Source organism: Trachemys scripta, chromosome 2, assembly GCF_013100865.1.
Source record: "Trachemys scripta elegans isolate TJP31775 chromosome 2, CAS_Tse_1.0, whole genome shotgun sequence".
NCBI classification, from domain to species: domain Eukaryota; kingdom Metazoa; phylum Chordata; order Testudines; family Emydidae; genus Trachemys; species Trachemys scripta.
The window spans coordinates 243108437-243180525 of NC_048299.1; positions in this window are offsets into that span (position 1 = coordinate 243108437).

Consider the following 72089-nt stretch of genomic DNA (forward strand, 5'->3'; position numbering starts at 1 on the left):
AAGTGAGTCTGGAAAGGGTTTATTATTATTTATTTATTTATAGGGAGACCACCAAAAAGCTAGGCACTATACAAACATGTTGGAAAGCATGATCCATGCCTTAAGTACTTCACAGTCTAAAAGCACAAACAGAAAAAAGGTGAGGGAAAGGTGTACATCACACAAGAGGAAGGGTCACAGTGATGTGTGCCCATGTCTTGATAACAGAATTTTGTGTTAGTTTCTGTACTTTAAAAATATATAAAATAATCTCCAGCTAGGCAGCTATTTTTCTGTAAGAATGTCACAGGCTGGCTGGCCCTGTAAGGAGATGATCCCCCTGTGAGAGATCAGCTACTACCCCAGCTGATCTTGATGGGCTAGGGATCAGATGGTCCTGTTCAATTACTAGATGCAGAAGGAGTCATGGGATGCCTACAAAGGGCTGTGTCAGCTCTGGGCGGGAGGGGAGCTACAGAAGGGTGGTTGGCTCTTCTGGTAGGCCCTAGAAAAGGGTTACTCTCAGGCAGATGGCTTGGAGTACGACTAGGGAGGCTGGCTCTGATAGATGGGAGACTCCCAGATGGGAAAACTCTGAGAGGCAGCCAGCGGTGGCTCTAGCTTTTTGCTGCCCCAAGCACGGCAGGCAGGCTGCCTTTGGTGGCGTGCCTGCGGGAGGTCCCCAGTCCTGAGGCTTCGGCGTATCTGCCGCCGAATTGCTGCCGAATCCGCAGGACCGGCAGACCTCCCGCAGGCACACCGCCGAAGGCTGTCTGACTGCCACCCTCGCGGGGACCGGCAGGGCACCTCCCGCGGCTTGCCACCCCAGGCATGTGCTTGGAGTGGGATACCCTTTTATTTAAGTTCCATTTTGGACTGTTGTCTAAGGCCCAGATCTACAAAGGGACTTAGGTACCTAAATCCCAGATTTAGTTGCGACTGCAGTCCACAAAACCAGGCTCAGCTTTTGCCTACCCCTGTAGGCACCTAAGTACACGTGGCACCTACATTTTCACTGTAGTCATTCCCTGGCATTTAAGTTTCTGTCTCTGGGCACGCACACTGCTGTCTCAGCCAGTTGCCCAGACTGGAAGACAAGTGTTATTAATAATAGTAGGGCCCAGATTTTCCTGGGTGTGATAGCTAACAGATTTCTTCACCAAATAGTCACTGAACCAACAAGAGGTGATGCCATTTTAGATTTGGTATTGGTGAACTTGGTGGAATGATGATAATCAATGGGACATGGTAATACCAGGGTACAACATATATAGGAATGACAGACTAGGTTGTGCCGGTGGGGGAATACATTATATGTGAAAGAAAGCATAGAGTCAAATGTAAAAATCTTAAATGAACCAAACTACCATAGAATCTCTATGGATAGAAATTCCATGCTTGAATAATAAGAGTATAGCAGTAGGAATATACTACTGACCACCTGACCAGGATGGTGATGTGACTGTTAAATGCTCAGGGAGATTAGAGAAGCTATAAAAACCTCAATAATAATGGGGGATTTCAACTACCCCCATATTGACTGGGTACATGTTGCTTCAGGACGGGATGCAGAGATAAAGTTTTCTGATCACCATAAATGACTTATTTGGAGCAGCTAGTCCTGGAACCCACAAGAGGAGAGGCAATTTTTTATTTAGTCCTATGTGCAGCACAGGATCTGGTCCAAAAGATGAATATAGCTGAACCACTTGGTAATAGTGACCATAATACAATTAAATTTAACATCCCTGTGGGGGCGAGGGAAACACCAAAGAAGCCCACCACAGTAGCATTTAATTTTAGAAAGGGGGACTACACAAAAATGAGGAAGCTAGTTAAATAGAAATTAAAAACGTACAGAGCCAAAAGTGAAATACCTGCAAGCTGCATGGAAACTTTTTAAAAACACCATAATAGAGTTAAATTAAATGTATACCCCAAATTTTAAAAAGTGCCACCATGGCTAAACAACAAAGTAAAAGAAGCAGTTAGAGGCAAAAAGGCATCCTTTAACATTTGGAAGTAAAATCCTATTGAGGAAAATAGAAAGGAGCATAAACTCTGGCAAGTCAAGTGTAAAAGTATAATTAGGCAGGCCCAAAAAGAATTTGAACAGCAATCAGCCAAACACTCAAAAAGTAACAGCAATTTTTTTTTTTTTTTTTTTTAAGTACACCAGAAGCAGGAAGCCTGCTAAACAATCAGTGTGGCCACTGGACAATCAAGATGCTAAAGGAGCACTCAAGGCCGATAAGGCCATTGCTGAGAAACTAAATAAATTCTTTGCATCAGTCGTTACTGCAGAGAATGTGAGGGAGATTCCCACATCTGACCCATTCTTTTTAGGTAACAAATCTGAGCAACTGACCCAGATTGAGGTGTCAGTGGAGGAGTTTTTGAAGCAAATTGATAAATTAAACAGTAATAAGTCACCAGGACCAGATTGTATTCACCCTAGAGTTCTGAAGGAACTCAAATGTGAAATTGCAGAACTACTAACTGTGGTTTGTAACCTATCATTTAAATCAGCTTCTGTATAAAATGACTGGAGAATAGCTAATGTGACACCAATTTTTTAAAAAGCCTCCAGAGGCGAGCCAAGTCAGGCCGATAAGTCTAACTTCAGTACCAGGCAAATTGGTTGAAACTATAGTAAAGAACAGAACACATAGATTAACATAATTTGTTGGGGAAAGAGTCAACATGGCTTTTTTAAAGGGAAATCATGCCTCACCAATGTATTAGACTTCTTTGAGAGAGTCAACAAGCAAGTGGACAAGGGTGAGCCAGTAGATATAGTATACTTGGATTTTCAGAAAGCCTTTGACAAGGTCACACACCATAGGCTCTTAAGCAAAGTAAACAGTCATGGGATAAGAGGAAAGGTCCTCTCATGGACCAGTAGCTGGTTAAAAGATAGGAAACAAAGGTTAGGAATAAATGGTCAGTTTTCAGAAAGGAGAAAGGTAAAAGTGGGTCCCCCAAGGAGCTGTACTGGGACCTGTCTTGTTCAACATATTCATAAATGATATGGAAAAGGGGATGAATAGTGAGGTGGCAAAATTTGCAGATGATACAAAATTATTCAAGATAGTTAAATCCAAAGCTGTTTGCGAAGCGTTACAAAGGGATCTCACTAAATTAAGTGACCGTGCAACAAAAATGGCAGATGAAATTCAGTTTTGATACTTGCAAAGAAACGCATATTGGAAAAAATAATCTCAACTACCCATACAAAATGATGAGATCTAAATTAACTGTTACCATTCAAGAAAGAGATCTTAGAATCATTATGGATAGTTCTCTCAAAAAATAATCCATTCAGTGTGCAGCGGCAGTCAAAAAAGCTAACAAGTTAGGAATCATTATGAAAGGGATAGATAAGAAGACAGAAAATAGCATAATGCTGCTATATCCATGACACGTCTACAGTTCTGGTCACCTCATCTCAAACAAGATATGTTAGAATTGGAAAAGCTACAGAGAAGGGCAATGAAAATGATTAGGGAAATGGAACAGCTTCCACATAAGGAGAGATTTAAAAGACTTGGACTGTTAATCTTGGAAAAGGGGAGATATGAAAGGGGTCTATAAAATCATATATGGTGTGGAGAAAATGAATAGGACATTGCTATTTACCCTGTCACACAACACAGGAACCAGGGGTCAGCCAATGAAATTAATAGGCAGAAAGTTTAAAACAAATATAAGGAAGAACTTCTTCACACAATGCACAGTCAATCTGTGGAACTCATTGCTAGGAGATGTTGTGAAGGCCAAAAGAATAACTGGGGTCAAAAACAAATTAGATAAGTTCATGGAGGATAGGTCCATCAGTGACTATTAGCCAAGATGGTCAGGGATGCAATACCATGCTCTAGGTGTCCCTAAGATTGGCCACAGTCAGAGTCAGGATACAGGGCTAGAAGGACCATTGGTCTGACCCAGTATGGCTATTTGTGATGGGGTATTCACCCCACACTATCCAGGAAAGGGCTACTGAGGCACAGAAGGGGTCAGTTAACCTGAGGGAGGATTAGTCTTGATAAGCAATTCTTTATTGAGGATAGAACCCAGCTGATTCAGAGCAGGTGGGGCTAGTATAAAGCCAAACAGTGAGGGCACAAGGTGGCTGTAGTCACTCTCTGGGCACAAAAAGGTGAGTAGAAATAAATGCAGTAAAATCCAAGTAAAAGCCCTGGGATCCTGATGGAAAGGGCCAACCCCAGAGGAGTTGTGGGGAGAGAGAACCTGAAAAGACAGGGTAGGAAGAAGCCCAGGGAAACAGCAGCAAGGAAGGGAACTGTGTAGACCTTGGCTGCTTGTTATAGGGTCCCAGGGATGGAACCCAGTGTAGAGGGTGGGTTTGAGGTCCTCTACCAGCCATGGGGCAGTGGCACAGGATTGTTGGAGATGCCAACCAGACAGCTGGTACAGAGGAATATGGCTACCCTGAAGGGAAAACTATAGTGACTTGGCTGGAAGGCCAAACCACAAACTGGGAGCACCCGACTCACACAGAGGAAGCACTATAGCTCCTGGAGCATGGCAGGACCTGTAGCATGAACGAGAGTCAGAAGGGGGTGTCTGACCAGGCAGAGCTATTACCCAGCCACAGCCACAGAAGTGAGTGAGTGGAAGAAAACCAGTCCTCACTCTGAATGTGTGTGCAACATGTCAGAGACAGTTTATTCTCAAGCAATTGCAAGGGGGAGAGTGCACATGGACAGGGATCCTCCCTTCCTAGGCAGGTCTCCGCTTTACAAGCAATATAAAGCAAGTATTTATACCTTCCCGTTACTGTCATTACATGTGTCAACAGCTAGCGGTTTATCCTTTGTTTATACAAACTTCCTTCAGACACTACCTTATCTCAAGGTTTCTGCTTAAATCAGCATTCCATCCTTATCAGCTAAAGCGAAGCAAGAAAGCTAAAGCGGAGGCGAAAACAGCATCTCGTACAACTCTCATGTTGTTAGAGTTAGAGGCCTCTCTTAATTCTGCTTCCACATTCCCCCCTTTTGTGCTTATAGCACAACTAATATTGTTAAATCTCTATTTTCATTAGACATTATATTTCTGTTTCCAGATTAGTGAGATCAACCTTACAAGTTTTGGTTGGTGGCAACGGTAATACATAATTATTATGAACATGAAAGCTATTTCCATTATTACACCTCTTACAACAACAATAAAATTATCAACATTCCCAATATAATTCTATGATGGGGTTATTCCAGAGCCTTAATTACATAACATGATATATCATAACTGGTACACAAGAGAAATGTTCTGTGCTTTTCAATTTGATATATATTTTGGAGCACAAGCATTTGACCTTGTAATTGAGAGATTTTCTGTATTTCTGGTAAGAAGGAAAGCAGATTTAGGAATCGATTAGGTACTAAAATAGTCCAATTAAAGAGTATTTGGAACCTAAGACTCAGTCTGCAGGACAATAGATAATGTAGCTGCCTGCAGCAGTAGTAAGATTAAAATGTATCTCTTGCAAAAGGGAGTTCTTAACATATATGTAACTATCATTAGCCTGGAAAATCGGGTGCCCTGCTAGGGTTGTTCCTAGTCCCATGCCTTCCCAACAAATGTTGTCATGAACCGTGACAACCTCTCCTTGTTTCAACTTATGTTCACACTGAAGCTGCGGGGGCTCTAACGGCCAGAGTGTCCATTGACTTCCTATCCCTACCCAGATATCGGGTGTTATTCCAGGAGCACCGACTATCAATCGACTAGGCTCACCAGGTGGTTTAATTTCCCAAATATCATGGTGAATTACCCAATCCCACATGCATCCTTCATTACACCATTCTGATAAAGAATGCCTCATCCCCTGGCTGTTCTGTGTGGAATTAAGTGCGTGTCCCTGGTATTCTGGTAAGAAATGGTGTAGATTTCTGTCCCTAGGAGAGGGTTCTGGCTGTGGATCATGAATGGAGGTAGGTATTTAAGTCCCAGAAGGGTGGGGCTTAGGACAGACACCTGCTATTGGCTGGTCCTTGCCTAGCATGATGGCTTTTATGAATCTCATTCTAAGGAGCCTTTCTCTCTCCTTTGATTGTATGGGGAGCCTAGGCACCTAACCCAGGGCTTGTGGATTCTAGTGATTTTCAAGGTGCTTAAAATTAGGCACTGCAATGCTGAGTGTTGCAATGCCTAAGTCCCTTTGTGGATCTGGGCCTAAATCTGTTACCAGTACCTTAATGGGTGGTGCTGAGAGAGTTTCCCTGGGATGGGGAAAGGGAACTGAGGCAGGGTGAATAGTGCCATGGTAGGCCACAGGGGGGCATAGCAGAGGCCAACTGTGACCCTGAGTCCTAGTAGACTTGACTCTTCAGGAAAGACTTGAGGGTAGTGGCCCGTACACCATCTCTCAGAAAGAGCATTCCTAGAGGATTGCGAGGGAAGGCATCATAAAACAAGGCACATAGATGGTTGTGGGACAATACGATATATACTAATCTAAGATTGACATTAGTATATAAATAACTTAATATAATTTCCTAATTTATTTTACTTTACAACTAGATGGCATGTGAAAAATGATCATAGCTACTGTGAAATCTGCAAAGCACCTGAATCTAGCTCTGATTAATCTTATTTCACATGCACTTGAAATAAGAGCTTGTGATCAAGAGTTAACCATCTTCAGAAGTTAACTGCTTCATTTTTCTAGTAGGGATTAAAAAGGCCACATTTTCATGCTCCTGAGGTTCCCACCTACTTTCTTTTTAATGATACCTTGAAATAGTCTCCTTCTTCTAATGGAAAAATGAGTTATGCTGCCAATTCAAAGAACTAAGACTTCAGCGTTCCAAATTAAAGGAAACTTTGTGTATATGTTTATTCCAGTTACTTGCATTACTTTTGTAAACTGAAGAAAGGGTAAAAGAGGGTGGGAGGCATGGCTGATTTTTGCTGGAGTCCCCCCATGAACTTCGTGGCTGGGTTAATAAAAGGTCTCAATGGGAATTCCTTCCACAGTCTGTTCGTGTTCCCATTTTAGGGCTACTATGCAGGACATTCTCAATGTTTTTCATCTCCACTGAAAGACTGTTCCTATGTACAGTAATACAACAGTTTCTGGCTGTAAGACATTTCCTGATTTGCAAACAATATTCTAACTGAGGTAGCATGCAATGAATTCTAATACGTTTACACTAAACTTTCAGGCCATTGTCTTCTACTACAGTATTTGGTTTTGTCTTTTTCTTCTTTGTTCTTATTCCCCCATTCCCTTTTCTGGATTCTGTATTTCTTTCTTCCTATCTGTTCCACTGTTCTTCCTTCTCAGCTTCTCTTCGTCTCTCTGTGGACCCCTCCTCTCTTCATCTCTACCCCAGGGTTTTCTTCTGTCCCTACCTCCTTGAACTCCATTCTTCTTTATTTACTTTTTCATCTCTTCAATATCTCACTATTCTCCTTCTTTTCCATATCCTTCTCTTTTTCTCTCTTCCTTCTTTTCTCTTTTCCCTATTTTTTTCTCCCTCCTTTGCCTTGATGGGGTTCTTTCATTCCCCATCTTCATCCCTCTGGTTTTTACTCTCATTCTCCCAGTTGGTCTCTTCCAATAACAAAATAACTTCATCTCAAAGTTTTGGCCTTCCACAGCACAGGCACAGAGTATTGCACTGTTAATACAACATAAACAGCCACAGGCAGGAGAACCCAATCCTGCATTAATAGGAGTGCTGTTCTGCAGTAGTAAGCCAAAAAGGACAGCATAAAAATCAATGGAGTTACTCCAGTGTACCAGTGGAGTGACATAATAGTGAAGTGCTGAATTTGGCCCTATAACTTGACAACTTATTTCTGATTTACTCCAAACATCCCAGAAAATTCCTACTCTAGGATGAGTTGTGAAATTTCAAGTGGACTAGTCTCCTTTCGGGGGAGAGTAACACATGGCTAACTGGCTTCATAATGGAAAGCTAGCTTCAGGATCACAATTGCTAAAATTATAAGGGAGGAAGAGTTGTCTAATGACTACAGCAGCAGTAGGTTAGAGTCAGGACTTTAGATTGTAGTCCTGGCTATATTACTGATTTGATGTCTGACCTTGGGCAAGTCACCTACAGTCCTTCTGTATCAATGAACCTCTGAGTAAAAATGAGTATAATAATATTTCCCTCTTAGGAATGCTGTGATGTTTAAGGTTAGTAAAACTAATAATTCTTGAATTATTAACCCACCATGTAATTTCTAAGACAAAGATCTAAGGTATTCCTGCACTGAACTAAACCTAATAGTATCCTTCAGCTGCACTTAGCCAAATAATCAAGTTGTCTTGGGAAATATAACACTGGGAATTGCTAAAAGAGCTCTGTGAATATTGAAGAGATCTGAGCAAATAGGTGTTGTACTCCTTCTATCCCTTTAAATAATATGAGCCAAACCATGCTCGGAGTTAAGTTTGTAAGAATCTGCCTCTGCCCAGTGCTTCTTCCTTATTGTACAAAGTGAGTGAGTCAAGTTGAGTCAAGAGGATCCAGTGTCTTTTGGTATATTGCTGCTCAGATGCACCTAGTTAACAAATACAGTGAAACCTGTGCAAAAGTCTGTTCTTACAAAACATCCCCACATGTGATAAGCACAGTTCTGCACCTTTCATTAAGCAACCATTTTTTTGTGGTGGGAGGAGGTGGTCCTTTGGTAGTCATTTAAGACAAGGTTCATTGTAGAATCAAGGATGTAAGCAAAATTCTGGTTCTTTAGCTACTGCTTGCAGTACAAAGGGGCCTGGGTGTGGTCATGGCTCCTCCCTCATTTTCTTTCCTCCCTTTGGATAGTTCTGCTGTAGGCATTCGCCTCAGGGACTCCTTCCTCTCAGGATAGTCATTGATCCTTAGTCCCCCTCTCCCTTTTGCACAAGGCTAGTCCCAACTACCCTCTCTAAAATAAATAATAGTTAAAATTCAGCATTGAATCTTAGCCGCCAAAAATGATGAACGGCAACTGGCTATGACCAGTGCACAGTTATTGCTAACCTCACCTGCTGTTCTCTAAATGGTTCTTGGCTCGCAATGGAAAAATGGGGCTGACTTCTGGATAAACGATGTCACATGGCAGCACTTGGCTTACCAGCAAGAATTCACATACTTAGCAAGAATTTAAGTCTAAGATGGATTTTCTATTCAAAGAGCAGCATTGACTGCATAGTTTAGGTACCAAAATAGGCTATTTAATAAACAAAAGGCCAAGTTCTGCTCTGTTGCACTCGTGTAAAACTGGAGTAACTCCACTGAAATCATTGGACTTATTCTGGTTTGACATAAGTGTAAATGAAGCCCTGGCCTAAGACATTTATTTGGTTGTTTTATCTATCTCCCTCTGATCAAAACACACCCTGGAACTTTTAGTTTAGAAGGATCCATATGGCCATTTAGTGCATGGCAGGCTAGAGTACTGCAGGTTTACACCCTAGCTTGCCATGCATTAAATTGCACTATATAGAAGCCCTTACTCTTTAAAGCAAATAAATCACACTATTGGAAGTAAATTTCATGCAATGTCTTATTTTAATATTCATTTTTCTGGCTGCCTGGAAAGGCTATAGAGCCACATTCAACTCTCAAGTTATACCAATGCAATCGTACTGCGATGGGATATAGAAACCCCCACCAGCATGAAAGAGTTAAGGAACTGCTTTGGTCTCAAGTGCCCCCGCCCCACTCCTCCACACCACACTTGCAAATCATGCCAGAACTAGAGGAGAAGTTACAAGAAGTTCAGAAGGGGACAACCCTAGGAAGGGAACAGGGTGCTGAGCTCCCCAGCAGGGCGCTGGAGGTCTGACAGCTAACTGTGTCTCAGCCTTTGCAGAAGGAGGGCATGGGTGAGTGAGTTAAGAAGGGGAAAGAGACAGACTTGTACTGGGAACCCAGTGAACTCTGAGGTGGATGAGGATGCTTTCAAGGCCCTCTGAAGTAACAGAAGCCGATATCCTGATAAAAGCTACCTACAGGTTTTCTTTTCCTTTGTGTTTATTTTAACCTCATTTGCTGACTATTTGTTTGGTTTTTTGCTTTTGTGATGGTGGAGTTTGTTTGTTTGTTTGTTGTAGCTGTTTAGAGACTAAAACCTCCTTTGACTTCCCAGGAGAGTTTGAGATTTGGAGAGGCTGCAGAATCAGGCCCAATATCAGTAATGTACACATAACACACACATACACACTGTAATTCACTTATACAAATTAGAGAGAGAACTGACTTAAATGCAGCTTTCCATACAGATATAGCACACACGTCTCTGTCTAATACATTTTGACAAAAGAGAGTAAGCTTCTTTTGACTTATTCTTGCTGAAAATGCAAGCTGACAGTTTATTCATGATCTTAAACCACTCCCTTAGACTTTTCTAAGACACATCCTTCCACAAAGATTCATACTAGCTTTCTCTGAGACTTTCAGCTGGTATGGCTTATATATGGATTTTTTTCTCTGACAAGGGAAGCTAAAACCTACTTCTCCAATGTATCGAAAGGTGAAATTCAGTACCTTTTTTTGTCAGACTGTTTATCATTTTTGCAAATACTCAAATCCATTTCCTTTGGAAAAGGTTTGTCTTTGTATGACAGGCATATAAATAGGTTTCATTATAGTACTCTATTCACTGATGCAGCTTAGCCTGGAGATAAAAAGGAATTCATTTTCTAGATTTTTCCCTGAATGTGAGCTCTACATTATCAGAGTTCTCAACATAAAAAGAATAGAAATAATTCAAACGGATATACTCTATCAGACTTCATGTTAGTGATGGAGGGCCCAATTCTGCTCCCAATTAATTCAATCAGAGCAGGATCAGGCCCCAAAACATTAGATGGAAAAACTGAGTTAACATTAGAATTTAAATAAAGTTAACTTATAGTAAGGCAGCTAAATCTTCATAAATATTAATAGTGAACTCTACTGATTCAGTTACTTACTATTATCCATGTTAAAATGTTCAGAAAAATTTATCAATAAACTATTTTCTTGAATAAAATGATTTTTTTTCCAGTCTTGGAAACATATCTAAGCTACTTTTAAAAATAAATTCTAAGAAGCCTCGGTAGCTGTAAAACAAAAGAGCTTCTTAAAGAGACTTTAAAAATATAAAGTATTTCTATTCTCTTCTTAATTGCATAAGAAAAATAGGCAAAATAATAGAAGTGACACAAGTCAGCTCAAGTTCTTCTTCACACAGCGCATAGTTAACTTGTGGAACTCCTTACCTGAGGAGGTAGTGAAGGCTAGGACTATAACAGAGTTTAAAAGAGAACTGGATAAATTCATGGTGGTTAAGTCCATTAATGGCTATTAGCCAGGACGGGTAAGGAATGGTGTCCTTAGCCTCTGTCTGTCAGAGGGTGGAGATGGATGGCAGGAGAGAATTTGGGGGAATTAGGACCAATCACTCCAATAAACCTATTCCAAAGCTCACTGAAGTCAATGGAAACCCATCACTGATTTACAGTAGAGTAAGGGCAAGACTCAGGTTGGTGACCCATGCTTTGGGAACAAGCCCTTTCCGTTGGCTATGGCACCAGAGGGACTTGTTCTTCTAAAATTAGACAAAGAACTCCGTAAAATGCACACTGAAAATATTTTTTTCACTGATTATCTGTTTTTGAGTTAGTCATACCTGTGATGTATAGTTTTATTAAAAATTAAAGGTTTTCCAACAAAATGTCGTGAAACAGCTTTCCTGCCTCTCCCACCCCCCAAAAAAGTGTCAAATTTTCAGTTGAGCGGGCTGGGTCTGATTAATCAAAATCATATGGACTTGGTGCTGGTTCTCTGATTGGCTGAATCTTATCATGTGGTCAGGAGGATTAGCAGAAACCCTAACCCTAGTAGAACTTAATTGTGCTCCCACTGAAATCCCGGGAGGCTTTGTTACTGACTTCAAATTGTACAATCTCCAGCCAAAAGAGCTATGGTGTGGACCTGGACTCAGGAGAGCAGGGTTCTAGCCATGCTTCTGCCAGTGACCTACTGCAGTGACTTTGCAGGTCATTTTGCCTCGGCTCCCCTCCAACCCTTTGTCAATTTAGATAGTCTCTGTCTCAAAGAGCATACAGTCTCTTAATATGCATTAAGAACATAAGAACAGCCATACTGGGTCAGACCAAAGGTCCATCTAGCCCAGTATCCTGTCTTCCGACAGTGGCCAATACCAGGTGCTTCTGAGGGAATGAACAGAACTGGTAATCATCAAGTGATCCATCCCATTGCCCATTCCCAGCTTCTGGCAAACAGAGGCTAGAGACACCATTCCTGCCCATTCTGGTTAATAGCCATTGATGGACCTATCCTCCATGAATTTATCTAGTTCTTTTTTTGAACCTTGTTATAGTCTTGGCCTTCACAACACCCTCTGTCAAATAGTTCCACAGGTTGACTGGGATTTATACACTGCCTATTCCAGTGGGCACCCCCATCTCATTTGAAGCTGTTAGACACAGAGTCAATTGACTACAGATTCCACTTCTACTCTAGAGTTCTTTTCATTTTGTGGAAACGTATCCATTTAAAAGTATTAGCAACAGCAGCAAGTTTTCCCAGACAACTGCCCTTGTCCAAACACTAGGGGCTCCACTCTGGTTAATAAAAACTATTTTGTAGACCCTTCTGTTCTCTCTTCCATAACCCACATAATAAAGAGAGTGTTTTCCCTGTAGCTTTAAAGAAACCTCTTGAAAGTGAAATAAAATATCAGTGCCAACCTCAAGAGATGAATATTTCAGGCCAGATGTCTGGTCTGTTTTAATGTAGCTGAACTGTCTCCTCTACAGAAATCTTATGTTTATGAAGCTTCAAATCAAAAGTGGACACAGAATGAGATGTTGTCTCAGATCTCTGATAACTAGGGCTAGTACAGATGGTCTTAGACTAAAGTTGAGACATGAAGGACATGAATTCTTTGTGGTGCTCTTATGCTCTTTAGAAAAAATGGCATGACTCACGACACAATGACTCATTGGCATGCTCTCCTTTCAGAATTTTGTTGACAACAACGTAGTTGCTATTGAAAGGTTGGGGGGGAAATAGTTCTTCTTTGAGCTTTCAATCTGTGACTTAAATGAATTGCCATAGTGACTGTGCAGGGGAGGGGGTGAAGAAGGGGAAGCAATGTTTTAAATAAGATTCTAGGTCCTCTTATGAGCCCACTTTGGAGCCTACCATGTATTGTCTTGGACATGTGAACAATTCCTATGCATCTTTTGAGTTACCAAAGAAGAAACCTTTGACAGGAACTAACAACTTGATAGACAGTGAAGGCTTGTTTACGTGGTGGTTAGTCTGCAACAGAGGAATGAAATTTTAGTCCACATTAGAGTGTTGTGCACTAACTGGCTCATGTGGACCCTGTTGGTAGGCACTAAAAGTTCCACAGTGTGCATTAACGTAGTCCCATTTCAAACAGTACTATATTAATAAGCACTAAGACAGTGAGCAGGTTTCAGGGGGTCCACCAAGCATGGCTGTCAGACTCGCTAGGACCCAGGGCAGAAAGCCGAAGTTCTGCCACATGGGACTGCAGCCTGGGGCCTGAGTCCCACCACCTGTGGCTGAAGCTGAAGCCTGAGCAACTTAGCTTTATGATGACCAGCAGGCTGTGTGGCCCTGAGAAATTGCCTTCCTTGCTATTCCCTAACACTGGCCCTGGCTTTTATACACAGAAAAACAGTTGTTGTGGCACAGCTGGACTGTGGAGTTTTTATAGCATGTTGGAGGGGCCTCATAAAGAAAAAGGTTGAGAACCCCTGCACTAAGGAACTTTTAAGTGCATGTCAGCAGGGTCCACAAGGACCAGCTAGTGCTCACCATGCTAGTGCAGGCGAATATTTATACCCCTCTGGTGCAAGTTAAAGCACTGGGCAAACATGTCCTGAGTATTTTCCAGTTGACTACAATGGAAGTAGGAGCAGACCCACTCTGTCTGAGGTCATGGGGTTTTTTTGTTTTTTTTCTTTAAGTAATCTCACAGAATCACAGGACTGGAAGGGACCTCGAGGGGTCATCTTCACTTATGGCAGGACTAAGTATTATCTAGACCATCCCTGACAGGCGTTTATCTAACCTGCTCTTAAAAATCTCCAGTGATGGAGATTCCACAACCTCCGTAGGCAATTTATTCCCGTGCTTAACCACCCTGATAATTAGGAAGTTTTTCCTAATGTCCAACCTAAACCTCCCTTGCTGCAATTTAAGTCCATTGCTTCTTGTCCTATCCTCAAAGGTTAAGAAGAACAATTTTTCTCCCTCCTCCTTGTAACTATCTTTTATGTACTTGAAAACTGGTATGTCCCATCTCAGTCTTCTCTTTTCCAGACTAAACAAACCCAATTTTTTCTATCTTCCCTCATAGGTCATGTTTTCTAGACCTTTAATCATTTTTGTTGCTCTTCTCTGGACTCTCTCCAATTTGTCCACATCCTTCCTGAAATATGGCACCCAGAACTGGACACAATGCTCCAGTTGAGGCTTAATCAGCGCAGAGTTCGTGTGTCTTGCTTACAACACTCCTCCTAATACATCCCAGGATGATGATCACTTTTTAATTTTTTTATTTTTGCAAGTGTTATACTGTTGACTCATGTTTAGCTTGTGGTCCACTATGACCACCAGATCCTTTTCTGCAGTACTCCTTTGTAGGCAGTCATTTCCCATTTTGTATGTGTGCAACTGATTGTTCCTTCCTAAATGGAGTACTTTGCATTTGTTCTTATTGAATTTTATCCTATTTACTTCAGACCATTTCTCCAATTTGTCCAGATCATTTTGAATGTTAATCCTATCCTCCAAAGCACTTGCAACCCCTCCCAGCTTGGTATGGTCCGCAAACTTTATAAGTGTAGTCTCTATGCCGTTATCTAAATCATTGATGAAGATATTGAACTGAACTGGACCCAGGACCAATCCCTGCAGGATCCCACTGGATATGCCCTTCCACTGATAACTACTCTCTGGGAATGGTTTTCCAACCAGTTTTGCACCCCCCTTATAGTAGCTCCATCTAGGTTGCATTTCCCTAGTTTGTTTATGAGAAGGTCATGTGAGACGGTATCAAAAGTAGGTCTGTCAAGCGATTAACAAAATTAATCACAATGAATTGCATGATTAATTGCATTGTTAAACAATAATGGAATACCATTTATTTAAATATTTTTGGATGTTTTCTACATTTTGAAATATATTGATTTCAGTTACAACACAGAATACAAAGTGTATAGTGCTCACTTTATTTTTGATTACAAATATTTGCACTGTAAAAAACAAAATAGTTATTTCCTAATTCACCTCGTACAAGTACTGTAGTGCAATCTCTATCATGAAAGTGCAACTTACAAATGTAGATTTTTTTCTTACATAACTGCTCTCAAAAACAAAACAATGTAAAACTTTAGAGCCTACAAGTTCACTCAATCCTACTTCTTGTTCAGCTAATCGCTAAGACAAACAAATTTGTTTACATTTACAGGAGATGCTGCTGCCTGCTTATTTACAGTGTCATCTGAAAGTGAGAACAGGCATTCGCATAGCACTTTTGTAGCCGGCCTTGCAAGGTATTTACGTACCAGATATGCTAAATGTTCGTATGCCCCTTCATGCTTTGGCCACCATTCCAGAGGATGCCTTAATTAAATTTGATTGAACTCCTTGGGGGAGAACTGTATGTCTTTGGCTCTGTTTTACCCGCATTCTGCCATATATTGCATTTTATAGCAGTCTCAGAGGATGACCCAGCACACGTTTATTTTAAGAACACTTTCACAGCAGATTTGACAAAATGCAAAGAAGATACCAATTTGATATTTTTAAAAATTTCTACAGCACTCAACCCAAGATTTAAGAATCAGAAGTGCCTTCCAAAATCTGAGAGGGATGAGGTGTGGAGCATGCTCTCAGAAGTCTTAAAAGAGCAACACTCTGATGTGGAAACTACAGAACCTGAACCACCAAAAATGAAAATACCTGCTGCTGGTGGCATCTGACTCAGATGATGAAATTGAACATGCATCAGTCCGCTCTGCTTTGGATCATTATTGAGCAGAACCATCATCAGCATGGACTCATGTCCTATGGAATGGTGGTTGAAGATGAAGGGACCTATGAATCTTTAGCGCATCTGGCACAAATATTTTGGACACCGGCTACAACAGTGCCAGGCAAATGCCAGTTCTCACTTTAAGGTGACATTGTAAACAAGGAGTGGGCAGCATTATCTCCTGCAAATTGTAGCCAAGTTTGTTTGGAGTGAGTGATTGGCTGACCAAGAAGTAGGACTGAGTGGACTTTTAGGCCCTAAAGTTTTACATTGAAAGATAAAACAATGCAGTTATTTTTTGTACATAATTCTACATTTGTATGTTCAACTTTCATGATAAAGAGATTGCACTACAGTACTTGTATGAGGTGAATTGAAAAATCTCTTGTTTATAATTTTACAGGGCAATTATTTGTAATAAACATAATAATATAAAGAGAGCACTTTACACTTTGTACTCTGTGTTATAATAGAAATCAATATATTTGAAAATGTAGAAAAAAATCTGAAAATATTTAATAAATTTCAATTGGTATTCTATTGTTTAACAATGCGATTAATCATGATTAATTTTTTGAGTTAATCACGTGAGTTAACTGTGATTAGTTGACAACTCTAATCAAAAGCTTTACTAAAGTCAAGATATACCATGTCTATCGCTTTCCCCCTATCTACAAGGCTTGTTACCCTGTCAAAGAAAGCTATCAGGCTGGTTTGACACCATTTGTTCTTGACAAATCCATGCTGACTGTTACTTATCACCTTATTATCTTCTAGATGTTTGCAAATTGATTGCTTAATTATTTGCTCCATTATCTTTCCAGGGACAGAAGTTAAGCTGACTGGTCTGTAAATCCCCAGGTTGTCCTTATTTCCCTTTTTATAGATTGGAACTGTATTTGCTCTTTTCCAGTCTTCTGGAACCTCTCCCGTTTTCTATGACTTTTCAAAGATAATCGCTAATGGCTCAGATATCTCCTCAGTCAGCTCCTTGAGTATTACAGGATGCATTTCATCACGCCCTGGTGACTTGAAGACATCTAATTTGTCTAAGTAATTTTTAACTTGTTCTTTCCCTGTTTTAGATTCTGATCCTACATCATTTTCACTGGCATTCATTATGTTGGATGTTAAGTCACCACCAACCTTCTTGGTGAAAACTGAAACAAAGAAGTCATTAAGCACCTCTGCCATTTCCACATTTTCTGTTATTGTTCCCCCCTCGCCCCTCCCCCCACATTGAGTAACAGGCCTACCTTTAGACTTGCTTCCCATGGGATCTTAGCTACCAACTCCCTGAATTTGCTGAAGTCTGCCTTCTTGAAATCCATTGTCTTTATTTTGCTGTTCACTCCTACCATTCCTTAGACTCATGAAGGCTACCATTTCCTGATCACTTTCACCCAAGCTGCCTTCCACTTTCAAATTCTCAGCCAGTTCCTCCCTATTTGTCAAAATCAAATCTAGAACAGCCTCTCCCCTAGTACCTTTCTCCACTTTCTGAAATAAAAAAAAAAAATGGTCTCCAATACATTCCAAGAACTTGGATAATCTGTGCCTTGCTTGTTGTTTTCCCAACAGATGTCTGGGTAGTTGAAGTCCCCCATCACCACTAAGTCCTGTGCTTTGAATGATTGTTAGTTTTTTTAAAAAAAAGCCTCATCCACCTCTTCTTCCTGGTTAGGTGATCTGTAGTAGACCCCCTACAAAGATATCACCCTTGTTTTTTACCCCTTTTATCCTTACACAGAGACTTTCAATAAGTCTGTCTCCTATTTCCATCTCAACCTCAGTGTACACATTTTTAATATATAAGGCAACACCTCCTCCCTTTTTTCCCTGTCTGTCTTTCCTGAGCAAGCTGTACCCTTCTATACCAATATTCCAGTAATGTGTATTAGCCCACCAAGTCTCTGTGATGCCAACTATGTCATAGTTGTTTATTTACTAGTATTTAGAGTTCTTCCTGCTTATTCCCCATACTTCTCGCATTAGTATACAGACATCTAAGATACGGATTTAATTCCACCCTCCCCGCCAGTTCTGTCTTGTCTCCCCTTTATTCCTGCTATAACAGCCCATGCTCCCCCCAGGTTCCAACCCTTCTCTCAGGTCTCCATGTTCTTGACTAACCTGTGCGCTTTGGTCACCTGCCCCCTTCGAACCTAGTTTAAAGCCCTCCTCACTAGGTTAGCCAGTCTGTATCCAAATATGCTCTTCCCCTTCCTCAATAGGTGGACCCCATCTCTGCTTAGCAGTCCTTCTTCCTGGAACAGCATCCCATAGTCAAGGAAAATGAAGCACTCCTAGCGACACCATCCTCGCAACCAGGCATTCACCTCCAGGATGCATTTGTCTCTGCCAAGGCCCTTACCCTTGACCAGAAGGATCAAAGAAAACACCACCCATGCTCTCAACTCGCTCATCCTTACTCCCAGAGCCCTGTAGTCACTTCTGATCTGCTGCAGGTCATACTTTGCAGTATCATTAGTGCCCACATGGATAAGTAGCATGGGGTAGTAGTCAGAGGGGCGGATGATGCTCGACAATCCCTCTGTAACGTCTCGGATACAGGCCCCTGGCAGGCAGCATACCTCCCAGGATGCCATGTCAGGGTGACAGATGGGTGCCTCCATTCCCCCTCAGAAGAGAGTCACCAACCACCATTACCCTACGTTTCCTTCTGGGAGTGGTGGCTGAGATCCTCCCAGCCTTGGGGGTACATGGCTTCTCCTCCTCCACCTGTGCAGGTGATTCCTCACTGCTTGTTGCCAGGGCAGCATAATGGTTCTCCATCACCATGGTGAGTGTGTTCGGAGTAGGGGTGGAGCACTGCCTGCTGCCAGAATTAACCAGCAGCCAATGTCCTCCCTGTGCCAGAGCCATATCCTCCTCCCCTGGTGGTGTGACAGCAGCCCTCTGTAGCTGGATAGCTTCCTCAGCCTTGGATGTCTCCATATGAATACTCTTCAGAAATTCCTCATGGGCATGGATGCTCCTCAGCCTAGCCACCTCCTTCTGTAGCTCTCCCACCTGCTTCCTGAGAGAGTCCACCAGCAGGCACCTTTCGCACTGGATGGTCCCCCCAGCCTGGCTTTTTGTGAGTGGGAAATGCAGGCCACAGTCTCTGCAAATCCACACTAGGATCTAGGTAGAGGCATCCAGGGTTAGGTTGTCAGTCTGGATACAGGCACAGATGGAGGAGACACGAGTAGCGTTGGCACTGGCGATGTGGCCCTTCCTAACCATAGCGGCTATATTACAACTCCCTCCCACAAACTTCCTCTCAAACTCCCCAGTTTGTGGTCGCTTAGCCTTTGGTTTTTAAGGCCTTCTCTCCTAGGTCAGCCCTACCTGCTCGTTAATCACATGGGGGGAGGGTGATCACAAGACTGATTGAGGCTGATCAAAGATGATCAAGGATGATCCAGGGAACAAAGGCTCAAACAGTCACCAGACACACAATACCAACTGACCCTGTAATTGAAAACCTGAAAGAGAAGGAAAAACACAAACCATCAAACTCACTCACCCCAAGATTAGTACTCGCACATTGTTTGTTCGGCAGAGGGATCTCCTTCTCCCCCTCTCAAACACCACTGTTTGCGCCCCCTGTTTGCTAGATGTCACATCATTCTAGGTGGAGATGGTAACACTGAATCTAACTACGTTTTCCTGACACTTTCTATTATAAGATCCTGGTGTGTGTATGGTTGCTTATGTTTGCCAAACTTTAACTGTTGAAGCTGACACTTTTCATGCTGGATGTCTGCTTCCAACTTATTTTAGGATTATTTATTTTTTAAGTTTCTGCTAAGCCAGTTCTGCTGTTTCTGAGTCTTGAGGTCAGGGAGAACATTTACAACTATTTTGTTGAGAAACTCTGCATTGGTTGAGGGACTTGAAGTTTGGCAGGAGGAATTATCCCAGTGTCAGGCATGTGTCTTTTGCTGTTCCCATGGAGAAAAAAAATGCCCAAATTGGGCAAATTATAGGCTTCTGAAAAATCTCACATGTTGTCAAGGCTGTATCCCCACTTTGAACTTTAGGGTACAAATGTAGGGGCCTGCATGAAAACTTCTAAGCTTAACTACCAGCTTAGCCCTGGTCCGCTGCCACCATTTCCAATGGATTCCCCCCCTGGGAAGCCTTGAAAAACCTTCACCAATTCCCTGGTGAATACAGATCCAAACCCCTTGGATCTTAAAAACAAGGAAAAATCAATCAGGTTCTTAAAAAGAAGGCTTTTAATTAAAGAAAAAGGTAAAAATTATCTCTGTAAAATCAGTATGGAAATTAACCTTACAGGGTAATCAAACTTAAAGAGCTCAGAGGACTCCCCTCTAGTCTCAGGTTCAAAGTACAGCAAACAAAGATAAACACTCTAGTAAAAGGTACATTTACAAGTTGAGAAAACAAAGGAAAACTAACACGCCTTGCCTGGCTATTTACTTACAAGTTTGAAAGTATCTTGTCCCCTTATTGGTCCTTTAGGTCAGATGCCAGCCAGGTTACCTGAGCTTCTTAACCCTTTACAGGGAAAAGGATTTTGGAGTCTCTGGCCAGGAGGGATTTTATAGTACTGTACACAGGACAGCTGTTACCCTTCCCTTTATAGTTATGACACATGTGCTCAGTAGAGACCTGCTAGAGTTTGGCAGCTAAAGTCTCCAAAGATTCTTTGTCCTGAGCATGCTCCACCCCACACAGCTCCTACATGTAACTGGACGGCTCTTATTCCATCCCAGGCTGCAAGGCCTAAACAGGGCTTTTCTTTCCCTGCTAGAGGCTACTGTGGCACTAGGCACAAGAGCAGAGACTGTTTCTCTGTGCACTCAATGGTCCTACTGCCAGTGCCCAAGGAGCACTGAGAAGGAAAGAGCTGTCTGTTTTGAATTCAGAGAGGTGAGGAATGGATGGATGGGAAACCAGGAAAACACAAGAGGAGAGGGGATTACAGGAGTCAGAAAAGGGAGGGAACAAAGGGGGAGGGGAGCAAGAGCTGAGGCATGGCAAGGGGTGTTAGATAGGAGCAGAGAGAGAGTGGGCAGGAGTGAAGGGGTGGACTGGTGGTAGATAGGAACAGTGGGAGGGTGAGGGAAGTTGAACAGGTGCAGAGGGAGTGGGGAGCAGGAACCAGGAGATTGGGGGGGGGGGGGTTTGGATAGGAGGTTAGTGTGACGGGGACAGCAGCCAGAGGAATGAGGTGGGCAATTGGATGTGAAGAGAGGGGTATGGGCTGAGGTACAAGGGCAGAAGTGTCTATAACACACTCCTTTACAATCTAGAATTGAACTTGAGAGTGCTGAGTGTCTACATTCCTCTTCTGTCAGCAAATACTGTGTCTTATTCCCATCTAGTGGCAGGACTAGAGAAGATAACAGCCTACTCCAGTGGTAGTTATGCAATTTGCTCAAGTGGTGGAGGCCTGGAGAAGATCTAAAGGTCTGAACCCCGCTGGTGAACCAAACTGGAGGTCAATATGGTTCCGTATGATAGAATTTTTGTTGTTTCAGTCTTTTAAAAGTATTGTGAAATTTACATTAAAACAAACTGCATTAATCAAACACTCAGAAGTTAAGTATCAGAGGGGTAGCCGTGTTAGTTACTCAGAAGTTAGAAAATGCCAGAACTAAGGATGTAGATAAGAAGACAGAAAATATCATATTGCCTCCTTATAAATCCATGGTACGCCCACATCTTGAATACTGCATGCAGATATGGTCGCCCCATCTCAAAAAAGATATATTGGAATTGGAAAAGGTTCAGAAAAAGGCAACAGAAATGGTTAGGGGTATGGAACAGCTTCTATCTGAGGAGAGATTAATAAGACTGGGACTTTTCAGCTTGGAGGAGAGATGACTAAGGGGGGATATGATAGAGGTTTATAAAATCATGATTGGTGTGGAGAAAGTAAATAAGGAAGTGTTATTTACTCCTTCTCAAAACACACGAACTAGGGGTCACCAAATGAAATTAATAGGCAGTAGGTTTAAAACAAACATCACACAATGCACAGTCAACCTGTGGAACTCCTTGCCAGAGGATGTTGTGAAGGCCAAGATTATAACAAGGTTCAAAAAAAGAACTAGGTAAATTCATGGAGGATAGATCCATCAATGGCTATTAGCCAGGATGGGCAGGGATGATGTTCCTAGCCTCTGTTTGCCAGAAGCTGGGAATGGGCGACAGGGGATGGATCACTTGATGATTACCTGTCCTGTTCATTCCCTCTGGGGTGCCTGGTACTGGCCACTGTCGGAAGAGAGGATATTAGGCTAGATGGACCTTTGGCCGTTCTTATGTACCTGGTTTGCTTATGAAAATGCCATGTAGCAATGTTTCAAAAGCATTATACTAAAATCAAGATAATTTGTATACAAATTCCCCCTTATTTACTAGGCCAGCATCCCTGTCAAAGAAGTAATTTAGATGGATTTGTCAGAAACAATTTTTAATTCCAAGTGAATGTTAATTATTACTTAACTCTATTATTCATCCAGGTGCTTACAAATTATTTAGTTGGTTCCAGTATCTTTCTGGGTATAGACCAGTCAGCCTTGCTTCAATAATTCCCTGGGTCCTATATTGGGTCCCTAGACACTATGTTTGCCCTTCTCCAGTCCTCTGGGACCTCAACTGCCCTCCATGTGTTCTCAAAGATAATCACTCATGGCTCCAAGATTGCTTTAGCTAGTTCCTTAAGTACCGTATGGTGAATTCCATCAGGCCTTGATGACTTGGATACATCTAACTTTTCTAAATATTCTTTAACCTGCTCTTTTTCTGTTTGGGCTTGTGTTCCTTCTCTTCTTTTTAATGTTAATTGTTTAAGTATCTAATCAAAATTAATCTTTTTAGTGAAGACTGATATAAAATAGGCCTTAAACACCTCAGTCTTCTTGACATCATCTGTTATTAGCTCTTCTTCCCTGCTAAATAGTGGACCTACACTTCCTTCATCTTTCTTTTTTTCCCCTAAGGTATTTCTAGAATCTCTTCTTATTGCCTTTTATGTCCCTGGTTGGGTGTAATTTATTTTGTGCCTGGTTAAGGCCATTGAAAACTGCCCTGGAGAATGGGATTTTTATCACTGCCTCTGCCACAGCATTCCTATGTAAAGTTAGGCAAGTCATTTAAACCAAAGCTTTTACAGGTGGCCACTAATTTAGTGTTTCATCACTTTGCCCAGTGTGAGACTCCCAGGGACAGATTTACAGAAGTGCTCAGCACTCTGAGCTGAATCTGAAGTTGATTGGAGCTGTGCTTTGAACACATAAAGTGCCATAAAATACTAAGGGCTCTGAAAAATCATCCCGTTGATGTGTCAAGCTGGGCATCCAAAATTAGTGCACAACTTTTACAATTCTGACTTTGTGCCTTGGTTCCCCTGCTATAAAAATCGGATCAGTACCACCTAATCTCTCAGGTGTGCTGTGTGGATAAACTCATTAAAGGTTATGAAACACTGTGATAGTATGGTGACAGCACCACAGAAATGCCCATGAGGAAATTAATAATTTTGTATTCAGTGCAGGGGTTGGGTAGTGTGCATTAAATAAGCCTAGGGCCACACCCTGAATAAGGAGAAGAAGAAATATTGAATAACTACCTATTCACTGAATAAAATAGGACTCCTGTGATCATGTAGTAATGGGTTATATCTTAATGCATAATACAAGAGGGCCAAATTAACCTTAGAGACTAACAAATTTATTAGAGCATAAGCTTTCGTGGACTACAGCCCACTTCTTCCGAAGAATAATAATAACAGATGATGTAGTCCACGAAAGCTTATGATCTAATAAATTTGTTAGTCTCTAAGGTGCCACAAGTACTCCTGTTCTTCTTTTTGCAGATATAGACTAACACGGCTGTTACTCTGAAAATTAACCTTGTACGGTCAACTTAAGTTCTGACATTTCCTAACTTTTGAGTGCTTGACTTTGCAACCTTAATGTTCCTTAAACACTTTGTTTTTGGATGTAATATTAAATATATGGTGGACCAGATCCTCAGCTAGTAAATCAGTGTAGCTCCACTGCACTCCCTGCAGTTATGACAATTTGCATCAGCTAAGGATGCAGCCTGTTGTTCCTGTCACTTAAAATGTTAACCTCAGGGATTCTTTAGACTTTTCTGTATATTGAATATCCTATATATCTACTTGGTAGTATTACTGTCTATCTTTATTTTGGCCTTTTTTCTATATAAATTGACACATTCAATAAAAAGATTATGAACACCGAAAACATTCCCGCATTCACAAACAGTTAAAAAACACACACACAAAAACGAGGTCCTGAGCTGCAAATTTCTCCTTATCATTCAAGAATATTAGAACTATTACCAACAGTGATCCACTTGATGATGAAACTCTTGAAACCCCCAGTATTATGAGGTGTAAGGCCATCATGAAACTCCACCCTATACTGCAAATTACTTTATATCTTGCTACATTCCAAACTGCATGCTTCTATTGCTTTGCATGGGAGAGCTACTAATTTTAAAGTGAAGGTACTTACTGCAAAAGTAACCACTGCCAATAAATCATCATGTATTTAAAACACTTAACTTTATCAAAATACATAGCAGATGTGCAATTTAAAAAGAATCATGCTCTGTTCCACTTTTGAACCTGTAGGTAACACTATCAATTAAAAGAAATTAGTATGATTCTTGCTATTCACCTATAGATGTCTTTTATTTTTAATCCCTCCCTCCCCCAGTATTATCCGGTTTCCTTGATTTCCCTAAAGGAACACACAGAATTTACCAGTCTCCTCCCTACAGAAAATTTTACTTCTGACTGGTCTCCCCTGTAAATACCTAAATTTCCTCTCTATTTTTGCCTGCATAAATCTCTACTTGCCATGAGTACAATTCCAGGTCACAGTCAAAATCAACTAGATTAATATTTTTCACTTCTCTTTCCAGCTCAAAAATAGCCATGAAAATGAAGACACATTGCCTGTCAAGTATACTCAGCCTAAGAGTGACCAACTATCAGTTATGCATATACATAAACATTAACATAGGGTTTTGGGGTAAAATTTTGGAGGCATAGCAAAGCATACAATATAATTAGAAAGATGAATGAAACAGCATGGACTGATTCATTGGTAGTATGCGGGGACACAGAGGTTGAGCTCTGTGGCTACAACACTCCTTTTTCAGCTTCAATAACCAGAACAAAATAAAAGGATACCCATTTTTGGTATCTGCTTTCATACAGAGAGAGCTAGTAGGCAATTATACAGGTCCTGTTCTCTCCAAATTTTAGCAGCAGAGCAGGATTTTATTTTTGACTTTGCAGGAAAAATCACCATGGTAACATAATGAACTATGAGAGTGAGCTATCTGACTGATATTATGGTGAAGAAGGATTGACAGGAAAGGCAGAGATAAAATTCATACCATTCCAAAGCTGGGCTTAGTTTACCTAGTAGCTGAGGTCAGCAGGTCTCACTTTCCAGACACTATCATGAGATGTACTTATCCCCAGGAAGAAAGAAACGTGTCTTAAAGGGTAAATTTCCCTCTTGTTTTAGGTGACCAACTAATAAAGAGGTATATTTTGCATGTCAGTGAAATGGAGTAATAAGCAGGAACACTGGAGAACTGTAAATGCACATGACAGCTGAACAAATGCCTGGAACATGACTCTTTCATTCTAGCGAGTGTCACCACCTCCAACACTATACAGCCGTTAGGGTTTCCTGAGCATTTCAGATGCAAACCCCTGTTTTCATGGAGGTATCAGTAACCTTTAAAAAACTTTGTCCCAGATGAAAATGTACATTAAAGTCTCCACCTGGGAATATTTCTTCTTCAGTTTGTCACTTCAAAGGAAGCCATTTCAACGAGTGACTGATTAGGGAATAAAAATATCACCAACCTGGTACCTAAACTGAACTATTGCTACCTATGTTCCTTTTCTTGTTCAAATAGTGCCAGCACTGTAACTGGCTCCTTACATGGCCTTCTAAGCCACTCTTGGCTTCCTCTGAGTTTGCTGGCACATAACAATGAGCTTCCTCAAACATATTAATTTTCTGTTCTGTTACACAAGGTTTCCACTTTTTCTTTATTAACCTTTTCTATCTACGTTCGAATAGGTATGCGGAGTACTTTTCATCTACTGATCTCAAAGCCCTTTACACATGCCAGTTCTAATATTCTCAAAAACCCACTGGGGGCAAAGCTAGGAGTAGAACCCACAAGCCTCAGTCCCTTGCTTTAAACAGCAAACAAAACTTCTGCTGTCAAGTTATCTGAATGAAATTGAAAGAGCAACATAACCACTTTTAAGTAAGTTCAAGTATGACAGCAATACAAATGTTAAAATAACACCTCCCCACAATGATCTTGCATGACCATTTGAGCCTCGCTTCTGTTTTTCATTTTAACACAAAGCAAACACTAAACTCACATTACCTCACTGAAAAGCCCAAAGGGAACCAAGTTTGATGTTGGATCAACTCTGGCCATGTGGTGGTTTATTGCTATGGTACTGAGACCTCAGGGACCATGAACATTCTTCCTGTAACTTCTTCACCTGCCAGCATTCTGAGTTCTACTCCAAAATTATGTGAGGGAAATAATTGACTTGCAGGGGAAAAGAAAAGTCCTGATAGAGTTCTCGCACATGATTCTCAGCAGAGCTAACCCAACACAACCTATGTCCTTTTGCAATGTGGCTTTGCTCCACTGGGAGCAAAGCAGCTTTTCTGATGTACCAGCAGCACAACAAGACTGCACAGGGAGTCACAGCGTAAGTGGCTTTCCCAAAGCCTATGCTCCCTCCTAATGTGTTCTGTGAAAGCACATGGATAAGGAGTGAACTACTTCACAGGAAACACAGAAAGAAAGAGAAAGAAAGAAAAAAAAAAAGAGGTGAGGGACAAAGGAGAAAGAACAATAGAAAAATTGTCTATACAATGAAAAACAGTCCAGCTGAAACATGCTGTGTGCATTTATTTACAAAGATTGTTGGGAAAGACTTTCTGGTCAAAATCTTTGATAGCTTGTCTTCCTTCTGTCTCCATCTTTCTGCTGCAATTGTCGCACTTCAGGTAATATACCTAAAGTGCTTTTGACAGACTTTGCCATACTCTATGGCCTTATCTACACTAGAAAAACTAGTAACAACTACAGCAACTGCTAGCCATAGTGCTTCTGCAGTGGTGGTAGCAATGGAGTAAGTACTTATGTATTCAAGGCTCAAGTGTTTTAACCACTGTGTCACGAAAATCTGCACTGTTCTTAGATACTGCTGTAATATAGGTGGTAGTTTTTCTAGAAAAAGGTGTGCCCTATAGAAAGAAATGTAGCCTTGTGATAAAATCAACACTCTTGAGTTCTAATCCTTGCTCTTCCACAGACTTCCTGCGTGATCTTGGGCAAGTCACTTAAAACCAGACTTCTAAAGTTATATAGGTGCTTAAAGGTAGGTGCCTAGGCATCTACCTCCCATTGAAATGAATGGGAGTTCTTAACTGCAAAATGAGAAAAATAATATAATGAACTAAGCATACAAGAGACCACTGACTTCTCATGTCTAGAATCAGATTCAGTGTGTCAGAGATATTACACTGTTAACAGCTGGAGGAGTTTCTTTAGAGCTCCACTCTGTTTTTGGAGTAGGAGGATCAGTTCTATTTATCCCCTTTGCTTCAGTGCAGTTGAGAGTGGCCAGGGTGCACAGCATAGCAACAACCCTGAACTACTAGGTAGTTATGGATTTGTTAGGGCTTGTCTATATGGCAGAGATAAGCCAAAATGTAATTCTACAGTGCACCAGCTTGTTGTGCATAACTTGCCATGTAGACAAGCTACTGTTTACTTCAGAGGTGCGTTGTGAGGCTAGGGTTCATTAATGATATGGTGCTTTGGGATATGTGCAAAGTATTATAATTATTTTATTCACAGATCCCAATTCCATTAGGCCAGTGTCACTTGCTTGTTCCAAGTGTCCGATTTCACCTGTATTTATGCATATCTGAGAAGAAACCCTACAGACTGATGGTACCAGGAAAAGAACCAATTACAGAGGTCTCATAAAAGGTATTTCCTGTTATGTCCTTGCTGTTGAAGGTATGGGACCTCCCACCAAAACTTTCTAGCAGTCTCAATGCAGATCAGCAGTATAAGATCTTGCAGCAGGTATTTCATTATGGCAATCCCGTGGACCAGTATGTCTCTCAGCCCGCACCGCTTCCAGCAGCTCCCATTGGCCTGGAGCAGCAAACTGCGGCCACTGGGAGCCGCGATCGGCCGAACGGGCGGATGCAGCAGATAAACAAACCAGCCCGGCCCACCAGGGGCTTTCCCTGCACAAGCGGCGGAACAAGTTTGGGAACCACTGCCGTGGACCAATGAGACAGAGAGAAGATCCTGAAGGTTTATGGATGGAGATCTATGAGATATTTCCCAGTGATACTTTAGAGTAGAGTAATGATATAGGGCTTGCAAGAGAAGTTCCCTTTAGATGAAATCAGGCCCGCTGATGGGGAGAGGTGTGGAGCAAAGAGGGCAATTGCCCAGGGCCTGGGGAATTTAGAAGGGGCCAGGGGTCCCCGGCCGCCACCATCACTGGCAGCAGCACAGCAGGGCTAAAGCAGGCTTCCTGCCCGCCCTCACTTGTGCTCCGTGCCACTCCTGGAAGCAGCTGGCACCATCCCTGTGGCCCCTGAGGGGGCGGGGTGGTCTCTGCATGCTGCCCCCACCCCGAGTGCTGATTCCACAGCTCCCATTGGCCGGGAACTGCGACCAATGGGAGCTACGGGGGCGGTGTCTGAGAGCCCCCTGCCTAGGAGCTGCTGCCAAAAGGGATGTGCCGGTTGCTTTTGGGAGCTGCCTGAGTTAAGTGCTGACCCCCTGATCCCCTCCTTCACCCCAACCCACCTGCCCCAGCCTAGAGCCCACACCCTGCACCCAAACTCCCTCTCAGACCTGTCACCCAGCACCCCCCTTCCACACCCAAATTCCCTCCCAGTGCCCAACCCCTCACACCCTCCCAGAGTCCGCACCCCCTTCCGTACCCAGCCCCCTGCCCCAGCCTGGTGAAAGTGAGTGAGGGTGGGGGGAGAGCAAGTGACAGGGTGGGGGGGATGGAGTGAGCAGGGGCAGGGCCTCAGAGAAGGGGTGGGATGGGGCAGGGCAAGGGTCTTCACGATTAGACAATTGGCAATCCTACCAGGTGGGCATGTGAAATCCCTGGCTGGGCTGGAAGTGTGCCCAGTAGTGCAGCCGGCAGCTCGCTGTGCACCAGCCAGCACTAGCACCTTACCACCCAAAGGTCAGGTGGACCGTGTCCATGTGTGCGTGCTCGGGGGCCCATTGACTGTTCTGCCCTGGGGCCCGGAATTGCTGTCCGTAGGCCTGGGTGAAATTGATTAACGTGTAATATGGTCTGATCCCTGGCCATACATACAGATGATTGAGTCCTTAAGCAGCTTGCTTATTATTTTTATTTTAATATGTATTAAAGGCAGAGTACAAACAACATTAATTAATAACCAGAAATCCACAATACAAGTGAATGTCTGTACTCTTAAAACGTGTCTCAGATCCCCTGGGACACAGCTATTGCTGTAAATTCCAGTTCAGAAAGAACTTGCAGCCTGTAAACAGAAAACACATAGTATGTACCCAGCTTTTCTATACTCTGCTGATTCATCAGGTTGAAAGCTGTAGAAATTAAGTTATTGAACTATAGTAATATATGCATTAATTATATATACCAGGATTTCTTTTATGGTTGAGATAGTGTTCTTAGAAGACCCTAACAACATCTTTGGGGATAGTGTTTCATACTGAATATGAATAAAACCAAAAGATAAATAGTAACATTGCTACAACTGTGTGATAACACTGACCCCAGGAGTATAATGGACTATCTGAGGCCAATAAAGTAATCCCATTAACACAATATTCTCAGTGTAGGATATTTGATACAAGGGGACACACTTAGTTACAAATATTTTGCATATAGTTGATGTAAAAGAAAAATCCATGTGAGCAACAATGAATGAGGTGTGTAACTATGGGACAAATCTGCATGGATTGGAATTGAACAGTGGGAATGGTTATTGATTCTGGCAATTTAACCCTTAGTACCTGGCTATGCATACTTACTACACAACTATAGATGATACCACCCTTAATACTGGACTATTCTTTGCTGAAGCGTGAAGCAAAGTTGTGGAGTTGAATCATATCATGAATCCCAAGGAAACCTAAGCTAAAATGTATTCCATATGCAGTGTTTGGATTAAGAAAGGGCAATAATGAGAATGTTAATGTCCAGTTTGCAACCTTTGCACCCTAGGACCATAGAAATCCTAAAAACTAAGGCCTTGTCTACACTGCAAAAAGTTTTAGCCAAAAGGCAGCTTTTGGTGATGAAACAGTGGAGTTATACACAGGGCAATGCCACTTTTGGTAACAAAACTGCTCAGTTTCAGTGACAAAATAAAACCACCTTGACGAGAGTCATAGGGCTTTTTACACAAAAGTTTTATTGCCAAAGTGCCAGTGTAGACACCACATTTGATTTACTTGCTATAATTGGCCTCCAGAAAGTGTCCCACAATGCCCATCCTGACCACTGATCAGCAGTTCCAACTCCGCTGCGCTTCATCCAGGTAAGCAACTTTACACCCCTCCCCTTTAAAGTCCCAGTGTGGAGAGCTCACATCGCATCTTCCCAGCTGATAACGGCAGCTCCATGTGGCAAAGGCTCTACCGCTTGGACCAATGTGGAGCTTCTAGATCTGCTCAGTATTTGGGGAGAGGAGGCTGTGCAGTCCCAGCTGCACTCCAGTCATAGAAATTTCCATACCCATGGGCAGATTTCTCAAAGCAGTGCTAAAAGGACTATGATCAGGAAACACTGCAGTGCAGAGCAAAGATGAAGGAGCTGAGGCACGCATACCAGAAGACAAAGGAGGCAAACCATTGCTCTGTGGTGCACCACAGATCTGCCATTTTTATAGTGAGTTGGACGCTATCCTGGGCAGCGACCCCACCTCCACCACCAAGAGCCCCAGGGATACTTCAGCAGAGCTGGAGCGGGCAAAAAGTGGACCTAACCCAGAGGACGAAGTCATTGACGAAGAGGGAGTTAGACAATGATGTGGAGCCCACAGTGGGGTTGCCCAGTGGTGCGTCTAGTCAGGAGTTGTTCTCCACTCTGGAGGTGTCTAGCCAGTTGTACTCCAACAAGCAAGAAGCAGGAGAGGAGACCCCTGGTAAGTGGTTTTGCTTTGTGAAGTGTGGAGGTGGGTTGAGGGCATAGAAATGTACATGGCTCACTGTGTTTGTGTGCCAGACATTTCCCTGTGCAGCTAAGCAGTACAGTGGAACAGGGTGTTGGTACACACCGAGATTTCACATGAATCCTCCAGAAAGGTCTCTAGGAAACTTTCCTGGAGGTACTTCGCAGTCATCTGCCAAAGGTTCCTTGGCAGAGCTGCTGTGTTCCTTCCCTCATAGAAGGAAACTTTCCCACATGATTCCGCAATCACTTGTGCAGAGACCAGAGCGGCACACAGGTGAGCAGCATAGGGACTGGGGCAGAAGCCACAAGCATGTATAAGATGCACTTTTGCTTCCCTGCTTACCTTCAGGAGTGAGAGATCTGCTACAATGACACCCATGTGTGGAAAAGGGTGGGAAATTTTAGAGTATTATCCCTAGTTGACTGCACCATGACCCTTTCATATTGCTTTTCTCCCCATGTACAGTGGCCCCTGCTCTGGGGTAAACTCACTATGCTTGAGGGGCTTGCTGGCATGTGTGCTTATCAAGGATCAGTGTGAAAGGGATTGGTATGTTATCAAAGGTGTATTTTACTGTAATGTTTCAATTTTGTACATGTGCTTAACAATCATGCTTCTGTGTATTGTTTCTTGTATTCCTGTAGATGTGACCTTCAAAGGCACCCACTACACACCAGCACAGCACCTCTGCCAGATAAGAAAGCAGACGTGTGATGGTACAAATAGACATGTTCCGGGAGGTGCTGCAATACTCAGATGCAGAAGAGAGAACACGGGCAGTGGAGGGAAATGGAAAGGCAGGACATTTAAAGGCTGCCTTTGTGTGTGTGTGCGCACGCACGTGCGCAGGACACAACTGAGAGGATGATTAAAGCTGTGGAGTAGCAAACAGATGCTGAAGTCCCTCATAACACTCCAGACTGATCAGTTATGGGCCTGCCCTCCCCTTCAGCACATTCAGAACACTTTCCTATGTCCTCCCCAAACTCCACCCAGGCATTCCTTTCTGCTTTCTGGGATGTCTAACTTTCCCATTCACTCCACGCCCATGGACACCTTTTCAAATGATAGCTGGACTTACACATAGCTCTGAAAGGCAGCCTTCCCCCTGTACCTCCTCTCCCCGCAAGCATTTTATGTGTGGTGTGGGGGGAAGGGAGTTTGTGCAATAAAAGGAAAGTTTTTTGAATGATAAGCAATCTTTGTCTCCTGCAAATTGTGATAGCAGATGGCAGCAACATATAAACAAGCAGTTTAATCATTTGCTTACATTGAATCCTTGGCCACACAAATCACAAGTGCTTCCTTGCAAAACTTGATTTCATTAAGCATTGCAGTCTCAATCATAGAAACATACATTACTGGTTCTCATCTTCAAAGTGTTGCCTCAAAGCCTTCCTGATTCAAATTGCCCCCCATTGTGCCCCTCTAATAATCCTGGTAACTGGCTGCTCAAAAGCAGCCGCTAGGTGTTCTGCCTCAGCAATCCACCCCTGAACAAACTTTTCACCCTGACCTTCACAAATATTGCGCAACATACACCACACTGCTCTGACCATGGGAATATTATCCTCATTGAAGTCTAACCTGCCATAAAGGCATCACCAGCACACCTCTAATCTGCCAAAGGCACATTTCATGGTCATCCTGCATGTGTTCAGCCTATTAGTGAACCACTCCTTATTGCTATCCAGGTTTCCTGTGTAAGGCTTCATGAGCCATGGCATTCAGGAGTATGCCAGGTCTCCCAGGATCATTATGGGCATTTCAACATCCCCTATTGTAATCTTCTGGTCTGGAAAGAAAACACCACTTGCTGCTTTCCGTACAGGTTGATGTTCCCAAAGATACGTGCATCATGCACCTTTCCAGAACACCCCACATTGATGTCAGTGAAATGCCTGTGGTGATCCACAAGCGCCTGCAACACCATGGAGAAATACCCCCTTCCTATTGATGTACTCCGGCAAGATGGTCTGGTGCCAAAATTGGAATACAAGTGCCATCTTATCACCCCTCTGCAGTTAGGGAAACCCATTTCTGCAAAGCCATCTACTATTTCACATACATTGCCAAGAGTCATGGTCCTTCATAGCAAGATGTGATTAATGGCCCTGCACACTTGCATTAATGCACCCCTAACAGTTGACTTCCTGACTCCAAATTGATTTGCAGCTGACTGGTAGCAGTCTGGAATGTCCAGCTTCCACACTGCGATCGCCACATGCTTCTCCTTTGAGAGGGCAGCTCTCATTTGGGTGTCCTTGCACCACAAGGCTGGGGCAAGCTCTGCACACAGTTCCAGGAAGGTGTCTTTCCTCATCTGAAAGTTCTGCAGCCACTGCTCATCATCCCAAACCTGCCTAATGTTGCAATCCCACACCCAGTGGGACTTTCCTGAGCCTGAAATTGACAGTCCACCATGTGCGGCTGTTCTAGGAATGCCAAAAATAATCTAACGTTGCTCCTATCCATGGCAGACAGCACGGCAGGCAACTGTGAACCCAGATGAGTTAGGAACTTCATGATTAACTGCATTGCAATTCGCAATGTGCTACTGACAGCAAGCAGAGCATTGGAGAGTATAGTGGGATTCATTCTTTCAGACACAGATGGTAGGGCAGGCATAAAACAAGGGATGTTGAAAAATGCCATGAACTGAAGACGGAAACACATTGAATGCTGGGACAGAAAGCAATGCATCATGGGACATGGATCACAGCACATCATGGGTGTGGGCTCAACTCTGCCTTTCCACGAGACCTAGCAGGAAAAGATGGAGAGCTGAACTGTGGATAGCTACCCACAGTGCATTGCTCACAGTCGATGCCACTATCCCAAGTGTGGACATGCTCTGCTGACAGAGGAGGACAGTGAACATGCAATAACTATTTTCTTTCAGCGCTTTGATTGTTAACCAAACTTTTAGGGAAAAACCTCTGCCGGTGTCGACATAGCCTAAAGCTAGTACTACAAACCAACAGGAACTGACTCAGTGGCTGATGCAGTCAGCTGTACTAGCTGACGAGCATATTAGCAAGAGAACCTCAGTGTTGGAAGGTAGAATAAGGCATGGGAATAGCTCACATATGGAATGGCAATTACTTTGTTACAAGTGCAGTGGCTTTTGTTGGATCAACTCCTGTAAACCTCTTAGAAAGAGAGCAAGTGAGCTGTAAATGCTGTATCTGTGCTCCAAAACAACGTGTCCTGGGGGGATTGCACAACTCCTGCACAAATAAAACTTCGTTAAAAAGGAATTAAGGTTGGAAATGCAGATTGTCTAGTCCAAAACAATCTTACACTTTCTTTACAAAAATTCTGTACCTTTTCCTCACAGGGTGAGGCTGGGCCAGAGGCAGCTAACATGTGCCTGGTTTATCCCACCACCCCAAGGGGAGGGATTGAGTACAAGAGTCATATGATTGGGGGGGGGGGGGAGAGAAGAGCAGGAAAAATGCATCTCCAGCAAAGGATGGGGAAGAAGATGAAGGAAAAAGGGCCAAAACAAACAGTGTTAAGAAACAAGGAAGCGGTTTTAAAGGTCTGTGAAGGCTACTCTCTCATCCTTGTGGAGGGTCACTAGTCTTAAAAGGGGAAGAGGGACAAATCTTCCTTTGTCTACCTTACCTTCCATAAACAATTCAATCTAGAAAAAAGTATAACTTATTTCAGCATCTGAAGAGAAGTTACGAACAATGGACACATTCTTCCCTTATTTTTAAAGAGGGAAAACCCATAAAAATAAAAGCCAGAAACATATTAAACAAGTGCTGCACAAGATCCAGTATTTAAACCTCAGGCTGGAGGAGTTGCTCATTATTGATTCGGAGTAAGCAGCCAGTAGGCAAAATAAAAGGGAAAAGACAAGCGTATCCCTTCCACAAAAGCTGACATCAAGAAAGTTGTTGGAGTCAAAAATCCATGAAGTCTGACATTCAGGCAGCAATTAAAGAGCTTAAAAGCATAGAAATAGCAGAAGACTAAAGGCTCCCTCTTATACCATTGAAGTTCATGGGAATTGTCATTGAATTATAGGCGAGAGGGATCAGACCTCTAGTCACTAAAATGAAAGCAGACTTGAATGAACATGCAGACATGGCCACAGACAGAAAAGAGAGTGAGCTGGAGCTCAAAGTAGAGGACTAATAAAACAATTTAGAATAAAATGTGCCCCAGGAAAGGAGGGCAGAAAAAGGGAACCCTGTGACTTCTGTGGGAGCTCTAGTTAAAAAAAGTTTGGTAAAGATTATTAAAATTGGGTGGGAAATTATTTTCCTGTCCTCCATGAAATCCCCCCTCCCCCATCTTGAATAGGGATAAAAAGGTCAAACTTTAATGAACCAAAAGTCCTTCACCTCCCCACCCACCAAATGTTGACTGGGTCAGTTGAAACATTATAGTAACACAAAGTTATAAATCAAAACAAACACTTCAAAACAATATGCTGTTTTGATCCCCACAAAATTGACTTTTTTTTTTTTTTAAGATGAAAAGGTTCAGAACAAGATATCTTGACTATTTGAAGCTCCCTCCCTCCAAGAAAAAAAAAACAAAAAAAAAAAAAAAAAAAAAAAACTTTTCAAAATGGAACACTCATTAAAACAGTCCCTTTCTTTCAAAATGTTGGTTTCAATGAAAAACATTGTCAAAAAATTCTTAGCCAGCACTAATTGACCCAGCTCTATTTTCCTTCGCACCCTAGATACATAGGCTTTCCTCTTTATTATGCTCCCAAGGACCAAATTATTAGAACATGAAAATCCAGTTCTCTAGTGATCAAAGGTTAGGGTATAGAAATTTGCCAGGATCTGTCAACCCTAAGGTTGAAAAATGGGAGAGATCTAAAATGGTACCAATGATCTACCTCTAAAGCCAACATCCAATATTGGTGTGGAATTCCTCTTAAACTCTCCTAGTCCCATAAAACTGAAATCTTACAATTTTTATTGTAAAAAAAGTGAAAAGATTCTCAAACATCTGAACACTGAATTTGATTCAAAGAACAATAAGGGTGGCAGTGATAAGATGGGAAATATGAAAATAAAAGCAATCTGGCAGCCAGAGACCACATGGAGGTAATTTAGCAAGAAACCTCTGGCAAAAAAAAAAAAAAAAAAAAAAAAAAAAAAAACCAAAACAAACAAACCACAAACACTCGGCAGGATCAAAATAAAGACTGTGGTGTAAAAAGGAGGAGGAGGAGGATAACTGAACTAAGTATTGCCTTTGTTTCCACCTTTATGATTAAGCTGGACCAACCAACAATTTCTCATTACAACCATCGGTGCTTTGAAATAGTATTGTTATGAATAGAAATGCCACCCAGATGCATCAATAAGGTGAGGGAATTTGATGGGGGCAGTGTCCCAGCAGCAAGGGAGGGGACACTTGCTGAGGGACAATAGATAGCTCCTCCTGCCCCCAACCCCGAGTCTCTGGTCCCCATTGGCTAGCTGTGGGGGAGGGCTGCTCATTGGTTAGCATTCCGGAGCTCCCAGGATTTAACAGGGAGTGGGGACCATGTGGAGCCTCTTGTGGCACCATTCCAGCAGCCCCACCCTACCCACTCCAAACTAGGAATGGGAACTCAGCCTGACAGGAGGGTCTAGCCAATAGCCTATTGGGGTGGGGGGTAAGAAGGAATTTATTCCCATAGACCAATTGGCAGTGGACCAGGGATGGGTGGTTTTTTGGCCTTTCTTGTAGCACCTTCAAGTCACGGTGGGTTAAGTAGGAATGCATTTAGTCCCTAAATGAGTTGTTAATTAGTCACAACTTGTGGCTGGTTTCCAGTGTGGTTAAAAGGATAAAATGATCAGTTCCCAGAGGTAAAAGAGCTGGGATTTAGTGATGGGCCAGGGGCACATGGGATAGAGTGAGACCTTGCGGCCTTCATGGGCTGAGATCTTCATCCTCTGTCCCCCTCACAGTGAGAAGTGTGCTAGGACTCAGAGCTGAATCCTGAGATGTAGACTGAGGAGAGCCTAACTGGAGTTACAGGTTATATGGCAAGATAACCTGTAACCCTTGTACTAGTTATGAGTTTTATGGTAAGAAACCTTGTAACCATCACACTGGAACCAACTAAATGCCTGGTATAAGAAAGTCTGGGTGATGGGTGGGTAGTGCACCTCCCCTGTGCTAAAATGTAATAGAAGTTTCAGCCTGATGCTTAATTCCATGCATGTATCTGCCCTCATTTCACAGCTGTGTCCATGTCAATTCTACTAATTTAACCTCAACTGTCAACTGGGCAGTATTAAAGGAAGAAATAGCTATCCTCTTTTGAAAGGTGAATCATTCTCCCTTCTTTATTACTTGAGGGGCTGGCTGAATTGCAGAAGCTTTCCTACAACATGGGTTGAGATTCAGTGACCTAGTGACATTTTCTGTTGACAAGCTTAATATCTAAGGATGCTATTTGTGTAACCATATCTGTGCAGCAGTTATGGATAGGGTTCTGTACTAATATTTAGGAAACTTTGCAGGATGGTGTGTGTTAGAGGGCTTATTCCTTCACCCTCCAACTTCCCTGGTCCTTCTCACATGAAGAGAGAGCAACAATACCCGAAGTCTGAAGGTGCAAACAATTAGATGTTTATTGGGGTGAACTTCCAGCAAGTTTAAATCCAAGTTCCTTTTTCCTTATTTTTGAATTCCAACTTCCTTCCTGTTTGCCCCTAATTTACATAGTAATATTCTCAGCTATACCTTAACCAATCATTTTACTGATATTTACCTAATCAATCCTAGCATATTATATGATTAGCTAACCAATTATATTCCACTACCCTAATCAATTTACACCTAGCAAAATTACAGCAGACAAACAATTAGAGAACCAGATGGATTAACAATAGAAAAGTGTGGGCCATAAAGATAAAACATACAGAAATGAGGGTTTCACAACCACAACTATTGAGAAGTAATTTCTTGCCAGACAGGATGCTATCAAACTAAATTTTCTTTAACCATCTTTATCTAGTGGTGATGGGTATTATCAGGACAGGATTGTATTCCTAACAGCCCAATAGCACCTTATTTCAATGTGACTAGTTTGCAATGGGAGGATGTGACCAAATGCTTCCCAGTTTATGGCTGCCTCTGCTGCTTAGCCAAAGGCCTTAGTCTAAGAACCAGGCCTCAGACTGTCAGTGAGAGAAGGCCCATACACAGGCAGACTGATTTTGATTCTCTCTTTTATACCTCTATAACTAGCGAAGTGATAAAAATATGCTCAAGTTCTTAAAGTATAGGCCTTTACAGGCAGGCCTGCATATCTATATTCTAATAGTGTTACATCTACATATCAAGGCATAGGTGGTGGGGGGGTCGTCATAACTCCATGGCTATATGAATGCATATCAGGGCTGCCTGGGGGGGGGGGGGGGGGGCAGGGGGGGGGGTAATTTGCCCCCGGCCCCTCAGGGCCCCCCCCCCCCCACAAGAATATAGTATTCTAGAATACTGCAACTTTTTTAGTGGAAGGGGCCCCAAAAATTGCTTTGCCCCAGACCCCCTGAGTCCTCTGTGCAGCCCTGATGCATATGACAATAGTCAAACATGTTTGTGTAAAAGAGAATGCTTTTAGCATTCTTTTCTCTAGTTGAGGAGATGCAATGGATGCTTTTGGTTGGGGTCTTTGTCTTCCTGTCTGGAAGAGTCCAGTGGTTTAATATGATTATTGCAGTCATGGTCAGTTGGAACATGGACCAGTTCACCAATCCATGCTGATTGAGAGTTTGAAGCTCTGGTATTGAAATACTTGGTTCATAAAGGAAGTCAGAACGTAAGGATGCAAGAGCTAAGCCAACCTGCAGAAAAATAAATCTATTTCTCTCATCCAAATCATGTGTACACAATGACTGATCATTTAATCTGCCTTTAAATGAGCTCCTTTAGAAAAGGATATTTGCCAACTGATTTTGGAATGATCATTTCTCAACCTCAGTTGGCCTATGTGAACAGTGTGAAAGTAAGGCAGAGGCCCCGGATGGTGAGTAACTTATTGCTTAGAGACCAACTAGCCTTAGCTTAAAGGAAACAAAGATATTTTGAAATCACCAAAACTGGTGAAATATCCAGTGACATTGATTAGAAAGCCTGTAATGCAGTCATAAGAAGCTTATTAGTACTGCTTCTGGGAAGGAAAGATGGAGCCAAGCTGAAAGAAATGGACTCCAGGCCAATTTTTTTTTTTTTTAAAATAGACATTTCACATTAAAAAAATCAGAATCCAAAATATGTTTAAAGAGACTCAACCTCCAGAAGTCAAAACTAACTATAAACCTTTCTGCTAATGCTGCACTATTTCCAAACATGGCAATAAATCTTGTGTTTGGAAATTTATTCTTGCAACCTTAAAGGACAGAAACTGGGTTGTTTGTTTTTAAAACAAAGTTACATTTTGTAGACTCTGAGAGGGTCACCAGAGAAGTGCTGATACAGACACTATTGAGTTTCAGCTCTATCTGATCTGTGTGTAGGACCCCCTACAAATAAGATCCTTGTTTTGGTGGAAACTGTGTTGTTCAAAGCATTTTCTAGCAGTACAAGAACTTCTGTTTCTAGTAACATCGCAAGCACATTTTTGATGGGATAATTTTACAAGCAGAACCCAGGAACTCTGAACTCATTAATGAGCAGTGGGACTGGTACCCAGAACTTCCAGACGTGGCTTTGCAGTTTTCCACTGCATTGGAACTGGTCCAAAAATAAAGGAATCTCTTCCTTTATAAGCATTTTCCTTGTAGGAACACAAAAAACAAAAACAAACAAACATGAAAAAGTCAAAGTAGAAGACAGGTGTTTTAATTCACAACATCTTTCCAACTACAGCAATTAACTCATCTCAGTGTCTTACTGAGAATGGAGTTCATTTATGAGGAATAATCAAAAAACATCAAAAACAAATCACAACATTAAAAACATGCTACAAATCAATCACTTACTAGCTCTTTGCTGCTAGTGCAGCAATGAGGGTCTCATTTTACATGGTTCTGGCACAAAACCTTGCACCTGCTGGGAGTCAACACAAGTCTTTCCTCTGATCATCATCCCCAGTCCAATGGCCAGACAGTAAGGGCCAACCAAATTCTTAAGTATGATTGGTCTTCACTTCTCCTTTATGTGGAGTTAGCCTACAACACCACAAGCCATGCATCTACAGGTCAAAGCCCCTATTTTACTAACTATGGGTACCACCACCGATTCCACCCACAGTTACCCACGTATTCTCCCTACCTGTCTGCCTCAGACCTCATGCAGCAGATTCGTCAGGCCCTGAAAAAGCACCTGGGGGTAAGGTTACCAGCCATCCAGGATTGTTGTGCAGTGTCCAGGAAGTAAAGATTAATCTTTAATTAAAGATTGTCATGTTATGAAACATCCAGGAATATATCCTACCAAAATTGGGAACCCTACCTGGGGCGGAAGAGGTGGGAAAAGATCAGACTATGAGATATGCAGACCAGCATCAACAGCAAGGCCCCACCTACTCAGTGGGATATAAGGTATGGCTCTCCACACTGACATACCTACTCACAAGCTGGACTTAATGGTTTTGGCCCTTTTGAGATCCTGTAACAGGATGTGAACTTCCACTACCCAGCTCTCTGAAGAGTCACCTGGTATTTTACATATCACTTTTGAAACCTTACGCAGAAAACTCTCTCACAGAGCCCAGGCACCTCCACCACCAGTACAGAGACAGGGACACAAGGAATAAATGGCTCATGAGATTCTGGACTCTAAACAAATATTGCAGGCTCTGGTACCTTACTGAGAGGGAGGGTAATGTCCTGAGGACACTATACACTTGTGGAAACATTCAGTTGGAATCACCCTATGAAGCTTGGTCTGACATCACCCTAAGGGCACCCCTTTCTCTAAGGGGTGATGTCAGGAACTTTGGGTCTTGAACTCACATCCACAGGTTTCTTAGGAGCTAGGCAGTCCCAACCTGCCACCCAGTGTCCTGCTAACAGTTGCTGGAGGACTCCAGTCCTGGGATTGGATTGGTGAAACACAGAGGGTCCTGACTGGGTTAAATAGAAGCTGGGGACCAAGCACAGGAGCAGGAAGTTGTCCATACAACTGGGTTCTCCCTGTTCAGGACTGCTTTCCCTGCAACACCTGCTCCTACTGATCTGTGAATAACCTGACACTGCCTGATTCCTGGTTTGCCCTCTGGCCTGTCTCAGACTCTGACCTCCTGGCAGAGGACTCCTGCTCTGACCACTAGGTCAGACTGCTCACATCTCAGTCATGACACCTGGACACTTTAGAGGGATGTTTTATACTGGCCTGTGCAGAGCTCTGCAATGTGGGGAGAGTCAGAGGAAGGGCCTACAACAAGGGTAGCCAATTATTTTTTGTCAAGGTCCAAATTTATTGGTCAAGCGATAGTCAAGGTCCAGACTCCAGAGGAAAATACTACAAATAACAATAATAAGATTTTGGGATCCATTCAAAAGCATCTGGCAGTCCAGATTTGGCCCACGGTCTGCCTATTGACTACCCCTGGACAAAAATCTCTGTAAACATGCGGGACACACCCCTGTGGCACCTCCTGCTGGTCGTCTCAGGGAATTAGGTCTTTTCCAGCCTGGGCGCTCTCTGCAGGCTGGTGTTCCGCTTGTTTCCGGCCCCCCGTGTCCCTTCCGGACCCCGGTGCCCTTTTATCTGGGGTGCTGCCCCCTGGCAATACCCCCACACTCTGCCTCTTGGTCTCCCTTCTCTAATCCCCACCTTGCCTCAGTCTGGGCTACTGCCAGTCATCACTAAGCCCCCACTCCCTGGGGCAGACTGCAGTGTAAAAGCCACTCATCATAGGCAAGGGGGTTCGGACCTGCTGTCTTCCTCTGCCTCCCAGTACCTCTATGGGCCTTGGACCAGGCCCTGCAGCCCGGAGAGTTGCCAGTCTGGAGCTTCCCTACTTCACTCCCAGTACCCTTTCTGCAGGGAGCCAGGCCTTGCTCTCTCCCAGCCTAGAGAAAGACTCCTGGGCCTCTGGCTCACAGCCTTTTATACAGATCAGCTATGGCCTGATTGGGGCATGGCCCAGGTGTGGCTGCTTCCCCAAATCAGCCCAGTTTAGCAGCTCTCAGCCACAATCTTCTCCCATGGCTGATTAACCCCTTTTCTGCTGGAGTGGGGGAGCCACCCCACTACACACCCTCCCCCTTAAGATTCCCTGGAGGGGGGGGGTCTATCTCCCCACCATTCCTCTCAGCTGGCCCCACAGGGAGTCCCTCTCCCTGCGCATGCTCTCCAGTGCAAGGCACAGCTGACTCCCTTCCTCCATAGTTTGGGTTCCCACAGTAGCCCTTTCAGCTCCCTCATGGGATCCCAGGTTTGTCTGGGGCCTCCCTACCCCGACAAGCCCCTCTTTTGGGCCGTGATCACCACCACCCCCTCCTTCAGGGCAGTCTTGGACCCGGCCTGGTCCTCCAGCCTCCCCCTCCTTCTCTGGGGGCCAGGCCACTTTCCCCAGCTCTCCTTGTGGCGGCACAGCCAATGCTCACCCCTGACCACCTCAGGGCTAGCCTGGGCCCTGCAAGTCCTATAGGGGCACTCCCTCTTCCTGTGTCCAGGCTCCCCTCAGGCCCAACAAGTTCGGAGCCCCCTGTTGGCTTCACAGGGCGCACTCCAGTCTCTCCACTGTTTGTCCCTGGCATAGCCCTTTCTTCAGGGCTCACCTGGGCCCTGCGAGTCCAGTAGGGGCACTCCTTCATGTGCCCTGGTTCCCCACAGGCTGAACAGTTCCTCTGCCTTGGCACAGGCCTCCTGCCCCAGGTGCCTGGCTCCCGTTGAGGTCCATGTGCCCTCCCCCCCACTACAGCCACATAGCCAGTCACCAGCAGAATCAAGTCTGTAAGTCAGGTTTTTCTGTCCCCAGGCTCATGCTCGGTCCAGCAGTCAAAACTTCTGTTTAATCTTACCAAAAGAGGTAAGAGACGTTGCTCAATTTCATCCCATTATTCTTAGTAACAATAAATTCCCTCTTGAACTGCCTTAAGCAGTTCCTCTCCCCACTTGATATTATCACTTATAAGGTCCTTGTAGAATGTTATTTCCTGTCCTTTTAGTTCTCATATGGCAAGCTGCAGCTGTGTAGGACCCACGTTTCAGAGATGCTGAACATTTGCAGCTCCCCATTGGCTTCAGCTGAAGTTGTTAGTAGGGCTACTGAAACATTTTCAGTTGAAACTTTCTGCCAATAGAAAAATGGGTTTTCAGCTAAATAAAAATATTTGCAGAAAGCATCTGCCTTTCTTCTAAAAAAATATGACCACAATAAAAAGCAGAAAACCAAAAACTTTCTGCCAAAAGCTTTCAAATTTGGGGTATTTGGTTTCTCAAAATCTAATATTTCTGTGGGGTAAAAAAATATCCCCATTTTATCACCACTTGTAATTGTCAAGTGCTCAGGATTTCTGAAAATCAGACCCAAGTTTCCTCTAATCCTGCTGTCCCTTGATCATTTTTGTTGCTCTTTGTATTCTCTTCTGTTTGTCTTTTTATATAGAAGTTCCCAGAACGGAAGACAGTATTCTAGGTGTAGTCGGACCACGCTAAATGCTGTATTGAGGTACAACCGCAAAAGGAGCCTCTATTCTATGCAGCTCTAGGATGCACTGCCCTTTTCTCTATCATTTTGTATTGCTTGCCAGTGTGTAATTTGCTGTCCACTGTTACCCTGTGGTCTCTTCCAGCAGGACTCTCTTCCAAGTTGCCCCTTCCCACATTCTGCATTAATTCGCCTTCCATATATTAGTTTGTACTTCAGTTCAAATCACTCTTATTTCCTGCATATATTTCTGATATTAATATTTACTGAGCATCAACAGTTTTCAATGCTGTGTTCAGTGCTGTAAAAACAGATGAAGACTAATGAGCTCACAAGAGACAGCAAGACTTACACATGTAATTTTTTTTGCAATGAGTTTACATATTGAATTATATTGGGACTTCCCACATGTGTCAAGTTACTCACATGCAAAAGTGTGTGCAGGATTGGGGCCTAAAAAAAGAAATTATTATTCATATTACTTGTAGCAGAACCTCAAGGCAAGTACCTGTCTAATCTGACTGCCTGCCTACCACTGACCTTCCATGCTTCTTCTACTGTTTGTCATTCTAGGCAGGCATTAGGGTGACCAGACGTCCTGATAAAATCCCGATATTGAGCAGTTTGTCCTGCGTCCCGATCGAAGTACAGTCGGGACGCCATTTGTCCCGATATTTTGTTCCTTTTCCCCCCCCCTTGTTGCTTAGGCAGCGGCGATCGGCAGGGGGAGTGCCTTTTCAATTGTTACACTCACATCTGGGTCTTTGGCAGCACTTCGGCAGCAGGTACTCCCTTCTTTGCCAGCAAGGTTCATTACCCGCCGCTGAAATGCCGCTGAAGACCGTAAGCGACTGAAGGACCCTCCGCCAAAGTGCCGCTGAAGACTCGAACGGGTAAGTGTAACAATTGAAAAGGCGCTCCCCCTGCGGCAGTCCCGATATTTTGGAATTCTCATTTGGTCACCCTAGCAGCCATGGCTATCCCGTTTCTGCCTCTGAGGAGGCCACACCTCCTCACAGTCTGGGCTGCTAGAGTACTTCTCAAAAACAAAGGAAGGGGAATTCACCATACTCAGTGGGTCCCAACCTTCAAGCAGGGCAGGGCTCTGACTTGTGGTCACACAGAGCTGTAGCACCAAGCACTGTCAATGGAGCTCTGGCAGGTGTGAATACAAAGCACCGTCTATGGGGCTCCAGCAGGGGTGACTGAGGAACACAGTCCTCCTGGCCTAAGGAAGAGGAGTACTGCCACCCCTGATGGTGGGGTGGCAGGGTGTAGGGGAACACAGGCCCACCCAACTCCACCACACCCTAGCCTAGTACCTAACAGTGGCAGAGTAGTCTGCTACTGGGTCAGCAGGGAATCCCCCTGCAACATTCTAACCATGTTTCCAGCAACACCACAGCCAGACAGTAATCTGGTTCCCCTGGGCTGCTTCCTACTCTCCCCCTCAGGTGTACCTGCATCCAGGGATTGGCCTCAGTCTCCCCAGGATACACCACCAAGGGCAGCAGTAGCAGCTTCTCAGTATCAGGAGTGGCAGGGTTCTCTGGAAGCTTGTGCAGGTCCTTGGGGCAGTAGTGGTTCTCCTTGGCTTACCACTCCATCAGTGGGGAAGAAACATCTGTCTCCTGCATCAACTGCCTCTCAACTGAGTTGCTGGGCCAGCCTTTTATACTTCCTTTTCCTGTCCCGCCTCTCTGCTTCCAGTGTGTGGGGCATTCCCTCCACATCTGCCTCTGAGGGAGGCCATGTCTCCTCGCTACAGTCACCATCTCATTGTGTTGTGTCTAAAATTAGGACCCATCCCTGCAAACATGTACTCTGAGTTCTATGGAACTGCTCACAAGTTAGGTTATTCATGTGCATTCGCAGGACTGGATCTTAAATTGTCTAAACTCTTCTGGGCAGGAATCTTATATGTTCCTCTGATGTGAATAACACATTTCTAGGTATTGTAAAAAGATTAAGAAAATAATGAGTCCCTAGCAGTGCAGTCAGAGCATAATGTCCTACATATGTACAAGTCAAATAAACATATGTAGAACCTCAGCAGTATAAAAAGAGGAACAAAATATTCTATTGTGGATTTAAAAAAAATACATATAAGCAATACATTTCTAACCTTTCTAGGTCTCTGTGTTTTTCTTCTCTACAGGCTGCATAATAATGTACTCTTTTAAAATATTGTGCTATATTTAATCTCTCTTCCAAATTATTAATGGGGATACAAATAAATTCAGACCTAACACTGATCTGTGAGGTACTCTGCTGAATACTTTCTTCCAACTCAATGTGTAATTTGATCATCAGCACTAAACAATCTTGCTTAGCTTTTGGCTTGCTCAGTGAGCTTCTGTGAATCCGATAGCGTTAGAAAATGTTTTGCCTGGTTAGTAAAGATATAATTTGCATATAAGTTTAAATGACAGTAATTCTCTTTAAATGTTTTAACACAATGCTCAGCTGTGGGGCCTAAGGCAATGTATACTACCAACATCTTCCAAGAGATGACAAAGATATGCAGGCAAATGAGGGGAAAAAAGGAATGCTGTTTCTCCTGCTCTCCCCCACATCCCCAGCCCCACCACCATTATTGGTATTTCTGACAGAATATGTAATGGATTATTCTAAGTCTTAAGTAAAATATGACCCAGCAGGAAAGATACTTAAGAAAAATCCCTAAAATGCATCATGTTTTGGAAAACACAAAGAACAATTTAGACAAAGCTACACACTGCCCCTATTTAGAGTAGGGGAACCCTGAATATTGTCCCATATCTAAGGGGAGGAATATTCTACCAGTATATAAGAAAATGTGCTTTAAAGTATCCTCCAAACAGCAGTGCCTAGCCTCACTGTGTCTTTTATCCAGAACATCCCTGCATGCAAAGCAAAACATCTGGTTATGGGTCTTTCATCATTGATGACAACACATAACTACTGCTTATTCCTCTTTTTCCACCTCATAATTGCTGGCCATTTATTTTAAAGGTGACAACCTTAGAAAAGATAAAATGACTGATCTTTTGCACAGGCTCCAAATGTCAAGTTGTGAAAGATGTTTTATCATCAGCATATGGCATCTGTCTGGTCTTCTTAAGGAAGTCTCTAGTCGGATCAGAAATGTTCTCTAAGCTGGATTTCAATGTTTCTAGCTGTTAGGTTGCCTTGACTAAACATTATTCTCAACATTATTTACCTTTGACTTAATTTGACCCTCAGGCATTTATACATAGTTTAAAGTTTCAGAATAAATTCCTCAACTAACTCCTCGTTAAAATTACTGGAAGGATTCTTTTATGATAAAAGCATGCTGGCTCCCAGAAGACTGTATCTGCATAAATATACACATTAGTCTTTAAGACTTCCCACATCCTGGTACTGTGGTCGCCTGCTTTTTTAAATGAAGAGTGAACTCCGCGGCATATTTGCTGTGCTAGGAATCAAGATGTTTTCAGTACATTCCAGATAAGGAATTTATTTAAGTCCTTCTTAAATTATCCAGTTCTCTAGATTTCAACTGATACAAAACTGTGCTAGAAAATCCTATGTAGATTACTAATGGAATAGAGGCAGAATGGCAGGAGGATGGCAAAACAGAGAGTTAGTGAAAGCTATAGCAACTAGAGAAGGCCTATAAAATGTTTGCATACATCGTATTTAAGTTGGAAAGATGTTAATGTAAGCAGAGTCTGAATGAGCTCTCCCCTGACATCTAGTGGTGAGCTGTGGAAAAAGACTTCAGGAGCTGATCTCGTTTGCATGGACACTCTCACCCTGCCTAGATGCTCAGCATGATGGGATTGCTTGCTCAAAGATCACTTGTGGCTGGTGTTGGATCCCCAGTCTCCTTGTTATTGGGGCAGGAGTAATAAAGGATTGTTATCCTTGTTGTGTGAACCGAGGGCATCAGAAATGTATCTGGCATACCCTGATGGAAGGACTCACCCTCAATGGAATGGCACTCGCTAGGCAGGGGACATGGGTTCCAAAGCCCAATGGGTGGTGTTGGTGGTACCTGGTGGTTGGGGTCCTGCTCAAGAGTCATAGATACCATTTGACCCATCCTCTTCACAGTATAATAAAAGAGCTAATTTAGATTCAATTGAGAGTCTTGTTGCATACTGCAGAGCTGAAATCACTGATACTTAGGACTAAGTATTAGACCTACATTGGGACAGAGTCTCTATTATAAGAGACTACCCAGTGTGCACCAGCAGTGAGGTTCCCCCACTGAGAGCTGAAATCACTGAGAGCTGTGTTAAGTGGGGGGCCCTGAAGACATCTTGGTGAGTGGCCAGCCAGGTGTGGCAAGCGGCCAGCAGGGAGGCTGGTGGAGAGAGCCAGAGCAGAGCCCTGCAGAGAGGTGCAGCAATCGGCCATTGGGGTGATGAGCGAGTGCCTAAGCAGTGGAGCATGTAAGGTGCCATAGGGTTGGAGGTGAACTCTGCGGCTGAACCTCTGAACTCTGGGGCTGCACTGGCCAAGGACAGCAACTATGAGTAGGGTACAGAGAAGGATGGCACGTTAAAGGGACTTTTGGGTTGCTGGACTTAAGCACCTGAGGGGAAAAGGACACTGCCCAACTTACTTGGGGGTGGGTGTTTTGCTTGTGGTTTATGTTTATGAACCCTAGTTATGGTGTTTTCCCAAATTAATGCTGAGTTACTTCCCTCCTTTTATTAAAAGGTTTTGCTACACTCAGACTGTGCATGCGAGAGGGGAAGTATTGCCTCTTAGAGGCGCCCAGGGGGTGGTGTGTAATTGTCCCAGGTCACTGGCTGGGGGCTCGAGCCAGTTTTCTGTTGTATTGTTGAAAAGGAACCCCTAGATACTGAACCCGGCCCTTTGTTGCTGCTGGGTCCACTTGGCAGAAGGGTTACATTAACAATAAGAACTTATTCAGTAGTTCAAACAAACTATATTGTGATTTTGGGACACTTCTGTGAGTCTCGAAATGAAGTGCAGTAGATCATCTCCTTTTTATAGTATGTGACATTTAAAAGCATATTTTAAGGCATTTTAATTTATTGTACCTTTGGTTTTTTAAGGAATTCCAGCCTACATTCAGCCCAGATTTATGCCAGCTTCTTCCAAGGTTAATTCAAAGCTTCTGCAGCACAAAGTCTTGCTAGGAACAGATGTTATGGCAATGAAAAGCAATTACAACTAGCTATGGCCACAGAACATCCACATAGGCCAAGAAGTGGGCGGTGCTATCAGGGAAGCTGGGGGAATGCTGAGCCAGTGCATCCCTCTGCAACCTCAGGCAAAAGGTTTCTAAGCATAAAATGCCTCCCTCTAGCCTTGGAAAACCCAAGTTAGGGAAGCAACTTAAGATGGTATCAGGAGATGTCAATTGAAATTCCCTGGCCACTTGCTCTCCCTTGGGATAAGTCTCCCTAGAATGCAGTCAGGCTGACCCAGGGAAGTTTTAGGTCAACCAGGCCTGGTGATTGGATTGGTGGTTGAGAACAGATACCAAGAGTTTAAGCTACACATAGAGTCAGGACCAGGCTAAGGGCAGTGCTGAAACCAGGGTCTGAGGACAGGCTGTGGGTCAGAACCAGGGTCAAACTCTGTGGACAAGCCAAATCAGAATTGTAGTCTGGATGCAGGCTGAAAGTGGAAGCTGGGTTGAAGTCAGTCCTAGAGTTGCCAACTTTCTACTTGCACAAAAACGAACACCCTTGCCCCACCTCCACTCACTCCATCCCCCTTCCCTCTGTCATTTACTCTCCCCACCCTCATTCACTCACTCATTTTCACCAGGCTGGCTCAGGGGGTTGGGGTGCAGAAGGGGGTGAGGGCTCTGGGGCTGCAGACTCTGGGGTGGGGCCAGAAATTAGTTCAGGGTGCAGGAGGGGGCTCCAGACTGGGCTAGGGGGTTAGCATGCGGGGAGTGAGGGCTCCAGCTGGGGGTGTGGGCTCTGGTGTGTGGCCAGGGATGAGGGATTTGGGGTGCAGGAGGGAGCTTCGGGCTGGGGCTAAAGGGTTCAGAGTGTGGGAGGGGGCTCTGGGCTGGGGCATAAGCTTGGGGTAGGGGTGTGTGTGAAGATTCTGGCGGGAGTGCAGACTGTGGTGTGGAGCTGCAGATGAGAGGTTTGGGGTGCAGGAGGGTGCTCCAGGCAGGTACCAAGGGATTTGGAAGGCAGGAGGGGGATCAGGGCTGGAGCAGGAGGTTGGGGCATGGGTGGGGCTCAGTGGTACAGCTCCTCAAGCAGCTCCCAAAAGCAGCAGCATGTCCCCCTCCGGCTCCTATGCAGAGGCACAGCCAGGCAGCTCTGCGCGCTAGCCCATCCGCAGACATCACTCCCATTGGCCACAATTCCCAGTCAATGGGAGCTGCAGAGCCAGCACTTGGGGCAGGGGCAGCATGCGGAGCCCCCTGGCTGCTCCTATGCATAAGAGCTGGAGGAGGGACATGCCGCTGCTTCCGGGAGCCGCATGGAGCCACTTCAGGGAGGAAGCCTGCCTTAGCCCCGTTGTGTCACCAACTGGACTTTTAACGGCCCAGTCAGCGGTGCTGATCAGAGCTGCCAGGGTTCCTTTTCAACCGGGCATTCTGGACAGCTGGCAACCCTGGTCAGTCCAAGTGTCTGCAGATCAGGAGGCTGGTTCAGGGCTCAAGCAGGACAGGAGCAGGGCTGGAGCAAGGTCAGAATAGAGCACGGACGAAACTGAAGCAGGTTGGAACAAGGACAGGATTGAGGGCACGCTGGAAGTCTAGGGCGCGGTAATCAATTATTTTTTGTCAAGGTCCAAATTTATTGGTCAAAGTATAGTCGAGATCCAGATGCCAGAGAAAATAATACAAAAATAATAACAATAATGTTAATAAGTAAATAAAAGGATTTCACGGTCCGTTCAAAATCGTCTGGCAGTCCAGAGTTGGCCCACAGTCTGCCTATTGACTACCGCTGGCCTAGGGAGTCTGTAACACCTGAGGCAGCAGGAGGGACCCTAGCCAAGTGGTACTGTTGCACAGGCTACCTTGTGGCTCTGGCAGCGAGAGTGAAATATTTGTACATCATCATCTGACCCAGGCCCTGCCCAGAGATGGGTTGCCACAGCCAGAGGAATGAATTGGAACACAGATTGAAGCACTGGGGATGGGCGGGTGAAAGTCCTCCCACATTTAAAGCCATCCCCCTACCCCAAGCCTAAGGAAGTGGTCCACAAACTTTTTACCTAGTGCCCCCCCCCCCCTTACTCTTCAGCCATAGTGAGAGGCAGCTCCAGTCAGTCCCGGTCACCCATGCTGACCATAGGGAGCCCATCCCATGTCTGCATCAGTCGTATACGGGGAGAAGAGGCTGGCGTAGAAGGCCCTGGCTCTTCCACACATCTGTGAGAGGGATGCTGTCCTGCACCAGAAGGCAGGTGATATGCTTTTTGGGGAGGGGTGAGTCATGTAGCTAAGTGAGCAGCCCTGGTCTGGCTGTGGGTTTGCCTCACAGCTGTGAGGAGAACATCAGACCCCATCTCTCATGTGGATGCATGCATCATTATCTGTTCAAACACACCCATGACCTGATTTTCAAGAGGTGCTGAGCACCCCCCAATCCTCCTGGAGCTAATGAGAGCTGCAGGTACTCGGCCCCATTGCAGCTCTGAGTACTGTACTATTTTACTCTTCTAGATAAGTGGCTCTCAACCTTTCCCGACTACTGTACCCCTTTCAGGAGTCTGATTTGTCCTACATACCCCAACTTTCACCTCACTTAAAAACTACTTGCTTACAAAAACAGACAAAAATATAAAACAGTCTCACAGCACACTATTACTGAAAAATTGCTTACTTTCTCATTTTTACCATGTAATTAATAAATAAATTAATGGGAATATAAATATTGTACTTACATTTCAGTGTAATGTATATAGAGAAGTATAGATAAGTAATTGTATTAAATTTTAGTTTGTACTGACTTTGTTAGCGCTTTTTATGTAGCCTGTTGTAAAACTAGGCAAATATCTAGATGAGTTGATGTACCCCCTGAGAGACCTTTGCATACCACCGGGGATACACATACCCTTGGTTGAGAACCACTGTTTTAGAGAATAAAGAAGAGTATGTGATTTACCCTGAGGTGATGTTAAAATGAATTTTAATGTGAGCTAAAATAGGGGAGCCACTTGTAGCACTTTTAAGGTGAGAAGAGTCATATTTCCCATTGGTGCAGAGCAGGGAAATCCTAACCTGAAAGAAAAGGGATAATCTGAGGGAGATTTGAGAGATTGAATGAAGGCTGAATTCTATTTTAAGTAGTCAACATTTGTTGTGATGGATGGAACCTATTCCCCAAACCCTGAAGGCTAAGGATACAGTGTACCCTTGCTATAAAAACTTTAAGACTATTTCTGTTTATTGAGGATTATTGTGCTTTGTCTCTCAGTACATTAATCATACTCCATAACATGAAACAGTACAACCCAGCTCAGATCAGCCTTACACAGAGGGTTTTCTGTACTAGCTGAAATTTTCACTTGTTAAACATCCATCTTGCAATTAAGCATTCTTCATACAGTATCTCAACAAGAAGAACTCACAAGATTATTTCCATTAAGCCTGTGTAACTACATTCAACTTGGCAGAATATAAAAGATCTGGAAACACAGGCAGGTTTCTGTAGAGATCACAAGCTTCTGGAAATCAGATGTTGACCTTCCACTTCTGCAACTTCAGAGCCTGTTCTGCACACTATTTTGTTTAAGGTGGCTGCAGAGGCTGAGTCTAAAGAAAATAAATGCGGTGGTTAGTTCTGTTTCCAGTGGCTGCCACACTATGAAGTTTCTCTACATGTGGTAAGTTAGCTCAAGTGAAACTCAATGAAGATGAAAAATTAAAATGCACCTTTTTGAGGAGAAGACATGGCTGATAGATGAAAGCAGGCTTGTTGCTCAGTACTACATAGTAAACTTCAGAGGTGGGTAATCGAAATATGAATTGAATTTATAAAAAAAAAAAAAAGACTTACTTTTGGGGCGAACATTTGTAAAACAGCCCCTCGTTTTGTGCCTGCAATGAACTGCAGGGAACAATGTAGAGACCAGGGGGAGACCGCTGCTTTTCATCTACACCTCTGCTTTTCTTCACATTATTATTTTAACTGTTGCAGATCATGTTGTTGGTAGACAATGTTGCATATTGGTAGACATTGTCCCAAGTCCTCAGTCCTGCAAGATGCTGAGGACGTGATTACCGTTGCAGTCAAGGGGAGTTGAGTGCATTCACTGATTTTCGAGTTCAGACTCTTAGACCATTCATGAGGCTGAGAGATCAAATGAAAACTTGCAGGCTATTCAAACTGCTCATGGGCTGCTGGGGGATAGAAGGGCATGGTGGTGGTGAGTAGGAGATGTATTGGGTAAGCTAAATGACAGCAATAAGCACCTACGGTGCTAGTGATTTTAAAGGGTCCAGTTAACTGTCCCCACACCACCAGAAGGCCCCTACACATCTATAACCGAGGCCTGTAGAGCTATCAGGCAGCTGGCATCTCCAGGCTGCCACCCAGCAGCAGCTTGTGCTCCACTTCCCATGACCCACTGTGGACACAGGCCATGGGAGGCTATGCCTAAGGGGTTTGACAGATAGCAGCTTCATGGTTCCTGGTTGACTACCTGCCCTACCTAAACCCAACGGGCATTCCAGGAACCATCTAGACAACAGTGTGGATCTTCTCTAGTTGCCATGACTGTTCTTGCCCCTGTGTTCCTGGCTTTGACCTTGGCTTGGTCTGGACTTTGCCTCCTGACTTGGACCCTGACCCTTGGTGTCGACCCTGGCCTGGAATCTATGAACTCCTCTACTACTCCCAGCCTCAGGTTTGCCCCTGCTCTGACCTTGGCCCTGACTGCCCTTGTTGGGATTCTGACAACCAGCAGGGAGCTGCACCAGCCCCTTTAAGGGTTTCCTCCCACTTCTACCCTCTTCCTGCCTCCATATCACATGATCAACCGTAGCCAGGAGCTGCCACCGCAGATTAGGTGTGGCCTGGATGCTCAGTCCCAGCACAGCTTTAATGGGGATGTGGGGGTCAGACTCTTTACCGGCATTGCTTCCCCATCCCCAGCAGCAGACAAGGCAAGGAGCCACTGCAGCAAGTGGTTTTGGCCTGGCCAACACCCTCCTCCCCAATGAAAGCAGGTGGTGGTGATGCCTAGGGCCATGCCTCAGCCATGGGGTTAGTTAATCCTCCACTACCCTGAGGACCATGCCTCTTGATTAATAGTCACTGTTACTAAATCCATCCATGACACCATAATTTTACATTGTGAGCATGGCAAACATCCACAGAGCTTTTACAGAGCTGTAAAGCAGCACATTTGCTGTATTCCAATAAGAACATCCTACTCTAACTACCTTATAAAGCCAAACAAAATAATACAATCTGAAACACTAAGTAAAATGAATGTCTGATGCTGCAAGTTGGTTAATTTAAACCAATACCCTACATAGATATACTTCATCACTCTTAAGTATTCACATGGAGAGGCAAAAGTTGCACAATACAGCCTTGTGCCTGAGGCCCTGGTGCCTATTGAAGCAAGGCAAAATATTTGCATCAAACCTCAAAACCCACTTGAACAGAGCCTGGGGTTTGCTGTGTGTTGCTTTTGTGCACCTCAGCCCATGGTCATGAAAATCTGGCAAATAGGCTGATGTTGTTCCCCCCACCCGGGAGGCCAGTGGTGACCTTTCTGCCATGCTGGCCCCTCTTCCTTTCCTCCAACAGCCATTCCTGCCCTATTTCAATTTCAAGCACCCTCCTGAAAACATCTGAGCTAAGAGAGGGAATTCAGGGACCTGTTGGGGAGACAGAAAACACCTTTCTATCTTCCAGAGTTTTCTACTGGTGTCCAGCACCATAGCATTCAAGGAGGTCCCAGGTTGATTAGATTGGCAGTGAACCTTGTGGAGTCTCTAGTGCTCCTGCTTATAGGAAACTTGGCTTACTGTGATCTATTTGCTGTTGGGTTTTATATATTCTTGGTGGAGAGGGTTTTGTAGGGAGGGGATTTAGTGGTAAAATTTAATGCAGTTCGGAGCAGAATCATTTCTGTACATGCACAGTGCTGCACTCATTCAAGCCAACCTTCTAGGAACTGCAACTGTGGAAGGATTGCAGAATTGAAACCCTTACTCTTGCTGTAAAAAGTGGATTTTATCCTGATTTTGGGTGTTTGTTAGTTAACTGGCTGCTACCTGCTGCTCCACAATCAGCATAGGAATCAGAAAACTCTGGGCCAACTTAATTCCTGGGATAACCTCCAGGAATTATACCAGGATGAGATGGTGGATTGTAAAATCCACAAAATGCAGGGGTATTGCTTTCTTTCAAACTCTCTGTGATCTGTATAGAGTTTGTTAGTTAACCTTTGCTACAGAGCCTCTGAAGAAGTATGAATATTGCAATATTTTTAGGGTCTGCAGTACTGGAGGCTATTGCTTTTTTGTTTGTTTTGTTTTAATAAATGACTACCATCTGTGTAATGCACATTGAAGCAATAGGACTAAATTTGGGCTCAAACTTGACAATTTTCCTTCAGATGACCTGAGTTATTTGATGAGATTAAATTACTTGCTTTTAGGACAGGCCAGTAACTTTGTTCCAGCAAAAAAAAGGTTTGACTTTTAATTTCCAGGGATTTTGGGTCCAAATCTAATTGTGCAGTCATTCCACTGCGATGTCAGCCCCAGTTCTTGTACCTCAGTATCTACCTCTGCAGTCATCCTGTTGTAAATCTGTCAAATGTCTTTATAGATCTATTCTAGAGAAAGCTGCTTCAAGAAAAGAATTTTTTTCACAGGAGTATTTAGCTTGAGCTCGAGTCAGAAACCCATGCTTTTCTTCTGGATTTCTGCAAAGACAAATTACCACATGCAACATAATATAGTAACTTGTAAGGGCCCAATAATTTTGTTTAGAGTTCTCTAACACTTCATCACTGTATGTGATGACACCAAGGAGCACTATTAATTCAAATTGTGGCTCTTTGTACCACTTGAAATGTGTCCTACAATACATTCTCATCTGTCTTGCATCTGAAGAAGTGAGGTTCTTACCCACGAAAGCTTATGCTCCCAATACTTCTGTTAGTCTTAAAGGTGCCACAGGACCCTCTGTTGCTATTCTCATCTATCAGGTTTGGGATATGGTCTCTTTGTAACACTAGAATACTGTACAAAATAACACAATTGCAATACAAAGGCAACATGAAGCACAATACCAGTTAAGTTCCAGATAAGTACTACATCGTATCACTTGAGGTATATATGCCCTTCTTTCATTTTATCAGTCAATATATTACAACAGGGTATTAACACAGAGGTATCATTTCAATTATCAATCAGTATTCCTACCTGTTTTACTTAATAAAAAAAGAAACGCTACTCCTGAGAATGAAGATCAGGGCTGTCTCTCTCTCGCACACAACCACCCACCACACTTATTAACTAAATGAAGTGAAATGGTCTCTACAAAGAAGGCAGCATGTGCTTTCTCCGCGTGATGTTTGCCCCTCTGTAGAGAGCTGGCATAAGGTCGTGCACCTTAAGGCTGAAGTGGTGCATAGGTCTAGTGTTGACCTTCTGCACAGGGGTGGAATTTCCCAGGTATGCATTAGACAATCATTGGCAGGTTTTAGTTTTTTTAGTACTGGGCACTGGGCAGGAGACTCCAACTTACTCTTATTGGTGATCAGAGGCCCTCCACGTCTTACCACTTTCTATTTCTGTGTATGATTCTTTCCATGTCACCTTAAATACTGCTATTGTTATTTTCTGTTTGTGGGGTTAACATATGGACTTTTTAAAAACAGAAAAAATGGTTACTCACCTTTTTGTAACTGTTGTTCTTCGAGGTGTGTTGTTCATGTCCATTCTAATCAGGTGTGTGTGTGGAATTTTTTTCCCATAGCAGCATCCATCAGGTCAACCTGGGCACCCCTTGGAGTGGCGCCTTCATCGAGCTCAATATAGAGCCCTGTCAACCCACCACCCCCTCAGCTCCTCTTGCCGGCTACTCCGACAGAGGGGTAAGTGGATGGGTATTGGAATGGACGTGAACAACACATCTCAAAAACAACAGTTACAAGAAGGTGAGTAACCGTTTTTCCTTCTTCGAGTGTCTGTTCATGTCAATTCAGGTGACTCCCCAGCCTAAGTTCTGGAGGCAGGGTCGGAGTTGACTACTGATTGGAGTACTGCTCTACCGAAGGCTGCATCGTCTTTGACCTGCTGGATGATCGCATAGTGTGCAGTGAATGTGTGTATGGAGGACCACGTCGCTGCTCTGCATATTTCCTGGGTGAGAATCTGCATTAGGAATGCTGCCAAAGAAGCCTGTGCTCTGGTGAAGTGCGCCGTGAGCGGAGGAGCAGGCATCCCTGCCAAGTTGTAGCACTCCCAGATGCAGGACGTGATCCACGATGAAATTCATTGGGAGAAGACTGGGAAACCTTTTATCCTGTCTGCCATAGCTACAAAGAGTTGAATAGACTTCCAGAACGGCTTTGTTCTCTCAACATAGATGGCTAGTGCTCTGCGAACATCCAATGAGTGCAGCCTCTGCTCCCTGCCGCTTGAATGTGGTTTAGGATAGAGCACTGGGGGGAAAGTGTCCTGGTTGATGTGGAATTGGGAAACCACCTTCGGGAGGAAAGCTGGATGTGGTCTAAGTTGAACCTTGTCCTCATAGAACACAGTGTAGGGAGGCTCTGATGTTAGGGCCTTGAGCTCAGACACCTCCTAGCTGAGGTTATCGCTACCAGAAATGCCACTTTGTACGAGAGATAGAGGAGGGAGCTGCAGCTGCTGACTCGTGAGGGCTGGCGAGCGGGGTGGGGCTGGACTCAACTGCACTTCCAGGGCAGGAGTTGACATGTCCCTCACAGGCGACATGGCACTGTGACCCAACTGGGGTCTCACAGTTGCCGGCTACTTAGATGTAGCCAGGGGAGAACGATTCCTCTCTGGCTTCTTTTTCTTCTGAGGTACCAGTGATTGAGAGCAGTGCCTAGCTGCCGACTGGCTGCGGGAGGAGCCATGACAGTGCCAAGAGTCTCGGGAAGAGTCCTTTCTCGGCACCGGTTCCTTGGATGATGGCACCAGGGCGCTCCGCACCGAGGAGGAGGTGCTGTGCGTGGGGTCCTGGGTCTGAATGGGGCAAATAGCTGCATCCATGAGCAGAACTTTGAGCTGCTGTTCCCTCGCTTTCAAAGTTCTTGGGCAGAACTCGCAGCAAATTCTGCAACGGTCTTTTTGGTGACCCTCACCTAGACACCCTAAACATGCAGTTTGTGGGTCACTTTTTGGCATGCGCTTAGCGCAGACCTCACACCGTGGCATACCACAGTTCCATGGATTGGAAAGGTGGGGGGGGGAACTCCCAACAAACGTTAACTATCTATAACAACTACTAACTATAACAACTATTACCTACAGATAGCAAGAGAAAGGCGCTTGCTAAAGCAAGGGCTATGGGATGTTCCAGCTAACCATCACTGGTGGCAAGAAGGAACTGAGGGGGTGGCAGGTCGACAGGGCTCTATATTGAGAGCCATGAAGACACAACTCCAGGGGGCACCTGGGTCGACCCGACAGATGCTGTTATGGGAAAAAATTTCCATCCACCGTACACACACACACACACACCCTAATTGGAATGGACATGAACAAGCACTCAAAGAAGAACTGTTGATTTTAAATTTAGAATTTATGTACTGAGTGTTAACTGGAAAACTGGAACTGTCAGAGAACCACCTGCCTTATGTACAGAATAAATAAATGCATACCGTGTATGGAAAACAGGAAACAAATCAACGTTGCAACAGATATTTGAGAAGATCCATCATGAGCACTGTGACCAACCTCTCATCCCTTTGTTAAACCCAGCCTCATACCAGTATATTTTTCTTTTAGAATCAAGAGAGCCTGATCCCATGCCCAGAGACAGTCAAAAAGCTGCAGAAGTACCACTGCTCCATCTCACTGAGGAGGCAGCTAGGAAGCAGTAAGGTTGCAGAGAGGGAATCCACAGTTCCTTGAGTACCATAAAGCCCTGCAGTATGATGGCATTCTCCATAGGAATGAGCAGCCCATGTGCTATAGCAGTGGTCTTAGCTCAGCTGCCCAGGTGCGCTGGTGCTTGCTTTCAGGATGGAAGGAGAGAGAATTCTTCCATATTGCCTCTCCCACAAAAGCTGTTGATTCTTACTTTGTTGTGGGGGAGGGGAAAGAGATGAATTTCATCTTTAGCTGGTGAGGAGCATGTTATTTAATCACTCTGCCACCTGGAAATATAAATCCTTTAGCATTGGCAGCTGAGTAGACTTTTCACTGTTTTACATCTAGGCCCCTAATCCTATCTTCACTGCGCCAGACAATCTGTAGAGAAGAGAGTGGAAGGAATTCTTTCCTAACAGGCTGCAGTTTCAAGGCTAGAAGACCCTCCATGGTCAGCATACATTCCCTGATGGGAAAAATGGGCAGAGGATTCACATTGCTTTGGTCCACTGATTTCTCTCTTACTCCTAAACTCCTGCATTGCCACACTGAGTCCCCATGGAGCTGGGTTCTGTGGTATGCAAGGTTTATGGACAACCCCAGATCCTACTCTGGTTCCACTGTGCATAGGGGATCCTCTGTGCCAGTAGAGAGGAGTATGCAGAGTTGATCCTTTATGCACGAAAGTGATGTCATTAGCCATTTCTCGCTGGGATAAGAAAACAGTTCCCTCTCTCCAAAGCCAGGTAGAATTCCCATGTGGCATCAACTTTGTTCTGGCACAGAATGTCATTAGCTGACAAGCATTTGCAAGTCTTATCAAGAAACTTAAAGAGTAAGGGTAAAGGGGCACATGCCTCTTGAACATCTCCAAGCAGTGGGAAGAAATACCACAGTCCTTTTCTCAGACTGGTGCCCCCTGCAAGCTGCCAGCTATCCTTGGCAGGTCTTCAGTGGCTTGGCCCTCCAGCCAAGTCACAGAATGCAAACGAAGCCCTTCTGGGGTATTAAAGAATCCAGTAGTCTATTCACTCTCACTAGGGTCTTCAGCCCCAGCTCTAGGTCCTTTAAATTCAGCCCTTTGCTTGGGCTCCCAGATAAGCTCTATCCCCTACTTGGAGTTGACATAGGGTTGCCAACTTCCTAATTGCACAAAACTCCACCCCTTCCCTGAGGCCCCACCCCTTTCCGCAGCCCTTCCCCGAGGCCTCGCCTCCCCACTCACTACATTCCCCCTCCCTCGGTGGCTTGCTCTCCCCCATCCTCACTCATTTTCACTGGGCTGGGGCAGGGGGTTGGGGTGCGGATGAGGGATTTGGGGTGCAGGAGGGGGCTCTGGGTTTAAGGGGGCACTCAGGACTGGGGCAGGGGCTTGGGATTGGGGTGAGAGCTTACCTCGGGTGGCTCCCGGTCAGTGGTGCAGTGGGACTAAGGCAGGCTCCCTGCCTCCCCTGACTCCATGCTGTGCCCCGGAAGCAGCCAGCAAGTCCAGCCCCTAGGAGGGGGGGCCAGGAGGCTCCGTGCACTACTCTCGCCCACAAACACCGCCCCCCCAACGCCCATTGGCCGTGATTCCCAGCCAATAGGAGTGTGGAGCCAGTGCTCGGGGCAGCGGCAGTGCGCGGAGCCCCGTGGCCCCCCATCCTAGGAGCCGGACCTGCTGGCCGCTTCCAGGGCACAGTGCGGTGCCAGGAGAGGTAGGGACTAGTATGCCTTATCCCTGCAGCACTGCCAACCTGACTTTTAATGGCCTGGTCGGCGGTGGTGACTGGAGCCGCCAGGGTCCCTTTTTGACCAGGCGTTCCAGTCGAAAACCAGACGCCAGGTAACCTTAGGTTGACACTTTACTTGTGGGGGAACCCAGGCCAACCCACTACTCCAGGGTCCAACCTAGGGCCCCTGTACACAGCAGTCACATACTGCTCACCTCAATCCTTTACTGCTGCTACTTCTCTGGGCCTGTTTTATTTCCAGCCCCATCTCAGGGCCACCAGGGTCTTCTTTCTCTGCAGGCCCAGTGTAAATGCAACCAGCCATAAATGCTCCTGTCAGGCTTCTGTGGCTGGAGAGCAGCACTCCTTCACTTCTCTGGGCCCAGCCAGGAACTGACTTGCTAAGACCAGGCTGCTCCTTTTATCTGGACCAGCACAGCCATGATTGGCCCCTCTAGCCCTTGGAGGACCAGGTGTCTGTGGTTTCCCAAATGTCTGTTTCAGAGAGTCCTTTCTAAGCAAGCTTGGAGGACTCACCTTCACTGATATGTTCCTGCCCACTTGCTGCTTCCTGGGACAAGGTGTAGTAGGACCATGTCCCCCACTCCAGGGAGCCACAAAAGCAAATATACTCCATCACAAGACCAGATATTTAAAGGTAAACATTCAAGTAAGTGCCTGGTAAGTTTTTTCAAAAAAGCCTAGGGCCTAACTCAGATAGGAGCTTTGGTGCTTTCGAAAATTCCACTACATGCCTATCTGCATCTTTAGGTGCCTACCTAGCTTTAAAAATCTAGCCCTAAGTCCCTCTACTTTGGTTCATTTGTGAAATCCTGGCCACATAAATCAACGAAACAACTCCCATAGACTTCAGTGGACCCAGGATTTCACCTACGTCTTCAAAAATTTGTCATAGGGCAACTGCCTTTTGTTGAAAAGCTTTGATGGAGTCTAAGAAATGTATGCAAAATTATTTAAAATTACAAGAATTACCAGATCTTTAGACCTCACTAAGTGCCCGTTGCATGAAGCCAGTGGTGCAAAGGGCTCTTCAAACTGCCTCCAGCAGGCAGCTGAGGAGTCTCCCAGGACAGGGGAATCCTTGGATAGCAATAGCACAAAGACAGCTATGCCTTTCTTCCCCTCTCTTGACATGGGAGGTGGGGAGCTGCATGCTAGGGTGGGAGCAGCCAGGCTGGCCTGTTAACTATAAGTTATTCTGGGAACTATTTCTGCCTCAGGTTCAGGAAACAGAAACATGGCTTAGAGCCACCTCCACTCTCCCTCCCCCCGGCTTTGTTGAACATGAGCTCAGCACAGCTGAGGATCTAGCCCTTAATCTTATTTCTCTAGTCGATTGATGAGGGCTATACATCATTCTTTTCCCCAGTCGCCTTTTACTTCTTCCTGCCGTATTTGTTTCCATTTCAATTTAAGTTCAGTATGTATTGTCTTGGGCAGAAATGACTTAATAATTCCAAAGAAATGAAAGAGAGATAATGTGATGCTGCAAATATGTCTTGGCAACCTGCTAGCTAGGGATGACTTTGGATCAAATTATTATACAATTGTTATGCTATTGTATGTACTTCTCAGGCATTCGTCATCTTAGAGGCTCAATGCCACATACTGTAAGTAAATGTTAAGGTACCACAGATTCTAAACCATCCCTTTTATGCTGAAGAAACATATTTTTCAAGATACTCAGTGCATTTTGTTGTACAAAATCCTCCAAAAAATGGAAAGGTTGTGATATAACTGATTCCTTTCATCCCATCCTCTAACCAAACATTCCAAAGGACAATATACTCTGATGTTTAATCTGAGTATATTTATTTTTATTACAGGAGCACCTAGAGGCCAGCACCAAGATTGGTGCCCCCTTGTGCTAGGCACTCTATAAACACATAGTCCCTGCCCCTGAGAGTTTACATTTCAAGTAGACAAGACTGACAAAGGGTGATATGAAATAATTACGCAAAGTGATTTACTCTCTCAAGGTCAGTGGCTGATCTAGGGACAGAACGCTGGTCTCCTGCCTCCCAAGCAACTGCTTTACCAGTGAGACCATACGGTTTCCTTTTATGGGACTCAGTAGACTGGCTTGGGTATTAAGTCCTTGTGAGTAAGTCTACACAGTCAGTGAAAGTGAGCCTCTCTGCCCAGGCTGACAAACTTGGCTTAGTGGGGTTCACGTTAGCACTGTAAAAATAGCTGTGTAAACAGCATTTTGAAGTTATGGCTCAGGCTGGAGCCCAGGCTCTGAAGCCTAGGGAGGGGGATGAGCTTCCAAACCCAAGCTCTAGCCTGAGCCATAGCTTCAAAGTGCTGGCTATGCAGCTATTTATAGAGCACTAGCATGAGCCTGCTACCACAAGACTGTTGAGCAGGGCTGGGAGGCTGACTGCCGCAGGCTGTGTAGACTTACCCTCTGTGTCTGTTCTCAGGCTGTCCCACTTCCATGAATTATTTTTGTTCAATTTTTTTGAACTATACCAATAACAAGGATTAAAATCATTAGAAATACATTCAATTAATATTATGGGATCACCGTTCAGCGTCAAACAACACCTTTAACTTATACTTCTGATCCAACTAAAAAGATATTTATCTATATGGATAACCAGGAAGAAGAAGTGGATGACGCCTTTTTTTTTTAAACATCTAACAAAATCATCCAAAGCACAGGACTTGGTGGTGATGGGGGACTTCAACTACCCAGACCATCTGTTGGGAAAATAATACAGCAGGGCACAGATTATCCGTCAAGTTCTTGGAATTCATTGGAGACATTTTTTTATTTCAGAAGGTAGAGAAAGCAGCTAGGGGAGAGGCTCTTCTATTTGATTTTGACACACAGGGAGGAACTCGTTGAGGATTTGACAGTGGAAGGCAGTTGAGGTGAAAGTGATCATGAAATGATAAATTCATGATTCTAAGGAATGGAAGGAGGGAAAACAGCAGAATAAAGATAATGGATTTCAAGAAGGCAGACATTAGCAAACTCAGGGAGCTGGTAGGTAAGATTCCCCGGGAAGCAAGTCAAAGGGGAAAAACAGTTTGAGAGAGTTGGCAGTTTTTCAAAGAGATATTATTAAGGGCACAAGCAAATTATCCCATTGTGTAAGAAAGATAGGAAGTATGGCTTAACCAGGAGATCTTCAATGATATGAAACTCAAAAAAGAGTCCTACAAAAAGTGGAAATTAAGTCAAATTACAAAAGATGAATATAAACAAACAACACAATCATGTAAGGACAAAATTAGAAATGCCAAGGCACAAAATGAGATTAAACTAGCTAGAGACATAAAGGCTAACAAGAAAACATTCTACAAATACATTAGAAGCAAGAGGAAGACCAAAGAAAGGGTAAGCCTGTCACTCAATGTGGGGGAAAAGACAATAACAGAAAATGTGTAAATGACAGAAATGTGAAATGACTTTTTTGTTTCAGTTTTCATCAAAAAGTTTAGTAGCGATTGGACATCTAACACAGTGAACACCAGTGAAAATGATATAGGATCTAAGGCTAAAATATGGAAAGAACAAGTTAAGTTCTGTTTGCCAGAAGCTGGGAATGAGTGACAGGGGATGGATCACTTGATGATTACCTGTTCTGTTCATTCCCTCTGGGGCACCTGGCATTGGTCACTGTTGGAAGACAGGATACTGGGCTAGATGGACCTTTGGTCTGACCCAGTATGGCCGTTCTTATGTTCTTATGTAAAAATTACTTAGACAAGTTAGATGTCTGTGAGTTGGCAGGACCTGATGAAATATATCCTAGAATACTCAAGGAGCTAACTAAGGAGATATCTGAGCCATTACAGATTATCTTTGAAAACTCATGGAAGATGGGAGAGATTCCAGAGGACTGGAACAGAGCAAATATAGTGCCAAACTATGAAAAGGGGAATAAGAACAAGCTGGAGATTTACAGACCAGTCAGCTTAACTTCAGTACCCGGAAAGATAATGGAGCAAATAATCAAGTAATCAATGTGTAAACACCTAGAAGATAAAAAGGTGATAGGTAACAGTCAACATGGATTTGTCAAGAACAAATCATGTCAAACTAACCTAATACCTTTCTTTGACAGGGTAAAAAGCCTTGTGGATGGGGGTGAAGCAGCAGATGTCATATATCTTGACTTTAGTAAGGCTTTTGATTCTATCTCACATGACCTTCTCATAAACAAACTAGGGAAATAGAACCTAGATGGAGCTACTATAAGGGGGGTGCATACCTAGTTGGAAAACTATTCCCTGAGAGTAGTTATCAGTGGTTCACAGTCAAGCTGGAAGGGCATATCAAGTGGGATCCTCCAGGGATTGGTTCTGGGTCCAGTTCCGTTCAATAGCTTCATCAATGATTAGATAGATAGTGGCATAGAGACTACACTTGTAAAGTTTGCAGACAATACCAAGCTGGGAGGGGTTGCAAGTGCTTTGTAGGGTAGGATTAAAATTCAAAATGATCTGGACAAACTAGAGAAATGGTCTGAGATAAACAAGAGGAAATTCTATAAGGACAAATGCAAAGTATCCCCTTAGGAAGAGACAATCAATTGCACACATACAAAATGGGAAATGACTGCCTAGGAAGGAGTATGGCAGAAAGGGAACTGGGGGTTATAGTGGATCACAAACTAAATATGAGTCCACAGTGTAACACTTGCAAACAAACAAACAAAAAAAAAGCAAATATAATTCTGGGATGCAAAATTAGCAGGAGTGTTGTAAGCAAGACACAATAAGTAATTCTTCCGCTGTACTCCGCACTGATTAGGCCTCAACTGAAGTATTGTGTCCAGTTCTGGATGCCATATTTCAGGAAAGATGTGGACAAATTGGAAAAAGTCCAGAGGAGAGCAACCAAAATGATTAAAGGTCTAGAAAACATGACCTATGAGGAAAGATTTAAAAAATTGGGTTTGTTTAGTCTGGAGAAGAGAAGACTGAGGCGGGACACGATAATAATTTTCCAGTACATAAAAGGTTGTTACAAGGAGGAGGGTGAAAAATTGTTCTCTAACTTCTGAGGATAGGACAAGAAAGCAATGGTCTTAAATTGCAGCAAGAGAGGTTTAGGTAGGACATTAGGAAAAATTTCCTAACTGTCAGGGTAGTTAAGCACTGGAACAAATTGCCTTCGGGAGTTGTGGAGGTTTTTAAGAACAGATTAGACAAAACCTGTCAGGAATGGTCTAGTTATTACATATTGCTGCCTTGAGTGCAGGGAACTGGACTAGATGACCTCTCAAGGTCCCTTCCAGTCCTACACTTCTATGATGTGGCTGTCCAGACTGTTTCTTTAAAACTACAGAAAGAAGCTGGGCAGGAGTGGGTTAGGGAAGGGTCAGATCAGGAGCTCTACAGTGAAGACAAGACAGAGCAACTAAAGGGATAATACTGTCTTCTATATTCAAATAAAGCCACAAGGAAGTGACTTTCTGTGATTTTTTTTACCACTACCACATGATGATGTGTCAGACACTGACTCATTTTGAGCGAGCATATATAAGAAGAACAGAAACCCCAACTTGCAGTCCTTGAGGGGACTTTCAGTTTGATAGGTTCATAGGATGGCCTGAGAGGAAGGCCTGCTGCACTGGATTCTAAACTGCAGCGAAGCTTGACACACAGAGTGTTAAAGCACAGCCCAGCCGACTCATTTATTCAATGGAGAATGAAGATGAAAATATTTATAAACCATTTGCCTTCGCTGAGGAAGGAGAGAAGAATAACAAATACGTCATTCTGCGAAGTGTGGTGTATATCATTCCCAAACATAAACACAAATGGACGAAGGATGCAGAGTGAGGGCCAGAGAAAGCATGGAAGACTTTCAAAGGGCCCTTTATGAACAAGCAGACCATTGTGCTGCTGGTGTCAGTAAGGATGAACGCATAACGGTTCATCTAGAAGTTGAGATTTAAAACAAGGAATTTTGAGAAAAATTACCGTTAATATCTCTGTAACTCTGGAACAGGCAGTGCACCTGCCACAGCAGCTGGAGAAAGTGAACACGCAAGTCACCCTACAAGAAAGTAGGGGAGGCATGATGCAAGAAGTAGAAAAGAAAAACTATCCATGGGAAAGAGAAAAGAGCCATGAAAAGGCCTCCTTAAGAGCATGGAGTTCTCTGGGCAGAAATGTGGTAAGTGCAGCATGGGTGATCTCAGGCCAGATGAGGTCTGGCCACCTGGCAGAAACACACGCGGCAAATGTAAGCAAAAAGGCATTGGGAATGTGTCTTTTGAAGCAAAAGAACTAGGGAGAGAGCCCATTTGTGTGTAAGTAATGCCTATGCCACCCACCTGCCTCCACAGATGGGAAACTTGATGGGACCAGCAGTGACTGGAGCATCTCCAGTAGAAAGGGGAGAGGAGGAGAGCACACACAGGGGCATGCAGGGGTTGCTCTTTTCCTCTGGAATCTCTACTCATCCACTGGCCAGCCAGAGGAGGTGGGGAGGTGACTGGGCCCTCACTCTCCTGTTTCATTAATTTAAACACCCATCTTGATCCTGATGAGCCTCTTCTTGCTCCATTTCAGCTTTCCAACCCTGTCTCTAAAACTATATGTCCAGAGTTATGTTTTGCAGATGCTGTGGATCTAACCAATCGTCTATTTGGGGGTTCAGAAAGGAATGTTTTCTTCCCATTGAGACCAAATTGGCAGTGGGTTTTTGCCGTCCATTCAGCATCCCGAAGGCACAGGTAGGTTAAATAGGAAGAGGATTTAGTAATTAGTGTTAGTACTTGGTAGGGATGTTAGCTCTTGCAATTTGAGGCCAGTTTCCAGTGCAGTTAAAAGGCTAAAAGCGACAGTTCCCAGAGATAAAAACACTTAGGATTTTGCTGATAGACCTTTTGCCCATGGATAGGGGGAAACCTTGTGGCCTTCAGAGGCCAAGGTCCCTCTTTCAGTACCCTCTGTCCCCCTTGCAGGGGAGGGAGGGAGCAAAACAATTCAGAAGAGTGAGCTGAGTCCTAAGGATAGTCTGAGGAAAGTCTACCCCAAATTATGGGTTATATGGTCGGATCCCTATAACCCCTGCACTGGAACCACTTAAAATGCCTGGTATGTGAAAGTCTGCGTATAGCCCCCCTCCCCTGTGTAAAGTATAATAAAAATAGGGCCTGTCTCTTAAAATCCATTGCTGTCTGTCCTCATTCACTGCCGTGTCCAGATCAATTTCCTGGCATCTGTGTCCAGACACAGCATTCATGAATCACCACTGCCTTTCGTCTTGAGTAATCATTGAACTTGTGCAAAGTGAGTGCAAAATGCTACCTCTTTGCACAGACAAAAATGACTATCCAAGATACAGGAAAATGAAGAATCAGGTCCTTAGTGTCAAGATTTGCAATAGTGTTGATAAATTTAAAATTGATTCAGAAGCAAAAGAGAGACAGTGTAGCTTCAGTGATAATATTGTCTTCCTTATTCTAATAAAGTTCCTTGTTCTGTTACAAGAAAACCTTCAGTTCTTTACCATTGGCATTTGACAGTATTCACAACCTCCTATTCTATAGTAAAAGGATAGACTCCTCTTTAATTGTCGTCAACTTCTACCCTTCTCATAATAATCCAACTGAAGTCTGATATAACTAAGCGTAGTCCAAAACAAACAAAGAATATGGTAGGGAGCTAATTTTGTTTTGTTGTTGTTTACAGATATAGGAGTAGCATTTAGCTGCAAAAAGAATCTGTCCCTCTATCTGATCCATCAGCTCAGCTGGTGGAACACCTGAATACTAGCCAAAGGAACTTGGATGTATTCCTGCTCCTGTTTTTTTCTCTCTTTTTTCATCTAAACATCTGTTTTCCCATGTTGAGACATGAGCTCAAGCTCCTGGAACAAAGAGAAACCAGTCCTTACAGCAAGTATGTGGAGGTAGCATTAGGTCCTCCCACATATTTCTTAAAAACACCAACTCTCCTCTTCTCCATTTAGCACAAACCCCTCCATGCAGCTGCCATTCTGTAAAGAATTAGCAATGGACTTCAGTGTGGGCAGAGGCCACTCAAGATGATCTGCTGCTATAGGCAAAACTTCAGTGTGCTTCCCCGTTCTTCATGGGCCTAGGGATGGCAGATGTGGCCCAGCCATGACAGAGGGGCAGCCAGGCCAAATTTAGTGAGTGCCATTGCGACCTGGTATGTGAGCTCAGAGTGCCACTCAAATTTGGCCTGGCCACCCTTCTGTCATGATGGAGGGTTGCTGGGTCAAATCTGCCATCCTAGGCAGTCAGCCAAAAATCAGCAGCTGTCTAGTCTGCCAATAGGTAGAGTGGCCTCTGAAGGTTAACTGCTTTTGGAAAGCATATCCAGGGGTTATGGCATGATCTAATGGAAAATATCAGAGAGAAATGTATTTTTACAAGGAAAACATGACCTTGATAGCAGATCCATGACATATGTCACAAATTATATTTTTTATTTATGTATATAATACACTTTAAAGACAAATAGAACACATATGCCTTGCCCTGAAGAGCTTATAGTTTAAGGCCCTGATCCTGCAAACTTATACATGTGCTTAACTTTATACATTGTGAGCAGTTGCACTGACACCTCAGTCCCCAGTCCTGCAACCACTTACACAGGGAGTAGTCTTATTGTGGTTACAATCACAACATTCAGTGGAACTATTCCCTGTGTAAAATTACTTGCATGTGTGTTTGCAGGTTCAGGGCCTAAATTTAGAAATAAGATGAAAGAGAACAACTAACTAAGGACTACACGGACATGACCATGTGTTGCTTTGGGTTGTAATGCATGCTTTTGATAGTCTGCTAGTATTAGCTTTTGTTTGTATGTTCTTTTACATATATTTGTATTGAGACATTAATATGCAAGAAGAATACAAGTCCTTTCATCATTTTTTACATATATTGTAAGTTTAGAAGAAGGTGGATCAAGTCAATAGCAGTTATTCAAAATATTTTTAAAAGGCCCAACGGTTTCTAATATTTAAATCGAGAACATTTGCTTTCACTAAATCCAATTAATACTTTCTTTATACAATCAGATAATACATACACAGAGCATCAAGCCTGTAATTGTTACATAAAAACAAAATCACTACATTTTACTTTATTTCTTTGTTCTCTTTTGTTTGAGCAAAACTTGGAGGATAAGAGTCGAGAAGGCAGAAGGGTAAAGAGAGATAAGAAGATGGTGAAGGGGGAGTAGGATGTGGGAGGGCGGGGTCAGTGAAGGAGAGAACTTGGAGTTGGTTAGTTAGGTGAATCAGGTGGTGATACAAGCCAATAGATTAGTGTCAGTGTGGGCAAATTGATTAGGAAGATCCAGAAGAGTAAAAGCAGTTTTGGACCAGTCTTGAGTCCTCCAAGTTAATGTAAAGAAAATTGAAAATGTCAGGAGTGCAGTGAGCTCCAAGGATAAAGTCATGCTGCAGCAGGAGACTGAATGCATGAACCTCCTGCTGTCTGCTGAGAGCTGGGACCTCTTAGGGGTCATCTACATGGCAATTAAATGTCTGCACCTGGCCCAAATCAGCTGACTTGGGCTCACTGGGCTTGAGCTGCAGGGCTGTAGAACTCCTGTATAGACATTTGGATTTGGGATGGAGCCCAAGCTCTGAGATCCCACAAGGCAGGAGGGTCCCAGAGCCAGGGCTCCAGCCCAAGTCAGAGCATCTACACAGCAATTTTTAGCACCTCAGCCAGAGCCCCACGAGTCCAAGTCAGCTGACCCAGACCAGCTGCAGCTGTGCCATGGGTCCTTAACTCCAGTGTAAACGTACCCTTATAGACTGACCTTGGTGTAATGCAGGGGTATCAAACTCAAATGACCACGAGGGCTACATGAGGCCTAGTTCATTGGTCCGAGGGCCGCATCACTGACACACACCCCCTCACTGCCCCCGGCCCTGCCCCCACTCCACCCCTTCCATGAGGCCCCGCCCCTTCGCACCCCTTCCCTGCTCCCATTCCAACCCCTTCCCTGAAGTCCACACCCCAACTCCACCCCCTCCCTGCCCCCAGAGGGTGCATGAGGGGTGTGGTGGGGGCTCAGGGCAGACAGTTGAGGTGCAGCAGGGGGTTGGGGTGCAGACAGGAGGCTCAGGGTGCAGAAGGGGTGTGGGATGCAACAGGGGGCTTAGGGCAGGGGGTTGGGGTATGGGGTGCAGCAGGGGTCTCAGGGCAGGGAGTTGGGTTGCAGGAGGGGTGTGGGATGCGGCAGGGGGCTCAGGGCAGGGGGTTGGGGTGCAGCAGGGGGTTGAGGTTCAGGCAGGGGGCTCAGAGCAGGGAGTTGGAGTGCAGCAGGGGGTTGGGGTTCAGGAAGGGGGCTCAGGGCAGGGAATTGGGGTGCAGAAGGGGTGTGGGATGCAGCAGGGGGCTCAGGGCAGGAGGCTAGGGGGCAGGGGGCAGGAGGGATTCAGGCTCCGGGGTGGCAGCGGCGCACACCAGGGCCAAGGCAGGCTGCCAGCCCCGGCCCTGCTCCGCTCCGGGAAGTAGCTGGAACCATTTCCCTGCGGCCCCTGGGGGAGAGGGACGCAGGGCTCCGCGCGCTGCTTGCCGCGCCTCCAGGTACCTCCCCTGAAGCTCCCATTGGCCATGGTTCCCAGCCAATGGGAGCTGCGGGGAGGTGGTGCCTGGAAGCCAGGGCAACACTCGGACAGAGCCCTCTGCTTTTTCCCCTCCTCCCTCCCGCCACAGGGACGTGATGCCAGCCGCTTCAGGGAGCGGCGCGGGGCTCGAGGGGGGCAATCCTGCAGCTGTAGTTTGCCCACCCCTGGCCTGGAGGTAGGCCAGGGGGGCAGGCGCGGTCCACTTGGCGGGCCACAGGAAATAGCCCTGCGGGCCGCATGCGGGCCCACGGGCCGCGTGTTTGAGACCCCTGGTGTAATGGAACACTAAACTGTATTATACTGTTCAGCCATTAGGTGGCAATGAATTGCAAACAAACGCACAATGGTCAGTGCAGATGCAAGCAGCTATGGCCTACGTGGTGTATTGTTGCGATAACATGGCTGTGAATGGAAGCCAGTTGCATTTTACACTTGCTTACTCACAGAAGCAGAAAAATGAGGTGCACATAATGAAAAGGAGTGCCTGGCAAGCGAATGGGCATGTGAGAACTTTTACAAATGTCTGGGTAGATTGGATTTGTTTATATTGATAACGGACCATAAACCACATGTAACCCTCATCAACAGAAAAGATCTGGATCAAGCACGGCTGAGATGCCAGTGTCTATTGATAAGATAAATGTGATTTAACCCAATTGCTAAATATGTTCCTGAGAAAAACCTCATAGTAGCAGACACTCTGTCCTAAAGCACAGCATTGCACTGAACTACCCGTGAGTTCAAAAATGATATAAAGGTGTATATGGATGCTGTGGGTATATACAGACCAGTGTAAGAAAAGAGAGTACACCAGCTACAAAAAGCAACTTCAACAGACATGAAACTTCAGGAAGTTCTAAGTTACATTAAG